This window comes from Cajanus cajan, chromosome 6 (genome assembly GCF_000230855.2).
Source record: "Cajanus cajan strain Asha chromosome 6, NIPB_CcT2T_4, whole genome shotgun sequence".
Taxonomy (NCBI): domain Eukaryota; kingdom Viridiplantae; phylum Streptophyta; class Magnoliopsida; order Fabales; family Fabaceae; genus Cajanus; species Cajanus cajan.
The window spans coordinates 14,171,669-14,243,757 of NC_138522.1; the positions used below are offsets into that span (position 1 = coordinate 14,171,669).

General features: G+C 32.5%; 2 protein-coding genes across 3 annotated transcripts; one reads left to right on the forward strand and one right to left on the reverse strand.

The window, feature by feature from the left end:
- The first annotated feature begins 30,385 nt into the window (after nucleotides 1-30,385).
- On the forward strand, nucleotides 30,386-34,169 carry LOC109814483 (rhamnogalacturonan I rhamnosyltransferase 1). Of its 2 annotated transcripts, none has more exons than XM_029274580.2 (8): nucleotides 30,386-31,040; nucleotides 31,141-31,208; nucleotides 31,294-31,382; nucleotides 31,715-31,916; nucleotides 32,066-32,355; nucleotides 32,481-32,685; nucleotides 32,785-32,942; nucleotides 33,318-34,169. In XM_029274580.2, exons 1-8 carry the CDS (start codon nucleotides 30,725-30,727, stop codon nucleotides 33,562-33,564), a joined length of 1,575 nt encoding a protein of 524 aa, XP_029130413.1. In that variant the 5' UTR covers nucleotides 30,386-30,724; the 3' UTR covers nucleotides 33,565-34,169. The 2 variants fall into 2 exon arrangements, with proteins under 2 accessions (XP_029130413.1, XP_020234512.1); XM_020378923.3 differs by having other exon boundaries at nucleotides 31,751-31,916.
- A 29,499-nt stretch (nucleotides 34,170-63,668) lies between these two features.
- On the reverse strand, nucleotides 63,669-66,830 carry LOC145958572 (uncharacterized). Its single transcript, XM_083076078.1, has 7 exons — nucleotides 66,544-66,830; nucleotides 65,710-66,057; nucleotides 65,260-65,614; nucleotides 64,469-65,144; nucleotides 64,182-64,375; nucleotides 63,963-64,058; nucleotides 63,669-63,863 (listed from the first exon to the last, which is right to left on the reverse strand). Exons 1-7 carry the CDS (start codon nucleotides 66,828-66,830, stop codon nucleotides 63,669-63,671), a joined length of 2,151 nt encoding a protein of 716 aa, XP_082932204.1.
- Between the last annotated feature and the right edge of the window lie 5,259 nt (nucleotides 66,831-72,089).

Genomic DNA, 72,089 nt, shown 5'->3' on the forward strand with positions numbered 1-72,089 from the left:
GGTGCGAGTCAGCTCAGAAGGTTTCCACGTGGGATCTTTGTTTTGGTTTTTCAGAGCAGCGTTCTCTTCCCTCAGGGCGGCCATCTTGCGAGCATCTTTCTCTCGCTGCTGCTTCATGGCGGCCATCTCCTCCTTCAGTTGTCGTACCATCTCGGCCATGTTGGTCTCGTCGACCGTCTTGGCATTATCAGCCTCGAATTGATGCTCATCTTCGGATCGGTGGTCTTCAGTGTGTGTTCTCCTCGTCTTCGCCATAATGTCTTCAAACTAGTGCTCAATTTGTCTTCTTCAAAAGCTATCGGTTCGACCCCACGGTGGGCGCCAAAATGTACCTGCCTAAGGGCACACTCGTAATCTTCAAGTGGATAAAGGGCCGAACGGGAGCTTCTGGTGGATCTTTCTGGAAAAAAGGGGGGAGGTACCTACAAAAGGCATTTCGACTCTCAAGTCAGGACAAGCACGAATCTCTAGGGTAATAAATGAACAGTCATATACCTCGTTACGTGTGACCTATTTATAATACCTGACATGGGCCTGAGCATGGTGGGCCTTCTGTGACACTTACCAAATTAGGTAATACGATGTTAATCGTCGGGTTATGCCTTAATTGTGCTTTGTCCCTTGTTAATCATGATCGTCATTCTAATTATTCTGTCTATTAGCCTTCAACCGAGCCGATACGAAACGGCCGAGACGTCGTCTTCGGCGTCTGGCTGAGCCGATAGGGGAAGGATGCGGTTCTCGGTCCCTTGCCGAGCCGAAGTGGTATCTGAGCTGCGTCGATATGATGGGGCATGACGTGACGGTCCACGTGGCCGATCCACGTGGCCGATTGCCGAGCCGAGGTGATATCTGAGTTGCGTCAATATCTGATAGGACATGACGTGCCGGTCCACGTGGCCACTCCACGTGGCCGATAGGACCCTTCCGGTACAAATATATATATATATATATATATATATATATATATATATATTTAAAAATATCTATTTATATAATATTTTAAATATAATTTATATATTTAAATATAGTATTTATTTGTATATATAGTTTACTATTTATCTTGGCTATATATAATAAACATTTAATTTGTGTGATGCACAAGTTATAAATTTAAATATTTATCTTTTAAAAAAAACAAATTTCTCAACGGGAATATTTTGAATAAAGATATATTTAGGAGTTATATATATTCTCACTCTCATTAAGAGAAGTGTGTCTTATCCTAATATTATACGTTGAGCATTTTTGTTTTAAATATTCCTTTCAAATATAATTTTATTTTTATTTTAGTTTCAATTTCTTTTTATTTAATAACTGACTCAAAATTTTCTCAACCTTCCTAATCACTCTTCTCTTGTCATGGCTGATAAAAAAAAAAACTCTTCTCTTGTCACTATTCATATACTTAATTTTTCCAACCACCTGTCTCTTTCAATCTATTCATTTCATCTTTATTTTTAAACTAGTATTTAAGTGTGTAAATGTTGTTTTATATAGTTATAATTTATAATAAATAATTTCTTTTAAATATATAAATTATATTATAATTAAAATTCACAATAAATAAATATTTTTTAAACATATAAATATATTTTAGAATTATAAAAGAATTATATTATAATATAAAATTATTTTTAATTATTGATAAATTTTTTAATATTAAAATTTAATATAAAACAAAAATTAAAAATGATATATTAAAAAAAACTTAAAGAAATTTAGTTAAAACCCCTCTTTTTCTAATAATAGTTTCTAAATATACTCTCCTACATATTAGTTATTATAATTCATATATTGAGAGAAATTAAGTTTCAATAATTTTTTAAAATAAATATTTAATAATTAAAAATAATATTATATCATAATCTCAAGCGTGTGGTTTAGCGGTAGAGGTTGATCCACGCTTAAGCAATGTCAGGGGTTCGAATCCTGCCTTGTTTATGCAGCCGCATTAAAATATATATTTATTATGAATTTTAATTATTTAGAAGTTAATATTTATCTTAAACAATATTCAACCTAAAATGTAGAATAATAAGCATGTATAGGGATCCCCATTCCCGTCGAGTATCGAGTATATCCGTACCCAATTTTTTTATTTTTTATTTTTTGTAAAAAAATATGATATTTTTAAATTATTTTTTTATTATATTATAATTATAATTAGATTATTTCTCTATCTCATATTATAATAAATAATCACACATGAAAAAATATTAAAATTCTTTAATATAATTAAATTGAAAGTTTATTAAATTAAAAATGAAAACGAGGACGGGTATGGGTACAGGTACAGGGCGGCTAAATACATACATGTACCCGTACCCGTACCCGTACCTAGTCAAATCAGATATTTTCCTTTAAAATTAGAACAGATTCAGATATTACCCGTAAGTACGAGTATATTTGTCATCCGTAAGCATGTATCATCGAATGAAAACAAAACAGAACAAAATACAATCAACTCCTTATCCCGTCCTAAGATTTCAGCCGCAAAACACAGTTCCATTTGTTTTCTTAACAGGTGAATTGACACAATTTACAATAAATTAACATCGTCCTTCCAAGATTAAAACAATGAATGACTCACCATAAACAAGTGATAATAGTTTTTATTTTTTAATATAATTATTTATAATTTGAATCTTAGTCCTAGAATAAAGCAAATTATATCAACAAAAAAAAATTCATCTTATATACATCCACAATTTTTAATAAAGATTTGTCACTACATCTAATGGTGAGTATTTCGTATGAATATCAGGATTAAAAAAATATATAATCGAGAATTTTACTATGCCTATAAATAAATAAAAGAAAAGAGGAATTCAGGGTTATTTTTCTCATGTTGGTAGCCTTGTTCACAACACCACAGAGGCCCAGTTTTACATCACACAGACAAAGCCCAAATAACACAGACATTAAATTAATAGCACTCTAATAGATGGGCCGCAGAGGAGTTTGGCCCGGTCTCCAAATTTAAGTTTGATCCTTTTCTTTCTTTCTTTCTTTCCCATTTAGATATTGCACCTTAGTCCAAACCTTGCAAAACAAAACAAAAATACATAAATTTAGCTCAAGATTAATTGATTCTAAACAAAATTGTTAATTTCATCAAAATTCAATGTAAAGTAATTCACAGAATAAATAAACAAATAAATAGCATAAATTGATCTGATATTTATCTTATTCGACAGTGGTTAATAACTAGTTTAGGGTTTAGGGTAAAACCCTAAATCATTATAATAAGTTGGTAAATAATTAGTATAAATTAATTTTATATTTATTTAAAACTACAAATATAATCATTATCACTACAATTATTACTATTAAAATTGTCACGTCACTATTATGTGTTTATGTCAATGATAGTAATAATAGTGACGATAATGATAAATAATTATATTTGTAATTTTAAGTAAAATTTTTAATTTAAATTATTCATTTTAATTTAAAGATTTAAATTGATTATTCTCATTCTTAAATAAAAAAATATTTTTATTATAAATATATGTTAATTCTTAGAATAAGCGAATTTCTAATTAATAATATAATTATATAGGAGAGAGACTCTTACACAATTTAAGAACAATTGTACTTATTTTATTCGCACTCAAAATAAAAAATAATTTGTTAATTACATTAATTAAGAGTATTTGTATGACTTAACTATATCTGATTGCAATAAATTTGAAAAAAATAATTCATTTATCTTAATTATCTCCTACGGATTGAGAATTTACTCTATTATATAGGTTATATTTGTTTAAATTTTAAAAAAAGTTTTTAAACAGTACTTTTTAAATAAAATAGTTATTTAAAAATAGATATGAATTATTTATTAAAAAAAGAAAAAGACTATTTATTTTAAAAAGATTAGACAAACATATCAAATAAGTAAAAAGAAAAAAAAAAAAGGTACTTATTTTATTAAAAATATCTTTTATAGAATTTTATTTTAAAAAAAACAAACAAACTTGCTCACAATTTATTATATTTTTCATTTATTCATTGTATCTATTTTCAATTTAAATTTGAATTTTAACATTTTTTTCTGACCTATTATTGTTCTCATTTCAATTATTTCTTTCACTATATTCTACTTAAAGTCTTATATGTATTATAATCTGTTACATCTTTCCATTTATTGTCAATTTTAATAAATATTCTGACGTGTTATTATTCTTGTTCTAATTTCTTTGTTTCATTATTTCTTACGTACTTCAATTTTTATATGTATTATATAGTTTATAACAAAAAAAATCATTTATTGTCAATTTGAATATTAACATTTATTGATCGCTTAACTTAATAACTAAATTCTAGAAAAAGTAACTTTGTAATTAACTAATGAATAGAATTAAAAAAAATTAAAGGAGCTGACATTAATTTGTATGAAGATGTTCTTTTATTTTTAGTTACGTTTTAATGACTATTATATGCATTAAATAAGTTTAATAATATGTATTAATGAGTTTTTAATTACTACCATTTTCTATGTATATTTTATATTATGATAGAGAAAGAGATTGATGGTTGCATTGCATCTCTCTTTTTGGTTGAGTAATTGCTAATTACGTTCAACAACGAGGCATAGTGTGTTCATCAATGGATAAGTTCATATTCATATTCATGTGTAAATGATTCCTTACCTACTCCATTAGTATTCACACCATTAGCACTTGATCAAACAATAATATCCACATATTTATAACTAGCTCTTTTCGTAATTATTCATCATAAATTCCTTCATCATACAAATAGGTTAATGCATTAATATTTGATAGAATAATTTACTCAGAAATACATCAAAATCTGGATTCACTGAATTGTGTATCGATTTTATTTTATTTTGTCAAGAAATCATATACTCCAATAATTTTTTTTAATCTATTAGAATTACTCTATTTATCTCATATTGACTGCAGTTTTAACATTTGAAAAATATTTTAAAAAGATTAAAAGAATGATACTATCACTTTTTAATACAATATTAATTATCTTTTTTCTAATTTACCCTTTTTATAAATTATTCAACCCTTATTATTAAAAGTAACATATTTATTAATAGAATTGATTATTTTAGTATATGTATAAAAAAAATCTTAAACCGTAATTATTGTGAAGTAAAATAAGTAGAATAACAGTATCATAATTCTTACTTAATATGCAATACCGAACAGTTAAGCATTTTTTTAGGTGTAATATTGTAATAATTTAGTTGATAACTTTTATCAACATTTGAAATAAAAGTTTTTTTTTTTTCCTTAAAAGTAAAACATAAAAGGAAACACATAGATATATCCGTTGCCTTGAATGAGTTCCTTAGATCGCATAGACAACAAATTGGATGTAATCGGTGAAATCAAAGTAAATATATGTACTTCTTAAGATGTGGATTAAACGAGATGAATTATTTACTTATAAGGTTATATCATAGTGATACAAAAAGTGGGTTAAACTCATAAATAGTTAAATAGTTGATAGAATGATATACTCAGTGTTGCATCGAATTATCGAGTTTGGGTCCCTTTTGATTTTCTTTTTTGAAAGAAAATGTTTTTAGTTAAAAATGTTTAAAACTTCCTATGAAAATATAAGTATATTCAAAAATATTAAAAAAATCTAAAAATAAATATTTCAATACATTTTTCATAATATTATCATATTAATTTATTACATAAAATATATTATATGATTTTAATATATATTCTATTATGACTAACTTAACTATGATTCAACCATTATTGAAACAATAATTTTTTTGACAGAATTATTAAAACTAAATTATAAATTAATAACTTAACCAATTTAATAATCAATCTAATTTAAAAATATTGATGGAAGTTGTAACGTTTATTATTGTTAAAAAAAACATTTTTAGATAAATATGATATATGAGTATTTAGTAAAAATAAATAGAAATATATGACATTTTTTTTTTTTGCTTTTCAAATGGATAATCAAACCAAGCATGCAACTTAAGTAAAATGTTATAAGCAATATAACAAGTAAAATAGTAAAATGTTGATCTATCACTATGTCATGCCCCACAAGCATCCTTCACCGATATATGACAAGTGAAAATTGAATCAACTCAATTTATTTGTTGTGGATATCATATGTTGATAGAATTATTAAAGAAAGAATCTATTTTTATACCATCAGGATCATAAGCTTCTGAAAGAATTTTATAAGAAATCATTTAAAAGAAGAACAAGTCTTTTAAAACCATCAAACGCATTAACTTCTGATCATCAGAATTTCATAAAGATTTAAGAAATTCACAATTCAACCCCCTTTTTGTTGGCTAACATTTATTTTAAATGTTCTTACACCAAGTGTAGAAGCCACAAAAAGTAATTCTCTTGATGAAACTAGGTTGAAGAAGAATGGTGAAGTTCTTCAACTAGCTTCAAATGTACTCTTAATCTTCTTCAAGTGACCAAAATTAATGAAGGAGGAGAGGAATGAGACTTTTGGAATTCCTTGATAAAATTTCATAAGGAAAAGTGTTTTCAAGGGAGAGAACTAAGACTTTTGGAAGAGAGAAAACTCAAGGTATATCTCATATCGTCAAAAGTGACATCCAAATACAAGGAGAAACCTATATATAGGGTTTGGTAGCCTGTGGTGCAAGTTAGACTAACTTAGGTTAGGTTAACTTGAACTCAAAAGTACTAACCCTAGTCAAGCTTAACCATTTGTCCAACATCCTCCCAAAAGTCATTATCTTAGATCTATAATGGCCAATGAGAGTTTGCCATATGACAAGACAAGGAAAGTATGACTCATGTCACCATCCTAGATCTAAAAGAGTTAATGGAAGGTTGTCATGTGACATGGTGTGAATAGACAAGGTCATATGACATGTTGACTCCTTGGATGGCCTAGGAACACCTTGTCCCTTCCATGTTAGACGTCCCAAGCCACTTGCAAGAGCAAGTGAATGTCCAACATGGTCCAAAGGGAGATTTTCTTAGGCCTTCTAAGCCCAATATGTCCAAAAAGCCTATACTAGTTACACCCTTTCTAAACTACTATTTATATTTCAAAAATAAAAATATAAGAACATAAATTCCTATAGTACTTGACTCAAAATACAAGGTCAAAAATAAGAAAAATATTCATAAGGAAAAATATATGCAAAGAAAAGAAAGCAAGCTACTAAAAGGGACTCAAAGCTCAATAAGAGTTTGGGCCTTATTCCTTCAAATCTAACCCACTCCTCTTGATTTCTTTAAGGTTAGATCCCTAAGCATGATGTCATCATCTCCTTTGGATGCTAAGCGTGCCATTTGAAGCTAGAAATCTATGAGTTTGGACACTGAGCTAGAACAAGTCTCATTAAGCATCTTAACCATAGTTCTGGCTAGGATGTCATTTAATCCACCACAATCCTTTATTTCATTCACCATCTTCACGATTATCACCATCTCTATTGTTCTAATGATAACAGTAATGATAGTGACAACAACGATAACATTGGTGGTGATAATGATGTCGGTGGTAATAGTAGTAACAATTGATGTTGGAGGTAGATGAAATAAAGATTTGTGGATTAAATAAAGCATAATGATTCATGTTATTTTTTGGTTTAAACAAAAAATAAATAGAAAGGATTTAGTGTAAACGTTAATTTCACGTGTACTTGTGAGCTATCTTAGACTATTGTGGTAATTTTTTCTTGTTGAACTTCACTACTTCTAGGTCTCCCTATTAAATTATCTAGTTGCTAATCACTTTGAAGGGTGAGATACCTACAAAAGACACTCCAACACTCATGTAAGAGTTTGACTTCAAACAATAATTGTAAGTAATAAATGAGTGAATAGTGTCCTTTACCTTGAAATCTATTATTCTATTTACATTAATAGTAGTGGGCTTAGACCTTTGAGCTTTTATCCCCCATTATCAATTAGGTAATATGCTTCTAATGATGGTTTAGTGTTTGATATCCTTAATGATCTTGATTATCCATCACCTAACATGTTTTGTTCACATACTAGTATTTTTGTCTTTGCAATGCATAGATTGAATGTTTATTATATAAAACTAAAATTTATAATGAACTATATATACAAATAAATATTATATTTGAATATATAAATTATATTTAAAATTTGTACTGAAAGATATTTTAAAGACACACATTTTCAAATGAGACATTTTTAGAATGAAAAAAAATTAAAACTTTCAATGATAGTCATTGAATTATATGTGTGTGTATGTGTGTGTGTGATCCAAACACAACATTTCAAATCAGGTATCAAATGAGGCACTCTAACAATGAAAAAAAAAAAATAAACAACAACTTTCAATGATAGTCCTTGGATTATAATTAAAAATAAAATAAGATCAAAATTAAAACTTAATTAAAAATGTCTCTTATGATATCATTATTATCACCACATCCACCATTTCCATAACAATTACTTACCATCAATGTTGTTATCACCACTAGCGTTGTTACTATCATGTGACGACAATAGTGATAATGGTGGTAATAAAATTGTCACAACCATCACTACTATGATTACATCGTCATTATTATTATCAAGACTAATTATGACATTTCATGGATTTTAAAGAAAATGAAAAATATGGATCTTTATATATAAATATTTTAAAATGTAATCATTTGTAACAAAAATAGATACATGATTTAATTTAAAATGACATATTTTTATTACATTAAATAACCAATATAGTGTTATCAAATATAAAAAAGATGTTCTAATTTTTTTTTCATTAAACTATCATGTATTATAAAACTCTATATAAATAAATTTAACTATAAAAAATGGGACATCTTCAAATTAGAAGAATCGAAATAAGACAATTTTTTGTTGAAGGATTAAAATCAAACTTGAAAAATTTTAAAAGGTACAAAAATATATTTCACTCTTTTATGAATGTAACACACAAATAAAAAAAACTAACAATAAAAATAATTAGACTATACAAACATATCACATTTTTTATATTTAGATATAATATATATATATATATATATATAAAAGATTATAATTTAATTTATTTAAATTAATATAAAAGTTATTACACAATTGTATAAAAAAAATAAAAATTTGGACCTTCTTAATTACAGGTCTTGAATAGTCGCACCTTTTAAACTATGTCTAAGACCGATTTCATCTATCATTATCACTATTAAATCATTACTACTTAATTACCTCTTAAGCTTTTAACTATCTTCATTCAATATTGTGAAAACTGAAAACTATGAAAGAAAAATTTTCTAAATGAGAAAAATATACTATATAGAGAATAAAAATACATGAGCATTTTGGCCCTCCTTATATCAAAAGAAAAATAAAATAAAACAGCAATCAGCAATCAAAAATGAACTGTTCCGTTCTCAAAAAAAAATCCACTACAATTAAAAAATAAATATATTTAATTTAATTTGATCTTATTATCCTCTAAAAAGTAAAAAGTGTCGTCTTTTGGTTTTGGGGCAGCGTGTGCGTGTGTGGGACCCACAGCCGAGTCCGTACGGAGGTGATGGCACAAATGGCGTTTAGGATTATGAGGCGCGCGTCACTGACCGTTGATGGGGGTGGAAAGTGACGTGGGTCCTCAAACGTGGGCCATTGAGGCTTTAAGATTCTGACACGTGGCCTGAACTCTCACTGGACCGTTTAAACACTCACATCGACCCCGTCACAACGCCACAACCGACACCTTGATGAAGGGTTAACGGTAGGGGACCGTTGATGAAGAGTGACTCTAGTAAGGCAAATATTTCTTGAAAATAATTATTTTATGGGCGTATTTTTTAATTTAATTTTTTTTATATAATCTAAGTATTAAAGAAATTATGTTTTTAATTAATAAAAAAGTTATCATAAAGATCATTTTTAAAGTGACTATTATATGGATCAACTATCTTGTTGTGTATAACATCATGTAATTAAATGGTTAAATATCTATTTTGCTCCCTTATAATCTTTTTTTGTTTCAATGTAGTTCTACTTTTATTTTTGGTCTCAATTTGGTCTCAAACTAATTAATTGATTTCAATTTAGTCCCAAATTAAATAATTAATTTCAATGTGGGACTTCCGTCTAAATTATTTAAACGGAGTTAACTTTTGCGCACGTGGATGCCACGTAGATGCTTACGTGGATGCCACATGGATGACAATTTTTTTGAAAACACCTGGACCCAGAACGGCCCATTCTGAAACCGGAACGGACGTTCTGGTTGCACTTTTGGTGTGTTAATTTTGCATCCGGAACGGCCCGTTCCAGGTGCAAAATTAACACACCAAAAGTGCAACCAGAACGGCCCGTTCCGGTTTCAGAACGGGCCGTTCCGGTTTCATTTTTTTATATATAAAATATTAATAATTTTATAAAATATATATTATTAATTATATTTTAATTATGTTGTTATATCTAATAAAATAAATATATTAATATTTTTTATATTTTATTTTATTATGTTTATCTTATTAATTTTTATCATTTTATTCCTCTAATTTTAAATAAGTTGCAAAAAATTATAAAGTGATACTTAAATATTTCTTCAAACAGAAAGAGAAAAAGAAAAAATTATTACTCTATTTATAAGACAATTGTATTTTATAAAAATAAGTAATTTTAAAATTTTTACTATAAAAAAATATTTTTCAAAATTATTATATTTTTTAATAAAATTAATAAAGAATATTGGTTTAATTGCATTTTTTATCCCTCAAGTATTACAATTGTGCAGTTTTGATCTACAAGATTTTAATTGGGTAATTTTAGTCCTTAAAGAATTGCAATTCGCGATTTTGGTCCTTCAATTTTTAATTGAACAATTTTAGTCCCTCGAATATCATAATAGTACGATTTTAGTTTCTCCCATTAAAAATTAATAATAAATATATATCATTTAATACATTAAAAAAATTATAATATACGGTAATTTAAATAAGCAAACAATTATATAGTTTTAAAACATTATATATATATATTAAAATTTTAAAATTATTAAATTTTTAATGAGAAAGACTAAAATTGCACAATTATGATATTTGAGAGATTAAAATTGTTTAATTAAAAATTGTGAGACTAAAATTACACAACTAAAATTTTTTAAGGACTGAAATTACTCAATTAAAATCTTAGGGATCAAAATTGCATAATTATAATACTTGAGCGATCAAAAACACAATTAAGCAAAGAATATTCTATTCTCAGTTTTGGAACGGGCCGTTCTGAATCCAGAACGTCCCGTTCTGAAACCAGAACGACCCGTTTTGAAACCAAAACGGCCCGTTCTGAAACGAGAACAGCCCGTTTTGTTTTCAGAACGGCCCGTTCTGCTGAACTGGTGGTGTGTTAATTTTCGCATCTAGAATGACCTGTTTCAGTTGCAAAATTAACACACGAAGAGGGCAACTAGAACGGCCCGTTTTAGTTTCAAAACGGACCGTTTTGGGTCCAGGTGTTTTCAAAAAAATTGTCATCTGCCAGGTGGTATCCACGTGCCCAAAAGTTAACTTCATTTAAATAATTTGGACGGAAGTCCCACATTGAAACCAATTAATTAATTTGGGACTAAATTGAAATCAATTAATTAGTTTGGGACCAAATTGAGACAAAAAATAAAGGTGGGACTACATTGAAACAAAAAAAGATTATAAGGGACCAAAATAGGGTTTTAGCCTAATTAAATTATAGTTCAAGTTCTTTTATGGTATTAATTATTTTAAATTAAATTATTAAATTCTATGGTTAGTATTTTTTTCATCTTTGTACCAGTGTTTTAAGTCTTTACTGTAGATTAAACTGGTTCAATTAGATAATAATGCAATTTTTTTATATTATCAGTATATTTTAATTTAATTATTTTATATTAAAAATATGAAATGTATTTATTATTTCTTTTGGTGATTATAATATTTTCTAAATTATATTTAATATTTGGTAAATAATATAATCTTTAAACATTAATTAACGTGATTTTTTATTAGCATAGTACTTATAATTATAACTAAATAAAACTTAAAAATATATTAAAATATTGATAAAGTACATGTTAAACTTCCAATTACTATATGTTCATATTCCTTTAATGATAAAGTATATTGGTAGTCATTAATATTTTTATTATGTTTATTATTTTTATTTCTCAGCAGTGCATTTATTACATCTATATTTTTTTTTTATAAATTTGGCTTAGATTAATGTATTGTTATTAAATAAGGTTATTTTTATTTTAATTCACTTGATTTTATTTATTTTAATTTTAATTCTCTTAATTTTAATTATTTTTATTTTGATCCTCTTAATTTTTGATTATTTTTATTTGATTTTTTTAAATATTAGTCTTATAATCTTTTTGGTTTTTTTCCCTAAGATTTCAGACCATTTAATGTTAGATTTAATGGTACTTCTGATGAAAGAGAAAGAAAATTATTTTAAAAAAAATCAAGACAAAATGAATCCTTTCTTTATATGAACAAATATTTCTTTGAACCTAAATTAAAAATATTGCATTAAGTTCGATTCCTTTAAGTAAGAAATTGAATTCGAGTCTTATGGATGGAAATAGATGGTTGGAAAGAAATTTTTTTTTTGTCGATAGCTAGTCAGGTTCTATGACAAAGATTAATTTGTATCAATAATATGGTTAAAAAATGATTAAATATGATTTTAGTCCTTGTACTTTCGTTAAGTTTTTACTTTTAGTTCTTATAAATTTTTTTACTAGTTGTAGTCCTTATATTTTTGCAAATTTTTACTTTTAGTCTTTGAACTTTTTCTTTCATTAATAATTTTGGTCCCTAACTTCAAGATTTTTTATTCATAATGTAACATATTGATTTTTGTGAAATAAATAATATGGTTGTTTAATTATGGCTAATTTTACTGGCTTAAATAGTTTGACTAATTGAACTTGTAAAATAGATATAGGTTGTTTTTATGAAAATAAAAGCGAACAGGGTTGAGTGTGTTGTGCTAATGGGTTAAGTTAGGTTTGGACTCTCAAAACCCAACCCATTGGTTAATTTAGAATGAGTATCAGGGCTTAGAAGTTATGCTTCAATTTTGTGCTCTACACTTCTAACACTCGAGAGAAACTATAGAAGAGGAGACCTTGCCATACAACCTTGAAGAGCAACTGTTGGAGAAGTTATATCACACCTTTTGCAACCATCATTTGATGTAATAGTATGAGTGAGAACTATCTCTCTTGTACATGTATAAGAATTGAGAGTAATGAGATTGTCCCTCAATCCCTTAGGACTCTAATTGTATGTGATTGGAGGAGTTATGAATAACCTAAAGGAGTGTGGCTACACATGATTTTCATGTTTATTTGTATAATTGTGCTTTTTGATTGATTATGTTAATTTGAGTTTTTTCCCCTTATGGTTTTTTAGGATTCATGTGATTTGAATAGGGATTTTTATCAATTTGTATGGCGTAGAAGTTGTTTGTACATGAATTTGATGTTTAGAAGTGTTAGAAACCTTTTATTATGCCTTTTGGTGTTGAATGAGTAGTGATTAAGCAATTGAAGGCCATAAGAAACCTCTAATTCATGAAAATCGCATTTCTACACAAGCACAAGCTTTGTTAGACATAAAATCCTAGGCCTGGGTGTGAAAATTCCAATGAGCATTGCCAACCTTTTGTTCTCTCAATACCAAGCAAAACAAATGTATAAAACTCAATAAATAATCAAATTAGTGAACAAAGGTCAAACTGTCAAAATTAGACAAAAATGATACAATTTTTGTAATTTTAGGTAAAATAATTGATAAAATCAAAATTGGGATCAACATAAGAGTTGTAACTAATTCTTTTATGTTGTGTTCAATACACATTAAGATATAGGACAAGAAGAACGACATAAGACAAATGTTCAAGTTATTGGACAACTTTTTATTTTGTACATAGTTTGGTGAATAAAGGACAACACAAACAAAATAATGTTAAATTTATTATAATATCTTTTTAATATTAATTTTCATAATGAATTATTATTATTATCTTAATAGGGGCGGTGGCAACGAGAATTGTGATAACTACAGTAACAATAATGTTGGTGGTTATGTTAGTGGTAACATAAACTACAATGGTGATAAGAACAAAATGGTGGTGGGTGACGGTGACAATGGTGGTGGATTGCGGCAATGATGATGGTTGGAAACAATAGTGGTAGGTTGTGTTGGGATTCAAACAAGTCCCACATCGATAAAATAATACAACAAATAACAACTTATATAATACAAACATACTTCAATGATTGAGAGGCCTTTTGGGTGATGACCAAAAACAAAACCGTGAGGGCTAAGGCCCAAAGCGGACAATATCTCATCATTGTGGAGTATGTTTGTATAATAACCTTATAAAAATATTTCATAAAATATCCTCTCAGACAAATACCATAAAATAACCCCATCAGTGGTATCAGAGCCGCAGGTTGGATTCGGTGACAACCAATAACCCTATAACCCCTCATAACTCATAAAATATAATGTGCTATATAAAGACAGATTCCGCTGCATAAAAGGTTAGGTCCCTTGTTTGAGAGGAGGATTGTTGGGATTCAAACAAGTCTCACATCGATAAAATAATACAACAAATAACAACTTATATAATGCAAACATACTTCAATGATTGAGAGGCCTTTTGGGTAATGACCAAAAGCAAAACCGTGAGGGCTAAGGCCCAAAGCGGACAATATCTCATCATTGTGGAGTATGTTTGTGTAATAACCTTATAAAAATATTTCATAAAATATCCTCTCAGACAAATACCATAAAATAACCTCATCAGGTTGCAATGATGGTGGTGTTAGGCAGTGATGGATAAAGGTTGTGGTAGTATTGGTACAATAACATGATAGTGATTATTTTATATTTAAGAGAAAAAGTTGTAAAAAATATTTTGTTTTGTCTCATAACCCTTTTGTAAATCAAATATGGAATAATTATTTTTTCTCTATCCAGTACCATGAATTTTAGCGAATCAAACCCATCCTTAACTTTTCATTGAGATAGGGATGAATTTGATAGGTATAACTCTATATATAATGTTTACACCTCACATAGTTCATATAATATTAAAGTGTAAGTAATGAGTAAGTTGAAAGTGTGAACATATAAGTGTTACATGGGAGTAAAAGTGTGTTATAAGTTTTATGTGCAAATGAGTATCAATATGTTTCAAGAGTTAAGTCTAAGTTGTTGCATAATTGTGCATAAATTTTAAGTTATGTCCGGTCATACGTGAAGTTTAGAGTTTGTTTAACGGTGCTTAAAGAGTCTATGCATTCATGCATTTGTCGTTTGGAGGCATTGATCTGCAAATTCGACTAGGAGGGTCTCCATGATCTTCTATCTTGGTCTTAAGGGTTTTAATAATAGGGAACAACTTATCAACATGTATGATAAGGAGTAACCATACACAATTATGGGTCCCTGATTGGCTTCAATTGGATCTTTATTCTAGTGAAAGTAGATGTTTAATTATCTATTGTGCATTAAAGAGTATTATTCCATGTACTTCTAAACTACCTCATAAGTATATAATTAAAAGCACAAGAGTTCGTGACTCAAGAGCCTTGAGTTATTTGTTTGGATGAGGTTACTTATCAAAATTAGTAAAGAGAGTTAGTTATTTTGATTTTATCATGATTTATTAAAAGTTTCTATTATGGTTTTATTAGTTGCATAACCTTTGAAAAGGTTATTTTAGTGTTTAACTATTTCGTAGTATTTATTATCAATCTTTGATTTAATAAGAAAAGTGATGTGAATCTCTTTATTCACGTGTTAAAGTAATAATTTTAATTATTAATTATCAAATTTTATTATTATATATTATATAAGATAAGACATTTTGATATATGTAGTGCCACGCATATATTTTTTTAGAAATTAAAATCAAATAATATTTTTCAAAAATTAATATTAAAAATTGACAAAAATTTAAGTACTATAAAAAAATTACAAATATTGCAATTGTGCTAAAATTACTAGGAATAATAAGATGTTGAAAAAAGAAAAGAAAAGAAAAATTAGAAATGGTACCGTACGAGTTAGGACAGTTGTCACTGTAGCTCGAGCCTTGACTCTTGCTGTCCATTTATTCTCCAATTTACCGTATCGTTTCGTAAAGCCGAAATCTCGCCAAATTTGTTATTATTATTATTATTATTATTATTATTATTATTATTATTATTATTATTATTATTATTTTTGGCCTTTTCTCGATAAAAATAAGTGAAAGTTAAAAAGTTAGTTAAAAATTTAAAGGAATTTCACTAAGTTATAATTAAAGTTATTAAATTATGAGTGTTCGATAAATGTAGTTTTAAAATATGTTGATAAATAATAATAAAAAAAGTGGCATAAAAACATGTTTATATGATTCACAAATAAATTGAGACAAAAAATTATTTTATATAAGTATAATCTTAATTTTTTATACCAAATATTTGATTTAAAATTAAATGTATATTATAAATAGTAATAAATGAGATAAATAGTATAATATTAAAATAAAACTACTATTTCAATAAATAATATATTATTAAAAAAATTAAATATATTTTTAGTCAACCAACAAACTTTGATTTTACTCTATGTAAAATGAGTGATTTTGATTTTAGTTTATGAAAAATATATAGTTTTTTATATTTATTTTTCTAAAATTTAAAATCACTTTTTTTTTTTAGTTTTTAACATTTATTTTAAGATAGATAAATAACTTTAATTTTAAAAATAATTTTTAAAAGTAACATAATAGTTGGTACTACTCTAAATAATAGTAGGTATGTAGGTGTCACTTGAAATAGTCATTAAAATTTCATTAAACAAATTATCAATTAATAAATGTCACAAGATAATATGGATTGAATTTGTTTTTTTCGAATGATTATAACCAAAGATTTTTTTTACAAGGACTAAAATTTAAATTCATTTTTTATTTTATCAATGTGTTAGGAAAATGAGTATAAGAATATAGTCCTTTAATTCAAAAGTTCTTTCTTTCCTCTCCTCTCTCATTTTGATAACTTTAGGTGGAGTGAGTATGTGTAAAGACACTCCAACACTTATTTGGTCCAACTAATGATTTTTGTAATGGTTTGACAAGTCATTATACTTAGTATAGTTACTATACAATAGAAATCATAAGAATAATTCAACTATTTTAGGGTTCTCATGCAATAGTCACCTAATTATTCATGTAATATATATATGTATAAGGGCAAAAAACATAAAGCAATTTTTGTTCATACAAATAAAAACTTAAATCCTTTTATGGGGCTAGATATAGACCTTGCACATATATACAATATACATGAACTAAACACTATTGTAAACAAAATAGCCTTATCACTGGTCAAGTGTTTATACAAAAACCATTACATTAGAGTAGCATCACCAAAATTGGGACATCATCAGCATGACCCTCCACCAGCCAACCAAACCATCCAATTAATCTCATCTTACACTCAAATCAAGTATGATCATTACAATCCAACTATAAGGAAAAGAAAGTGCAATCTTATGAAAGAATCAACATAAATAACTACATTGAGAATTTGTTCAATCACTATATCCATTAAGCAATTCACCACTCATCATACACATAATTGCTAGAAATCAATTAACAACTAATCATAATATCATTTACTCATAATAGATGATAATTAACTAATCAACTCCAAACAATACAGAACAATAACTAACAACTTAGCAATTATTAAATAACTAATAATAATTGCTAAGCAACTGAACAATGAATGTGTTGTTACACATAACAACTAATGGAGATCATCTACAATTGGGGTGGGCAATCTAAGAGACTTGACCCTACTAAACCACAACGACTGATATAAAATTAAAAACATTGGCTAGTATAATACTAGAGACAATGGATAACACGGTGGTTTGATTGATTTCTCAAGTTTTGACACTTAAACCAGGAAAGTCTAATACTATTGTTAGGGTAGAACAACTTGGATGTTAGCCTACCATGGCCTTAACATGCATAACTAAGCCTCTTATGGGATTAGCCCATCGACTACCCTCTAAGTGTGGTAGAACTTGGTGAACCGGGCGTACTACTTGACTTGCCAAGTATATCTTTCTTCACTTATTTATGTTATGAGAATTCTAGAAAGAGGGAAAAATCACTCCTAAATGCGGCCTTTCTCTTATATATGATACCATTCGCCATGGATGATACGATTCAAAGAAAACCCTAAACCCTAAACTTCATTTCAAAGAGTTAGCAGGGTAAGGGCTTAAAGAGATTAGCGCTTTGGTTAACAGTCGAAATTAGCCTAGCCCTCGTCAGGAAGGCTATTGATTAGCTTTATGAGCAGAAAAGAATACTGACCCGATGAGTAATATCATGCAAGGCTTTATTTCATTTTCTTAAATAATCTAAGTAAGAAAGTATCAAAGAACATGAGTAGCACAAGTTCATGGTGTGTATTTGGTTGAATATATTTGAGTATGAATGGTTTGTATTTGGATGAATGATATATAAATGTGGTTGTATGCAAATGGTTAATAAATGTGCATTAGCATGAATGAAGATAAGGAATGGATTTGGTGGTATGGATTGACCATCGATAAACGCATATGCATTACCTTGGCCTGTGTGGTGATTAACAGGGAATGTATAATATATATGTATAACCGCCTTGGCCTGTGTGGTGATTAACAAGAGATGAATGTTATACTTATATATCCATTGGCCTATGTGTTGTTTAACAGTGGGAAAGTGCATGGTGGTGCCTGAGGGGATTGATAAGGTCCGCCTATTGTGCGACGCTCTGAGTCAATGCTTCTTAGGAGGTTGTAGTGCATGACCATTGGTGTGAGTATGTTCATGGTGAATAATTATGTTGGGATGTGATGATAGACTTGGATGACTTTTGAATTGATAATATGACGTGAGATTGACTGATATGTTTAATTATACATTTTTGGACTGAGTTGTAATGGATTAAATTTCTTCTTGTAACTTGCATGTGAATGCTTGTTTTCTCACCGTACTATTTGTGGTTGTTTTTGGTGAGGATGAACTGGATGTGAGTGGCACTGAAAGTGTCGAAAGTTGAAGTATGGGTTGCTCTGATAATGTGACATCAGTGCAATGAGCTAGATTTGGTGTTTATTTCATTTGGACATTATGTTTCTTTGTTAGATACAATTGTAAAGTTTCTATTTTATAAATTTTGCTTCAAATTGGTTGGATGTTTATAAGTGTTTTATATATGAATCGTTTATTCAAGTTATAAATAATTTTCTTTTTTATTATATTTGTATTATATGTTGGGGTAGAACAGGCGTCACAACGAACACTCAACAATCTACGACCATCCTTGGATAATAATTTGAAGCAGGAAAGGGTGAATGTGATGCCTTTCATCACATAGAGTAGCAACAATGCTTGGTTAAGGTTTCTTTCAACTTTTAGGTTTTACTTTTTAGAAGAGTGTAGAGAATATAAAAGATATTTGTTGAGTACATACTTATAAATGAGTATGGATTATGTTGCTATGGGCCATTTAATTTTAATGGACATAGGTTGATAAATAACTTAAAGGTTTGGTCAGATTCAATTTTTGATGGTTAAAAAAGTTCAAAACCAAATCCGACCATGGAAACTCATTCAAACCTGATTCTTTCAACCCTTGTAACCTGATGGCTCGTTCAAATTCACCCAAATATCAATTTTTTTCCGATTAGTTCGATTTTGGGTTGGGTTGGACCAATTTGTTCACCCCTACTAGAGAAGACATTTTGGATAGAAATAGAAGGGTATCTAGGTTTTATTTGACCTTAATAGCAATGGTACTCTATAGCTATAAGGCTCTCGACTCTATTAAAAGATGTCTGATTGTCTGAAACTTATTCGATATATTTCATAAAAAGTATAAATTTATTTAACTCTATTATAAAGATGTTAAATGAAAATTTCTATTAAAGTAAAAAAATAAAAAATAAACATAAATGATTAGCTCAAATACAGTGACATAAGTTCGTTAACATACTTATATTATAATAAAATAAAATGTATAAATCAGCAAACCAAGTCATAAACAATTAAATAACTTATAACTAGCGATGAATTTAGTGTAAAGACTAGGTAGTAGGTACCCTATATATATGTTCAAACGAGTCATGTTGTGACGATCCATGCAGTGAAGAACTCGTGTTTAATCTTCACTATATGCGAAAAAAAAAACTTGTAAGACAGCGACAATCACAATACCGTAAATGGAATTAGTTTCTAACTTTGTAGGTTAAGAGAAACCAGTGACAAGGAAAAAAAATTGAAGTTATAAAATATACACCCTGTATTGATAGTTGTAGAAAATGTGGAAAACCTTGGAAATGTAAACCATGGAGACTGCAGGAAATTTTCATTTTTATAACTGTCCACCATATTCGTCAGATCTTACATGCATTTAACTAGAGTTTCTCATGTGCCCATTCTTTCATCAATAAAGGTATCCACATTTCGCCATGAATGATGCAAATTATGGTTGTGCCTAGCATCCCATTAATAAAAAAAAACACTTATTTTTATTTCAGTTTATCTGTTATTTGTAATAATAGATTAAAAATAATTAAGTTATATTTTTAAATTATTTGTGATTTCCTATTAAGTTATCTCCAGTAGATATAGTGACATAAATCTGTCGACCAAACATTTCCATTCTATTCAAATGAATTTATAAAGCAACACAAATAATAAACAATTAAAATAACTTACACGAAATATACATCTTATTTTGAGAGTTCTAGCAAAAGTGAAAAAAAAAAAACTTGGAAACCACATGGAGGCTTGGGGACTCATCAATTTTATGACTGTGTCCACCATTCGTTAGATATTGCATGCATTTAACCAGAATTTCTTAGGTGCCCATTCTATCATCAATTAATGTATCCATATTTCAACATGAATGATGTAAATAGGCCGTGTTTTTTTTTTTTTTGTTCATAGAGTATCTATCGCCGATAGCATGTGACTAATTTTCTCGTTACATTGGAAGCACCTTAAAGGATGAGATAGCTGGCCCCAAAATTTAACGCGACTAGATACACAATGCATGATTCGAACCCCTGATATAAATAGGCCGTGCTTGAGCACCTCATTAATAAACTAATGAGAAAGATACTTTTTTTTTTCATTTATAATAATATATACATGAATAAAAATAATTATTTTTATTTTTAAATTATATATAGTGCCCTATTATGTCATTTTTCTAAGGTAGATTTAGTGAAATAAGTTCCTTTACTAATCAAATAAATTATAAATCATAAAATAAATTATAAATTATAATAACTATTGGAAATGAGAACATTTTTAAGACTATTATTCAACAAGAATAAACTAGTTATCGTAAATGAGAGTATGCTCTATGAGGATGATATAACTAATTAAATATCTTTACTCATACTAGTTAGGGTCTAGGACTGAATTCGAGTTTCTTGTATTTTATATCCTTCCATGTAGATTTATGTTGGAGATGGGATAAAAATTCGTAATCCCACTAAAAATCATTAAATAACTTGTTGGTTGGATCTGGTTTTATATAGGAATGTGTCTTTCTCTAATCTAAGTTTTTTATAACAAAAAATAAAATTAGAGTATTTTTTATGAATTATTATTCAATGCGAGGTTTTAAAAAAATATTTAATGAAATTATTCTTAAATTTTTTCTTTTCTTATCTCTTATCTATCATTTTCATCTTTATCTTTAGATTAAATTTTAATATTTTTTTCTATAAATAATATTAATTGATAAAAATAATACTGTCTTACAATATAAGTTATTTATCATAAATAAAAATAGTACTGATTTGTTTAAATTATTTCATTATTATAAATTTTAATTAAAACATAATTTATATATTAAAATATTTATTTATTACACACTTTTATTATATAATATAAACATTTATGTACATTTATAAACTAAAGTACTAGTAATAAAAATAACCTTGAAATATACACCCTATTTTGAGATTTGTCCACCATTTACGTATTTGTCAGATCTTGCATGCATTTGTCTAGAGTTTCTCATTTGCCCACTTTTTCTTCAATTAAGGTGTCCAAATTTTCACATGAATATAATGATGTAAATCAGCTGTTCCTGAGCATCCCACTAATAAGTTAATTAAAAAATATATTTCTTTTATTTCATTTTATTTTTTATATAATGATATATAGATTATAAATAATTATTTTAATTTTAAATTATTTGTTCTCACCTGAAGTTGGTCTAGCAATGACCTCTTCGATGAGATTGGTGCCTCCTTTACTTCATAAGTTTGGCACTCCAAAATGAGAGTGATACCTGCAAAAGAGACTCCAATGCTTAAGTTAATACTTGTAGATGTGAGTGTCTCGTATATATAGTGCACATACCTTGATGTTGATTAGTGTTTTTCCTCCTTATTCGAATATCTTGGTTAGTTGAGATAAGATTGCTTACTTATCTCTTTATCTTGTTAGTTGGGGAATGGTCTAGCTTTTGGCCGATGTGACAAGGTGACTTGAGGCCGAGGTTAAACTCGGCAACTCAGGTTGTCGTGACATCCTACGTCCGACGTTACCGACTTGGAATGGAAGGTACACTAGCCCCCAAGCTCTGAGCACTTTGGTTATGCCAAAGAGCTTACTCGGATTGCAAGATGAAGCGTCGTGACTCTTCACTTCCAACTCTTAGGCCACACACCATGTGCCATTTGGGGACTGCTTCGTTTCCCGAAACGGCAGTGGCTATAATGAAGGGTGACAACCCCAATTTTTTCCTTATAAGTGATTCTTCATGGAGATCACTACAAAAAAAATTGCATTTAGCGACCACCAAAATCGGTCGCTAAATTGCTAAAATCGGTCACTATTTGCCTTAGCGACCAAATTAGCGACCGAATTTAAGTAGTCGCAAAAACCCTAGTCGCAAAGCTATATAGCGACCAAAAAATTTTCAGTCGCTATTTAGCGACCGAAAATTTTGGTTTAGCGACCGAAAATTTTGGTTTAGCGACCGAAAATTTCGGTCGCAAAATGGTTGCAATGATTTTGGTCGCTGATGTGTATGAGGACCAAATTAGTGACCGAATAAATCGGTTGCTAAATATTTATTTTTTATTTTATTAAATTTTATAGACGTTGCAAATTTGATCGCTATGAAATACTTATATTTGACCTATCAAGGATTCTATTTCACAATACTTCACTTTTCAGCATGTTTTGTCCTTAATTACACAATTTTTGGGAAACTTGCCAGCAGGTCACTCATCCCTATATTACTCTAAGTCAAGCACGCTTAACTGTGGAGTTCTTATGAGATAAGCTACAGAAAGGCATATGCATATTGTCAGTATAAGTAGTATAAATTAATTCATTTAAGTCATTCTCAAATATACAATCTCATACTTATACTATCTTTGGATCCCTCTCATTTCGGTGTATCCGAACCGTTATAAAAATATAATAATATATTTAATAATTATATTACCAATAATAATAATTATATTATATTTAATTATTCTTTATTTATATATACTTACTTTTATAATTAACAATCTACTTATTTCTATTTAAAATTAATATTATGATACACTTTAAATTATCTATTATAAATTTAAAAGTTTAAATAATAATTTTTATATTTTAAAATGAGAAGGGTTATAATAACACTGGTATAACTTTTACTAAGTATTACATTGTTCAATAACTTTATAATAAATGTGAATTTGGTAAATCCAACCGTTAAATTGAAAGTTCATATCACTTTATATGTTTATATCAAGTTTTGTTAAAATTGAACAACAACTTGAAGGTAATCAAAGTGCTCATATTTTAATATATTTTGAAATGTATATGTTACGTCAATTTTATTTTACAAGAATAAAGTATCAAATCATCTTGAATTCATATAAAATTTTGTATATATGATCTAAGAGTAAAAAAACTTTCAATCTAACGGTTGAATTTATAAAATTCACATTTAATATAAAATTATTGAGCGATGTAATACTTAGTAAAAGTTACACCTGTGTTATTATAACACTTCTCTTTTAAAAATTATAAATTAAATTTTAACATTTTAAATAAATTATTAATTAACTTAATATATTTATTCATCTTAAATCTAAGATATAAAATTCAAAAAATGTATTTATCCTTGTTTTATTTTCTAATTATCAACCATTAATAAAATACTAATTTAAAATCTTATCAAGTTATATCATAATATTTTCATATCAAGTTTAAAACCAGATATTAGTTATAAAATATGTTAATTTTTGTTGGAATTTTATTCCAACATGAAACTTTAAAATAAATGTGCGAATAAAAAAAACTCCGTTAAAACAGTCACGTATTCTATTTGATAGAAAAAAACAAGGAAACGCATTGTGATGTATTAAAAACTGATCAAAAAGAGCCAGCGGTGGTTTGCCCAATTAGTTAAGGGAGAAGACTTAAGATTTTCTCCACGTAAGTATGTGTCTGGATTCGAGCTCTATTGTCAGCAATTTTAGCCTTTTTAAATAAAACAGGTGTAATTGTAATAAAAAGGAGGTGTATATATCATAAGTTAAATACTATGAACATCTATGAGTAAATTAAAATCAAAGGATAATAATTTTTTTAAATTACTAAAAAATATTTCATTTTATAATTGTTTCACAAATTCTTACTAATTTTTGTATAAGTCAATTGCTTTTAAACAATGAAACTAGCAAGATTATATCAATTGGATTGAATGATTAAGCCTAACTTTTAAAATAACAATTGAAATAAAATAAGATTCATGAAAATAATTTCAAAATATATTAGGTAAATAATTTTTATATATAATAAAATTAAAGACAAGGATTAAAATAATCAATGGAGTTAATGTAATATGTCATGGGCCCAGAGGAGAATATTCCTCTTCAGGCAGAAAATGATAAGTTAGTTATTGAGGAAGGACACGTGGCAGCCTTTCCAGAGAATGCTTTGCTCAGGAGGAGCACACGCACTAAGATGACCAACACTAGGCTGAGAGATTTCATGCAAGGAAAGTAGGCTGGCAGTATAATAACAACTTTTGCCCTTTAGTGAGAGTAGTGTAGAATGATGAATTGTCTCTTTCTCTTCTCATCTGTATTTTTCTGATTTCTCTCTCTCACCTCATATTCTCTAATTCTGTACTCATCCTTTACTATTGGTACCTATTTGCTGATAGAAGAATACAATCACTGCCATTCCTTGCCTTTTCCTTTATTCTGATTTCTTTTCCATTTTAGTACTGTTACATAATATTCATTTATAAATATTTAAATAAATTATAAGTAGCAATGTATTATTTAATTGATGTTTAAAATAAAATATTTTATAATATCTAAATGAATTGATTTTTAAGATAAACTATTATATACATATTTAATTAATATAATTTTAAAATATATATGTATAATTAGATATATTTTAAATAAATATTTTTATATTAAAAAATAATTTATCATTAAACAAAATAAAAATATTTCAAAATATGGTTGTTGTTGAATTAGTTTTCCATGGTGGAATCATATTCATATATAATAATAGAATCATGTCTTCTCAAAGAAGCGATATCTACCCCAAAATAGTACGAGCATAATCGAAGATAGATGGTATAACGTAGTTTAAGTAATTGATCTCATGTGTTATTGGTGTATATATATTTATATATAATTTATTTTATAATTTTTATTTATTAAACTAATGGAACATTAATTATATTTTATCAATTTTAGATTTGTTTGATAAATTTTTATTAATCCTTATATAAGCCAATTATTTTTAATTTAATGGAACTAACATGTTTATATCAATTGAACTAGATGTTTAAGTCAATTTTGAAAATAATAATGCAAATAAAATAAGATTTATGAAAAGAAGTTTATTTATCTTAACAAAATTGGAAAGCACAATAAATTATGTATTTTCATATTATCTAATAATATAATAAAATATTAAGCATGGTAAAAGAGAAATAAATTTCTCAAGGGAAAAATAAATAAATTTTCTAGATAAATTATTATTTAAATTAGTCTAATTTTTTTAAAAAAGATTCAATTAAAAAGATTATTATTTAATTTTCTTTTATAGCATTATGTTTCTCATTTTTTAATAGATCATGATATATTAATTATCTATTTTAAATTATATAGTTTGTATTATTTTAAAAAACAAATTAATTTTATTGGGAGGGTACTAATTTTTATTTCTTATCATTAATATTTTTATCATTATAAAAATAATATTATATATTTTTATATTTGCTTTCATTTAAAAGAAATATATTTCTAAATTTTTAAAAAAATTTACATTTAGCGACCGATTTCAATTTGGTCGCTAAAATTATTATAAATAATAATATTTTTATGTTTTTAGCGACCGATTTTAATTTGGTCACTAAAATTATTATAAATGTACTATTTTTATTTTTTTAGCGACCGATTTTAATTTGGTCGCTAAAATTATTATAAATAATATTTTTTTTTATTTTTTTAGCGAACGATTTTAATTTGGTCGCTAAAATTATTATAAATAATAATACTTTTATTTTTTAGCGACCAATTTTAATTTGGTCGCTAAAATTATTATAAATAATAATATTTTTTTTATTTTTTTAGCGACCGATTTTAATTTGGTCGCTAAAATTATTATAAATAATAATATTTTATTTTTAGCGACCGTTTTTAATTTGGTCGCTAAAATTATTATAAATAATAATAGTTTTTTTTTTATTTTTTTAGCGACCGATTTTAGTTTGGTCGCTAAAATTATTATAAATAATAATATTTTATTTTTTTAGCGACCGATTTTAATTTAGTCACTAAAATTATTATAAATAATAATATTTTTTTTTATTTTTTTAGCGACCGATTTTAATTTGGTCGCTAAAATTATTATAAATAATAATATTTTTATTCTTTTAGCGATCGATTTTAATTTGGTCGCTAAAATTATTATAAATAATAATATTTTTTTTTAGCTACCGAAACCGTTCTGTCGCTATTTTAATCAACAATTATTATTTTAGCGACTGATTATTTGTCACTAAAAAATTCGGTCGCTAAATAAAATTTGCAACCAAATCAGATTCGGTCGCTAATTATGTCGCTATTAGCGACTGAAAAAAACCGGTCGCTAATTTCGGTGGCTAAATTGACTTTTTTTTGTAGTGTCATCTTACTATAATTTGGAAGAGTATCTGTCTCTTTCTCATAGAGACGGGCGAAGGATTGTGTTTTATCCTCGCCCTAAACTTGTGGTGGAGGTGAAGCACCTTGATCTGTATGATCAGGATCATCTAGATGATCAAGCTATGTAGCTTATCAAATAGATCAAGTTTGAGCATGAAGAAGCATGTCGCATGAGGATCACCACTAAGCTTAGCTACAAAGGTTCCTCTCATAACCTTCCTCTAATGATTGGCATAATCTGAAGACCATGTCAAATTCAACTATGGACGACATTATATTAAGATGAGTCATGACTCAAGGTTGTGCAACCTTTTTTTACAAAGGGAAAGAACGACCCTCTAGATACATCAAAGACGTAAGGTATCTAGGTTATGTCAAAGCTCATAAATATAAAACATTTAGAGTAAACAAAGATTAACCCATCTTCACCATGGGAAAAGGTGTTCTGCAATCATCCATCTCGCCTACCACCAAGCCCTCCGCCAGCAATAGTCTTTATCAACCCCGCCACCATTTTGTTTTCATTTTCTTATTTCTTTACATGTTCATATTTATTTTATGTATACATACAATTCCCCCTACAACTGTTATTCCATCTCCCTCCTCAACATAGGAAGAGTCGATGTAACAACCTTTATATGCACAAGTCGCTAAAGTATTAGAGGCAATCTCAGAACTGAAGATGATTGTCACCATACTAGTCATTACACTCTAAATTAATTTGTTAGCAATGTCACCTAGACAAATGTTATCAAAAGTTGCACAGCAAACTCTAACATGATGTTAGCTCCAACGACGAATCATCATTGGACTAATCACTTTGTCTACCACTTTATTTTTCTTCGATACTAGCTTTTGTTGGTTTCAAAAGACGGAGTAGTAAAAATATATTTTTAGCTTTTAAGCCTTTTAAACTTCACTCATCTTAGGGCTAGTCCTCTACAAAACTTTTATACAAGTTTATACATCGCATATTTTTTACTCTCTAATGATATATGCTATGTTTACATATCCTATAGTATGTTTTGATTGAATATAATATAGATTGGTTTGATTGGATAATTTATGCTTTGATACAATAGAACATTTATTTGCTTTGATCGGATATTCTGTGCTTTGTTTCGACAAGAAAATTCACATGAATGATCTGAGGTATTTGATATGCTTTGCATGATCTTTATCATATATCATCTAATAGAAAAATACTTGATATGATGTAGCATCTAAAATGACAATCACATGACCTGATTGAAATGTTATGTATGATTGCATATTCATCTTTAAGTTGAAATTGACTACATCTGATGTGTATAAAAGTTATATTTTTCAAAAACATGTTTATCACCACCAAAAAGGTGGAGATTGTTAGATCAAAGAACGATCTTGGATCCCTCAGGTTTTAATGTTAACAAATTTAAATGTTTTTAATAAAGAAATATTTTTTAGATCACATAAGAAAGACGATTGGTTATAATGACATGTAGTCTTTCAAACAAATCACTTTGTTTGTCTAACACTAATGCATTAAATGTATCATTTATGATGTATGATAATGAAATAACCTATGTATGTTATTCCTTAACAAATTGAAGGAGTAAAAGCTTCATTAGTACTTGAACTTAGAAAAGGAATGGAGATTTTCTTTTTGTTAGAATAAAGGACAAGTAAATATCTTGAAGTGCGCAAAGTCTTTTATAAAATCATTTTCAATTGACACACTTAATATTTCATTCCATTTTATACCTTAAAGATGATAAGTAATCTCCTTGACCAAATAAAAAGTAAGAATTTAATGAAACATAGTTAATGCACCAATATCTACCTTACAAGATAAGATATGAAAAGTATGTCTTTAAACAAGTGCAAAATATGGTATAACACAATTCAGGTAGACAATTAAAAAATTAATCACCAAATCTTTGTGTATCAAGAATATTTTTAAAAATATTAGCTTTTTAAATAAATTTCAAGATCTTGATACATTAATCTTTGACTTCTAAAAAAAAAAATGATATATCAAGCTCATAAATAAATAAATAAATAAATAATTTCTATCAATAAAATTATCACACATGTAGTATATTTTATACAATTTAATTTAATTTAAATAATAAAAAAATATTATAAATATTATTAATACTCTTTTTTAAAACTTATTTTTACCAATAAAAAATATTGCAACAATAATAACATTAGAATTTTATACATTTATCTCAACCCTCAATCATTGTATCAATCTAATGATTTTTTCTAAAACTTTTTCTATTATTGATCGAAATGTATTAAAAATGAAAAATTTAGGTCCACCTACTAGAAAAGGAGATTCATTAAATTTCAACAAAATACTATTAAAGAAAACCACGTTAACATGTTATTTTATTTTTTATATTATCATTCAGTTATAAAATATATATTTTTATACATTAAAAAATTATATACACGATATTTTTATTAGTATATAACTCAAAAACATTACCCTTAATTACACTCTTAAAAGAAATACTATTAATGAAAATTTCCGCAATCTGCTGTTATTATTAATTTATTATCGTTAGTGTTGGAATCACGCTGGTTGTGTTAGAGCATCTCTAATAGAAATTACTTATAAGTAATTTCTGTATCACATCAATTTTAGTAAATTTTGCCAAAATTTAAGTAATTCATAAAATAGACCAGAATTGATGTAGCAGTGATGTGACACAGGAAATTATTTATAACCGTTGCATACACTTTTAGAACAAAAGAAGCAAAAATTACCGACACTGAAAAAAAAGAGCATTGGTTTCCTTCTCCGGGTGAGCGCAGAAGCAACACGATTGATACGAAAAGGAAAAGAAAAAGGAAAAAAACGCATAAAATGAATAGTCAATACTGAATAGTGTTATTGTTATTACTAAGTCTAAGGCAAAGGCAAAATCTCGCGATATAATGTCGGCGCGGGCGATACGAGAAATCACCCAAAGCCCTCAATCAAGGCTCGCCACGTATCGCAGCCGAACATCTGGACGGAGCACACGCAGTGGGCCCCACGCATCTGCCTCGGCATTTACTTCCTCATTTAATGAGGCACACCCAATAAAAATATAAAAAATAATTATAAATTATAAATTAAAATTAAAATTAAAAATAAAATAAATCCTCAATCTCATTACACAGCATAACACAACGCAACGAAACACAACCCTCTCTCTCTCTCTCTCTCTCGCTCGCTCGTTAACTCGGTCTGGTTACGAGTTACGTCCCTGTTCGGACGCGCTTCTCTGAACACACACAGACGCGCGCTTTCGGTTATCGTTGTTATTATCCGGTGTTTGGTTGAGCATTGTAAGAATTGCGCCCTCGCTGGCCGGCGATCTGAGGTCGGAGATCTCGGCGGTCGGTAATGCGCGTCGGAGGCGAGGGTGGCGGCGGCGGGTTTTGGATCTGGGATTGGGGAAATTGAGCGGCGAATTAGGGTTGGTGAGGGGGGGTGCATTTATGAAGGAGGCGGTGCTGGGTGGGGGAGAGAAGAGTGAGAGGAAGAGAGGGAGGGTGGTGTGGGAAGGGTTCATGACGATGGGCTTCGGCAACACCAACAACGGTAAGGTGAAGAATTCGGTGAGGCCTTCCACCATGAAGCTCTGGATGATACGCGCGACCACATCGGTCTTACTGTGGACCTGCGTCGTTCAGTTAACCGCGTTGGGTGACACGTGGGGGCCCAGAGTTTTGAAGGGCTGGCCTTCCTGCTTCACCCACGAGTCCGCGCTCATTGAGTTTCCGTCTTCCACACCCGCGGTTCTCCCTCCCAAGAGTCAGTCATCATCATAACACTTCTCCGTCGTTTCGATTGTTTTTCCTGCGTTTCACTGCGTGTCTGATGCCTTTTTTTATTTATTTTTTTTTTATTGCAGGGGTTTATAAAAACAACGGCTATTTGATGGTGTCGTGCAATGGAGGATTGAACCAAATGAGAGCGGCGGTGAGTGGTTGCCACGTGCGTTTGCCTTTTTTTTTTTTTGTGGGTTTGAATTTTTCTGATTCGGTGATGCGCTTGTGTTGTGCAGATATGTGACATGGTGGCGATTGCAAGGTATTTAAATGTGACGCTTATAGTGCCGGAATTGGATAAAGCGTCCTTTTGGGCTGACCCCAGGTTAGTTTCTCACCCCATTTTGGTCTCTGTTTTTTAGCGAAACTATCGTTGTTTGTGAGTGAGGGTGTATGTGTTTGTGTTTCATTCTCTTCTCATTTTTAACAATTCTATGCTACTAAGTACTAATCAATCATTTTCCTACCCAAAATCCATAATTTAGGACGATTGTTTCCAGAACAAGTGTTTTAGAAATCAAGCCACATGATATGATTTTTTTTTTTTTAATCTTCTGCTTTTTATTTTATTTAGCGTTTCTCTCATTTATGCACTCTGTTGTTTGGTGCCTTGCACCGTTTTCGGCTCATTTATGTATATATATTTTTTGTATCAAGGATCTCTTCTCAGAGTGTTCGTTACTTTTGTGTCAGTGAGTTCCAAGACATATTCGATGTGGATCATTTTATTACATCCTTGAGGGATGAGGTGAGGATATTGAAAGAGTTGCCTCCAAGACTCAAGACGAGAGTGGAAAATGGATTGTTTTACAGCATGCCACCGATTAGTTGGTCTGATTTATCTTACTATAAGAACCAGGTCGGTTTTTATAATTCTTGGTCCTACTGGTTAAAAAGTTTGAACATGCTTTGTGATGCTATAAGAACATGCTTTTATAGTACTATGTTTGTGTTTATTTTGTTTCTTGTTTGCTGATTGAAATGCATATGGCATGATTATTCTTTCAGATTCTACCTTTGATACAAAAGTACAAAGTTGTCCATTTAAATCGAACAGATGCCCGGCTGGCCAATAATGGTCAACCTTTGGAGGTTCAGAGGTTGCGTTGCAGAGTCAATTTTAGTGCTCTTAGATTTACTTCTCAGATTGAGGAGTTAGGCAGAAGGGTGATCAAGCTTCTGAGGCAAAATGGCCCTTTTTTGGTGCTTCATCTGAGGTATGAGATGGACATGCTAGCATTTTCTGGCTGTACGCAAGGTTGCAACAGCGAAGAGGTGGAAGAATTGACAAGGATGAGGCAAGTGTTCTGCTTATTTAAACTGCTCCTTAGTTTTGGAAATTCTCAACAATATTTTTTGAGAGGTGAAATTCTCAACAATTGTTATGAATCTTTCTGAAATATTGATTTACTGTTGTTGGCAGATATGCTTATCCTTGGTGGAAAGAAAAAATAATTAATTCTGATTTGAAAAGAAAAGATGGTTTGTGTCCTTTAACTCCTGAGGAGACTGCCCTTACACTTAGGGCCCTAGACATCGATCAAAACATTCAAATCTACATCGCAGCCGGGGAAATATATGGTGGGAAAAGGAGAATGGCAAGTCTTGCGAAGGACTATCCAAAATTGGTAACTAACTTGAGGCTGAAGTAGACCTGCAAATTGTGATGCTTGTTGCTGTTTAATTTCCTCTCACTGTTTTGCTTTTGTGCTTTTTTGATGATACAGGTTAGAAAGGAAACACTGTTGGAATCATCTGACCTTCAGTTCTTCCAAAATCATTCCTCCCAGATGGCGGCATTGGATTACCTTGTCTCATTAGAGAGTGATATCTTTGTGCCTACATATGATGGAAATATGGCCAAAGTAGTTGAGGGCCACCGCAGGTAAAATTTTTGACTAACTAGAAATGTTATTTTAGGATTTACACTCCCCACCCCCTCCTACTACCCTGACTAGCAATTCTTGAAATATTAATCTGTCACTTGTTTTAGTGTATTTCTTTTGTATACAATTTTTTTGTGCACATCAAATCTTGAAATACTTTTCCATTACACAATTTTTGTATCCTCTTCTGATGGATGATCTAGCTGTTTTTTTTACAAGAGATGAGGTGCCAACATAAAAATTGCAGTTTCTACCATAGATTGATAGTTTAAGCACAATTCTATTTTACTCTGAAATTTCCCCTTCATTGTTATGGTTTGTAAGTACTTAAGCGTCAAGTGAGATGACTTGTGTCCTCCAATTCTGCTGCACAGATATCTTGGCTTCAAGAAGACGATTTTATTGAACAGAAAGCTCCTGGTTGATTTGATAGATCAATACAGCAATGGAATATTGAACTGGGATGAATTCTCTTCAGCTGTGAAGGAAGCTCATGCCGATCGCATGGGTGGTGCAACCAAAAGATTGGTAATCCCTGACAGGCCCAAAGAAGAGGATTATTTCTATGCCAATCCAGAGGAATGTTTAGAACTGTCAGATGATATGTTGAGTAGTACGTGAGTGATGTGTTTGGAAATAAGATAATTTACTTGTGCCCTCTCCTGGTGCACTTGGTTTTCTACCACGGATACTAAGATAGGTCTCGACGCAGTTTAGCAAAGACAACGACAGCTTTTTGTATCAGAGAGGCAGTCATAGTACTGTTAGAAGGGGGAGGGGTGTTAGGCTTTTCATGAAAGCAAGAGAAGATCAAGCAAGGTAGCCGAGGGATACCTTATATATAAAATCTGCAAATAATCCACATCACATTCATGTATAGAAGCCACACCCTGCCATTACAGGGTAAGAGCAGATCAAACTGCATTGTACACGGAGGGATTCATATACAAATTTGGATTTCTGGAACAGCAGTTCGTGGAAGCTTTATTCCTTGGTACCTCTCATTTTTTCCTTCTCTTCTAAATATAAATATATTATAAATTGCTTTTTTTTTTTTTTTTTTTTTTTTTTTTTTCCCTTTACCACACTTCTTTTTGTTCAATACAACCGTTGTGATTTCAGATTACCCTCGCTGTAAAATTTGATTGTTCATGATTACTGTCTCCTAATGTATTAGCTTTTGGTAGTAATTATTAAGGGGATTGGTAGGTTGGACTTTCCTTTCATTTTCTTTTTGTTTTTGGTGTTTTCTAATTTACATTTTTGATGGAGTGCTATCTTATCCATGTAGCCCCATAATTTGTGACTATAATTCGTGATATGGTAATATGATAACATCATATAAACTTAATTGCTAATATAATGGCCAACCTATCATCAACCACCAAATAGCTCAGAACCAATAAACCCTATTTAAACAGTGTAAACTCTTGTCATGCTGTGACCGTGTTTCTAAAATATGGATTTGATGGAACTTGGCTTGTATTATTGGTTGCAATGCTTATCTTATAATTAGGCAAATTGGAGCTATACTTTTGAGTTTTTTTTTTCGGAGTGAGACAGATGACAAACACAAGCAATCAAAGCCAGTCAAAACTCAAAAGTGGTCCACTTTGTTCTTTGGTTTATTCCATTATACGTATGTATGATTTATGTGGTCGTTGACGAAAGAATATCCTTTGTTAATCCCTCTCAAAGTCTTACAAGAGTCAAGTTGATGATCGGTTTTATATTATATACGGCTAGTACACTACGGCATAGCCATGTTTCGTAGTTGTTTGACTCGTGATAAAATCGCTCACATGGTTATCTAAATATAACAAGAAATTGAGAATCCTTATTCCGGCAATGTATTTGGGTAGTTTTCTCGGCTATTTTATACATTTATGTAACTAAATTAGTGATGTTTAAAAGTTGGTTTTATTTGATTGATATATAACATTTTAACCTTTATTTTTACCTTTAATATATTATATTCTTAATAATATTTATCTAGTTTAAATATGTTTTGGTTTTTAAAAATGTCATTCAGTTTTTTATAATTTTTTATTTAGATTAGAAGTTTAACGATTCAGAGAATAAAAATAAATAAAATTTAAATTGAGACTAATTTAAAAGATGATGTATTTTGGGGATAGAAATATATTTAAGTATTTATTTTTAATAAAATAATTTATATTTAAATGAATGATTTGAGTTTAAAGTTTATAATTTTTTTTTTGTATTGATAGGAAAAACTAGAAAGATGGTTAAAATAGAGATCAAAATTAACTAACTCCCTATACTTTTAACCACTCTAATCCCTTGCTTCCAACCACTAGGTTAATCTTGGTAGTTAACTTAAAATTATTTATATCTATATCTATTATAAAGGAGGGTATTTGACTATATAATCACTTTTGATATTCATCTTTTAGTGGATCATTATACTCTTTGGATAAAAAAAATCTTATATCCTTTAAATAATTACTTTTAATTTTCTAATATCCTATTTGTGTATAACTAATTATTATAGGCACGAAGCGTCTCAACTACTCTAGTTAATATATAAATGTGATACTCTTTTTGATAATTACCTTAATTTCTATATTTGGTAGACTATTATATTTTTTTATTATTAAATAAAATTAAAAAATTAATATTTTTTTAATCAAATCTAAGATTTGAACTCAAAATTAGAGGTTTAAAAATCAACTATAACACTAGTTAGACCAACATACATTTATTACTTACTCTTAATTTTATTTTATTTTTAATAGAAATATGAAGTGTCTTGTCTCTATTAATATAATAATATATTTTTGTCTAAAAAGTAAATTAAAAATTATAAGAAAAAATACGTTTGCATGATTTTATTCATCTTTTTTTATTATTTTGTTTTATATGTTTATTAATTATTTTAACAGATACTTTTACCAATTTTATTTAATTTAATAAGATTTATTACAACTTTCAAGTAAAATTTAACTTTTAACATTTTATTAATTATATTTATCTAATATAAATAATTTTAAAACAAATAATGATATACAACAATTCATATAATAATTTATATACCAACTTTTGTATGTTTTATTAGTTGAAATTGCAGTAACGATAACAAAGTTCGAATCGAAAATAATGTGCATATTTTCTCATGAAATAATGTTAAGTGTTTATCTTTATTCAATATTAATAAGTGTACTATAATGGAGAGAAATAATCACTTAAAATAATGTTAAATTTATTGTACAATTATCTTTCCCAATATAAAAAAAGAGATGTTAGCTACACAGAATCCGCTAATCATTCAATGGCGGCCTATTAGTTATACCTTTGTTAAAAGGAGGTGAAACAAATTATGTAGCAATGATGTGACGGAAATACAGGTTTAAATACCAACTTGAAGATAGAATAATAAAAGTGATACCTGTTTTAATTACGTTGACATTAATAAAAATAAGTTCATAACCAACTTACTTTTAAAACACTTAATTGTTTTAAATCAATACTGGATAACTACTAAAATAAGAGTGGCTAAAAGACCTTTATTTAGATTTTGGTAGAGCCTTACATCACTGGTGATTCTTATATATGGTTTATTTGATAAATAAAAAAGGAAACATGTAATCAATTTTATCATGAAGCAATTAGTATTACGAGTTGAAATATTAATATTATAGATAGTTTGTTGCCTTTCCCTCTTCTACAGATAGGGACAGATGGAGATCCCCACAGATAACGTATATAGATATTTGGCGGCAATTTGTAGGTTAGTTTTTTTTTATCACTACGGTCACTATATAACTGGCAATTTCTTTTAGTCATTTTATTACTGATTTATACGGGTTGATTTTCTTAATTGTCGAAAGAAGGTTGACATTTAATGGATAGACTTTAACACATAAGAGAAGTGTCATAAATCAAAAGATCATTTGTTACCAATGACAAATACATTTGATAACGATAACGAATTCCAATGTTTAGGGAACATTAGGATATTATATCATCAACAAAATTAGAGACTCTAATACTTAATAAAAGTTATACCAGTATTATTATAACTTCTCTCATATCTATCTATATATATAGAGAGAGAAAGAAAAAAGAGTGATCCGTTTGTTCAAGGAGTAAATTTATCTAGACTTACACCGTTTAATAACTCATGCTCTATATCAAATCTTAACAATTTAACCGTTAATTTAAATTTTTTAATGAACAGATCAAATTTATAAAATTTGAAAATTATTTGATATTTCGTTTCATTAATTCAAATTAACGGATAATCATAAAAGCATGTTATCTGTCAATTTGAATTAATGAAATGAATAGTTTTCAAAATCTTTAAAATTTGCAGATTTGATCTATGCATTAAGAACTTTAAATTCAATGGTTGGATCATTGACATTTGATGTAAAACATGAATTATTGAACAGAGTAAGTCTAGGTAGACTTATTCTTGAAATAAACAAATCCCTTCTCATATATAGGGATAGAAACTCAGGATTGGGGACAATTTACACTTATTGAAGATTCTAGGTTAAGATAGTTGCTAGATTTTCTTACTACTTATATCATTGAGACTTCTTCGGTGACATTCCCCATATCACTACATGATTGACATTCCCTTTAGTGATCTTACTATCGATTGTTACTTTTGAGGCTCTACAGCTTATGCATGAAGAGTCTGGAGGTTTATGTACCACCTACGGTCACCACATGACCGACATCTCCTTTCAATCATCTTATTATCGACCTATATGGGTCATCTTCCTTAAGCGTCAAAGGAAGGTTGACATCTAAAGGACACACTTTAACACATAAGAGGAGTGTCGTAACTTCTAAGTTAGGATAATTATTAATTAGATTTTCTTAGTACTTGTATCACTGAGACTTTTCCGACTATAGTCCCCATACTAGAGCAGTTTTATTAAGGAAACATAATGATGAATAATAAGATTTATTCATTAATTGCATTGTTTAATCATACTTGCAATAGGTGTAAACAAAAAAGTCATACTCGCAATAGGTGTAAACAAACAAATCATACTTGCAATATTTTATCGACGATGATTGCATAACGAACGAAAATGTAGACTCGGGGATTAGGGGTTTGATTTCAATATACAATGACGTGCTGTAATCTCTGGAAACAAATTAAGGAAAAATTTAGGCTTCAACTCAAGCAAATAAGAACACGAGCTCAAATTAGAAGGGAAATAATGCATTGTTGTGGTTAATTTACAGCAATCAACTGATCAAAAGTTATGTCTATATATGTTGAAAAAACGGTTTCCCTTCGGAATAGGGAAGAGAAAAGTCGACATTCCAAAAGAGACAGAGTGAGATGTGGACACATTTATTTCAAGATAGAAAAGCTTATATGTGGGGTAGTAACTTTCTTTTTTGCCGGAAAAGCTTATTAGGAAACAAGTTGTTTAAAATAAAACAAACGTGCATGAAAAAATAGAAACGAGTTATTTAAAAATGGTATTTATAGATAGAAACCCTTATTTATGAATGATTTTAAAGCGAATTTAAAGTGTTTTTAAGCAAAATCTAAGGATTAATTTCTCAAATTATGAAATCTATTTGAGAATGATTAAAACACTATTTTTACAATATTTTGTCACTTTAACTTGTCTTTTTAACATGAGAATGGAACTCTGATTAGAACCATTTTTTCCTGTGTAAAGGTGTAGACATTATGCAAAGTGCACTAAATTGGTGAGTAGTTTTTCAGTAGTATTACTAGTGGACCACTGCATCAAGGAACCTACTAGAATTTCAATGCCAAATTTGTCACATGTCAAAGAGGCAGACAAGACAATACTCACACTAACATTTATTACCACCGAATAAGTAGATTAACTAGGAAGAGATTAATTGTGTTAAATCGCAAGAAAATAATTACCATCTTTAATAATTTTATCTACCTAAAGCATAAATACTAAGTAGAGGGAGTAATTATAAAAAATTAAATAGAGTTAGTCACTATAAAATGGGTTCAGTGAACTTAGTCTCTTTAATATTTATAAGATTTATTTTAGAATATAAAATTAACTTGGATGTTTTCATGATTAATTATTATTAATATTAAAATAATATTTAGTCAATAAAAATTACATATCTTGTGCACATATTAATATTTTTGTTTTTAATTTTAAAATTTTATACAAATTATCTTGAGAATAATATACACAAAATTTTAAATTTAAAATGATGGTTGATATTCCAATGAATGAAAGGAAAATAGAGCCGGCCAAACCTGTCTCCTCCAAACGTTAGATTATCTTCGGAGTAGTTGAAATCAAGCAATGTTTAGGAGACAGAAAGGAATTAGAGTCCACACAGTCCAAAGAAATAAGCCAATCCCTTCACATAACATATTCTCTTACGTTGCTGGAATCTAGAAGATCATTGGAAATTGAAATTACTATCATATGAAGGAGATCCCAAGAGAATCCTCATGAAACTTTCCAGTTATTTGTTTAAATATTGTTTGAACGATCCAAGAACCCACCTAGGAAAAAGGGGCCAGTTGTATCTTCAACGTGGATGTTATTTAACTTGTCATTGGTTATTACTTATGCTGGTAGTAGTTGCACCGGGACAATTAATTGCTTTTGCTTGAAATAAGGATCACAGCCACAGTGCCATTATCAAGTTAATTAACTAATCTCTACTGAATTGCTGCCACGTGTTGTGTAAACTTGAGCTAATTAAAAGCCATTGGTTCTTGCTAAGAAGCCATCCTAATCTGTTAGGTATGTGATGATCTTTGATACCAACGAGGTCTGTAATTAGTGTTGTGTATTTCCATTAATAAGTATCGTATTATTTTGGTTAAAAATGTCTTTTGGTCCTTTATAATATTTTTTGTTTCAATTTAGTTCTACTTTAATTTTATGTCTCAATTTGATCCTTAATAATTTAAATCATTGCAATTTGGGACTTCCGTCTAAATGATTTAAATGGAGTTAACTGGTGGTCACGTGGATGTCACGTAGGTGGATCCCAAAATACTTGAATACACCTGGAACCAGAACGACCCGTTCTGAAACCAGAACGACCCGTTCTGAAACCAGAACGGTCCGTTCTGGTTACACTATTGGTATGTAAATTTTGTACCTGGAACGGGCTGTTCCAGATGCAAAATTAACATACCAACAGTGTAACCAGAACGGGCCGTTCTGATTTCAGAACGGGTCGTTCTGGTTCCAGAATTTCGTGCAGAAAAAACCAAAGTACAAAGCATGTCACACACTAGATTTGGTAATATTGTTAATGGGGATTGATAACTTCAATTGCTAAATATTTAGGCTATACAGTGTATCATTAAGGACGATGCAGCGTATCACTAAGGACAATGGTAACAAGTTTTATTTCATTGTTAGTCAAACTGGAGTGAATCACTTACTACCAAATTGACACTATACAGTCAAGGATGAAACGAAACGGTGTTTCCCTTTGAAGTCATTGACGATGTACCCCAACAATAACAACCTGTTCTTGAGGAGGTACAACCTGAATTTTTGTGGTTTAGGGTTTCCCTTCAGCGTTACCCAGATGATTTCCTTTTTCAATAATTTCTTTGAACTTTTTTAGTATATGTTATGTTCTGAATTTTTGTTTTCAGTTTCTGAACCATATTTCTGTCTTTGAATTTATGATATATTATAAATTTTTATTTTCAATTTTTGAATCACATTGCGGCATTTTAGTCAAGATTTTGAACTAGATAAGTTCAAATCAAAGAAGGATTTTGGAAGGTCTTATCTTATTTGATTCTTTTTTTTTTTAGTTTTATTCATAAATGAATATTAATTTATTGTATTTTTTATTTATTATATTTTTATTAATATAGATATAATATAAAAAAATACAATATAAAGCATGAGTTGGCGTTCTGGAATGGGCCGTTCTAAATTCAGAACGGCTCGTTCTAACAGCAGAACGGCCCGTTCTGGTTTCAGAGTGACCCGTTCTGCTGCACTCATGTTGTGTTAAATTTGCATTTGGAACGCCCCATTCCAGTTGCAAACTTAACACATAACATGTGCATGCAGAACGAGCCATTCTGGTTCCAAGTGTATTCATGACATTTGACATCCACCTGTGCATCTACGTGACATCCACCTGACATCCACGTCAGCAGGAGTTAACCCCGTTTAAATCATTTGGACGGAAGTCCCAAATTGTAATGATTTAAATTATTGGGGACCAAATTAAGACCTAAAATTAAAGTGGGACTAAATTGAAACAAAAAAATATTATCAGGGACCAAAAGAGGTTTTTAACTTATTATTTTTCATTCATACACCTAAGAATATTATTTAAAAAATAGTTAATGTGTGTTATATAGTTTTTAATAAAAAAGATTAATTATAAAGTTGATTTTATAAAATTATTATTCATTTTTATTTATTTATCAATTTTTTTAATCTATATAAAATGATTTAAGATGATAATTATTATGAAAAAAAAAATTTATAGTTATTTGATAGAAGTTTTTTTTTTAAGCTTTTAGTGATGACATCTTGACATTTTAATTCTAGGATCTGGACTATACTCAGAAATAATTAGGTCTGTCTTCGAGGAGTAGAGTAGGTGCCATTATTGCTTGAGAAATGAGAACAAACTAATTATTGGCCAAACGTTTCTCAAAAATACATTGTACACGGGACAAAACACCTAATTGTACACTTTTTTTTAATATAAAAATGTTCAATAAAAAGAGATAAATAGGATTGAGGGAAAAATGGGAGGTAAAATGTTTTTATTTTTATTTTTTTATGTATATATTGATAAGAAGTATTCACTATCATAAATAGTGACTAATTTTTGTTAGAAACTATGAATACATATAAGATAAGTACTTCATTCCCATCATAATCATACCAAAAATTAGAATTGTTAGGGACTACGAACACATATAAGATAGATATTTTTTTTAATATAATTTATTTCATACTCAAGGTTAGAATTCAAATTTTGGATAACTTAATTAAGAGATACAAACTACTACCACTTGTATGACACTCATTCTACCTCAATACATAGATTTATAATAATATAAAGAAATAAATAAATAAATTTTCAGTAAAGGTAAATTGATTCACATAATGTCACAAATCCCAAATACACTTCAATGTCCAAATAATTTAAAACTGAATTTAAAATAATAAAAGTTCATAAATTGTTCCACAAGAAATCAATATAACTCCAAATACAAATAGACTTCATTTTTAGGAAATCCTTGCCTCGATGTCACACTATCACAAACACCCACGACTTAGCTATTGGCATGGATGTCACTCATATCCAAATTTTCGTTACCTAAAAACAATCACAAGATGTACGGTGAGAAAAAGAAACACTTATATGCAAATCATACAAGGAAATACTACAATATAGTTTCAATACCACTCAATATACAATTATAGTATTCCAACATCCACACGTGTTCAATTACATCAATATCAAGTCAATGTATATACATTCTATCATAAACAATTATGAAATTAATAAAAATCTTAGGGGATTCTTCCTCTACCCATTTCCTCATGTGTCTTTACATATAAATCTTTCATTTTCCCCATACCTGATTATGCAAATATAATCTTGATGTGATTTGAGACCGTTTTTGAGTATCTCTCCTCAAAGTTCTTTGTTTCTCCTCTCTTCTTTTCTTACTCCTTTAGAAATGCCAAATGAAAAATTGATAAGGATAGTCTGTCAACCTCTTCCTTTTCATTCCCTTTGGGCCAGGTCAACCCAACCCAACTCAATTCTGACCCGTTTCTCTTTTTTCTCCAAAAATAATTATTAAAATAAACATATATAATATAAAATATTTTTCCACTATAATAATAATAATAATATATTTTTGACCCAAAATATAATAATATAATTTCAATATCAAAATATCCTATAAAATCAATTTTTTAGATTTTATAATAAAATATATAATTAGTTCACTCCTAAATTAGCCCTTAAAATATATAAATAATTATTTAACATGTTAATAAAAATACTTATTCAGTACGTACAAAATAATTATTTAAAATATACAAAATAATATTCTCTTATAATAATAAAATAATTTTGACCAAATATTATATAATAAGAATAATAGTATTTTTGAAAAATGGGATCTTACAACTTGTTTCAATTAATATTAGTTGAAATAAAATATTTGATAAGAGAGTCAAAAATAATAATAATAAAGTATTATCTCATTATGTAAAATAAATTACATAGATCACATGATGTCATTTTGTTAAGTTAAAATTAATTTTAGAGATGTTATTTATTTTGACGACTTTTATGATGATTCCTTTTGTCTTAAGGAATTTACGGCCATTTTTCTCTTTTTTCTTCTTCTTATGTATCTCATCATATTTTAACTTATTTAAATTATTCTAGTTAAATTTGATTAATATGACAATTTTCCAAGCATTCCTTGAAGCTAGCACTGAGGCAGCTTATGAGGACTCAGACTTTGCTTAGATTAGAGGAGCTTGGAGGACTGTGTTATCTCTACTCTCCTAAGCAACGCCAAGTGACAAGCTCTATCAGGAGGGCTTGGGATAAGCCAGGCTATTTTTGAGATGATGAGTTGGGAAAGCCTAGGGTAGCCTCTTCCTAAAGTCATTTCGATTTATTTTTCACCTTCTCAATACACCATTTTTCATAATGGAATTCAAAATTTGTATTACAAAAACTAAATTAAAATCTTTGTTAGTTTTCAGTACAACAAGACAGAAAAAACACAGAGCAATGAATAAAAACACTGAGGGTTGAGCTGATTGAATTTTTGAATCCAATTGCGTCCTTACATCTACTAAGAGCAACAACACAATCATAGGTAGGCATATCAACCTATAATTTCATAATATGCATCAAAATTCAGGAAATCACAAATCCCTCAACAAACAAACATACAAACACATATACAACTCTAAAAACATGTTTGAAAAAAATTGTTTATACATACATAAAAGAGATAAAATACATATATGTACTATAAAAAAACATTACATAACCCGAGATATTATTAATAAATTATATCAAAGCTAAAAGAGACAATCAAAAAGAAAGTTAAAGAATCGAAAATAAAAAAAGATCATGATACAAAAACGCGGAGTTGGTAAAATTAAGCAGAGAATCCAATTCATGAAACATAATTAAAGAACATACAAGAAAATAGAATATTGAAATTGAGAATAATGCTAAAAGAAAGAAAAAAGTGAAGACCTGAGCGACAATAACGGCAGAGTGACTACTTTTGAGGAACCCGTTCTTACAAAAGCCTCCACACAATTCCCATGGCCACGAAACCCTAAAATCAAACGTGACACGGTAATAGTTCCAAGGATAATGCAAAGGAGGTAGAAAATTGAAAGGAGAAGTGTGCAATGTCTCACAATTTGGTTGAACATGGAGGTTTAAGAAAATTCTATGCTTCACTACCTTTATAATTGAGAGTAAAATTATTAATTTCATCCTAACTTTATTATTTTTATAATATATTTATATATTATATAATGTCTTTTATATTTTAAGTTATTCTTTTTATGCTTTATCAATATTTATTCTTTCATTTTGTCTAAATATTTCACTTTTCAATTTCTATTTTATATGTTTTAGTTTCTTTTATAATAGTATCCATTATATCCTAAAATAGATTAATTTTAATAACTTTTTAGCTTATTTTCATCTCTTTGTCTTAAATTTTTTAATTTTTTATAATATAATTTAGTCTTTCACTTCTATTATTTGTTAATTTTAATTCATATTTTTATTATATATAAAATATTTGTAATAATAAATAAAAATATTAATGAATGATTGTCATTTAAGATAAATAATTAAATTCTAAATTGATTAAAAAATTATTTGTATATGACAAATCATATATATAATTATAATGAAATTAAGTCGAAGGTGTTTATTCTTTTTAAAAGAAGTAAAGTTTAAGGATTAATTGGAACAAAATTAAAATTTTATGATATTTATTTATATATAAATAAGATAAAGTTTAATGATTTATTAGGATAAAATTAAAATTTAGGGTGAGTGAATACTTTTTTCCTAATTTTATTACTTTTAGTTGTACGTTTTTTTTGGCTACTATTTTTTAATATTTGCATATTATTATAATTTCTAGGGATGAACATATACTGAGAACACATAGAGCAGATGATGTTTATCAAGTCCAATCGTTAAATGACAAAGATGCTATTCAATTATTCTACAAATATGCTTTCAAAGGTAATGATATTACGAGTGATTATAAAAAGTTGACAAATGATGCACTATCACATGTTCAAGGCCATCCTTTGGCAATTCAAGTATTGGACTCATCTTTGTTTGATAAAAATATCTTATAATGGAAAAGTGCATTGGCTAGGCTTGTAGAAAATAAAAGTGAAAATGTTATGGATGTCCTGCAATTAAGCTTTGATGACTTGGATAACCTAGACAAGGAGATATTTCTAGATATTGTTTTCTTCTTAAATAAGTTTAAAGAGAAACGTGGGATGGAGATTCTAGATCTTCGTGGATTTCATCTTAAATATGGTCTACGTGTTCTTGTTGAAAAATTGCTCATAATTGTTAAGGATGGGTGTATTCACATGCACAACTTGTTGATAAATTTGGAAAGGTGTATTGTTCAAGAAAAATCACCTAAGGAGCCAAAAAAGTGGATTAGGTAGTAGGATTACCAAGATCTCCACAAAGTTGTCAGACAATATGGTAAAATATTATGAGTTTTTAAAATGTTAGATCGTCATTTTTCTACAATCCGTAAATACTTTGAAAGATCTAACATTTTCTTCCTCTTTTACATTTTTATAGGAATCTAAAAATCTTGAGGCCATTGCTATTAAAGATTATACAATGAAGTTTGATAAAACAATAATAAGGATTAGTGCTCTATAAAAAATGAGTGAACTTAAGTTTCTCAAACTTAAATTTGTGAAACTTTGTGGAAGCCTTGATCATCTTTGTAATGAGTTAGGATATCTTGTATGGAAAGAATATCCTTTTAAGAGTTTGCCTCGAAGTTTTCAACCGAACAACCTTGTTAAGTTGTTCCTTTGTAGGAGCATTATCAAAAAACTATGGAAAGATAGAAAGGTGTGTAGATTGTGAATCCACTACTACAAAAGTACTATTCAATGTCATCATATCTACATCCATTTTAATAAAAATGATGTAAAAGAAAAATGCAGTAGCATTTTTGTAATTAAATAAAAAATGTAAGCATATTTACATTTGTTCTATGGAGAAACAATGTAAATATAAAGTATTTTACATCAGTTTTAACAGTGACCGATATAGAATTTAAATTCCAAAAGTATTCTACATCATTTATGTTGGTGACCAATGTAGAATTAGAAGCCCATAATTATTTTACAACGTTTTGGTTATGCCCTGATGTAGAATTGGAAGTACAAAACCACCAACAAGATCAATCATTTCCTGCGTTCTCAGTGTTTCTCTAACTCTTGTCCAGGAAGCTCTTCGACTGATGACCAAACACTCATCATGTGTTCATCGACTGATCACTCTCGTGTAGAAAGCTCAAGCCTTTTTATTGTTTGCTAGTGTGGCTGCCGCAGGTCCTCAAGGAACTAGAGTTTTCCATTTTCTCTCTAAATGCACTTAAGCCCTCTTTTAATTATTTTGTCTTTTTCTTCTTCTTTTGGGTTTGTATTTGCAAAATTGATCGCATTTTATTTTCTGAATGTACTCAAGCTCACTTTTGATCATTATTCGCAACCTTCCCGGAACTTCAAAATCGTGTTCATCATAAACAAGTTAGGATTTTACAGAGGTGTTTGAATAACTTCAGAAGTTGGTAAATTATTTTTGTAGAAGAATCCAGCCACCAAAACCAGCCAAACAACTTTCGGTGCTGGTGAAAAAAATCAAAAGGGAAAATTACGATTTTGCCCCTAAGCTTTAGGATATTTACGAGATTGTCCTTGGAGCTTCAACTATAAATAGGCCTCCCCATTTCACTTGTAAATCAACTCAGAAATTACTCAAAAACACAAGTTTCCTCTTGTAGAGTGAGTGTTTGTTGAGTGAAGAGTTCTGTATTCCCACAATTTTGTGGAAGGTGGTAATAAAATATTTTCGGAGTTGGTCCCGTGGATGTAGCCCTAGTGTAAGGGTGAACCACGTAAAATTCTTGTGTTGTCTACTTTCTTTTCTTTCTTTGTCTATCATCATCTAGCTAGTTTTATTTATTTGTTGCCGCCTATATGGCTGGATCCGCCTAAATGGCTGGTTTTATTAACATGTTTCTGCTTTCTTTCCCAACAACTGGTATCAGAGCCGGTTGTTTCTGCTAAACAGCTGGCGAGAGTACTGTTCATGTAAATAGTATTTTGTGTGAAAAAAAAAAATACTATTTACGTGAATAGTGAATAGTGCAAATTGGTCTTCATCACCAATTTGGCAGAAGTTTGCAGAAGCGATCCGAGAAGAAGCAGATAAGTCATGGAGAGCAACACAGGCACCATGGTGAAATTGACGGCAACAAATTATTCATTGTGGAAGTCAATGATGGAGGATCGTCTTAATTTATTGGACCTTTACGATCCAATTGAAGGCGATGGATCGAAGCCCGAAAAGATGTCCGATGGTGATTGGAAGAAATTAAAGAAGAAGACTTTAAGTACCATCCGTCAATGGGTGGATATTACTCTCTATAATCAAGTGTCCAAAGAAACAGATCCCCAAGTTCTTTGGAAGAAGCTAGAGAGTATGTACGAGACAAAGAATGCTCAATCAAAAATATTCATGATGCGAAAGCTCATGAATTTGAAACTACAAGAAGGACGAGCCGTAGCGGAGCACCTGAATGACTTCGAAGGCCTAGTCATGCAACTAATTTCAGCAGGCTTAACGCTTGAAGATGAGATGCAAGCATTGCTACTCTTGGGGTCATTACCAGACAGTTGGGATACTTTAGTGGTATCCTTAAGTAATTCTGCACTAGAAGGCAAAGTATCATTGAATATGGTAAGAAATAGCATACTCAATGAGGAGATCCGAAGAAGAGATGCTGCCAAAAATGAGACTCATGCTCTTGTCACAGAACGCAGGAGTCGAAGTAAAATCAGAACACCAAGAGGGCATAGAGATCATTCCAAGTCCAGGGAGAGACGCAGTTGCTACAACTGTGGCAAGCCAGGCCATCTCAAGAAAAATTGTAGATTCCTGAAGAAGGAAATCCAGGACAAGAATCAGGCAAATGACAGAAACACTGCAGCAGCAACATCAGCCAGTGATGATGAAATAACACTCTTATGTAATCAAGGAGAGTGTTGTCATATTGCAGAACCAGATGAGGAATGGATTATCGACTCGGCTGCCTCATACCATTGTGTTCCCAAGAGGGAATACTTTACCACCTACAGAAAAGGAGATTTTGGCCACGTGAACATGGGGAACAAAAGTACTTCACAAATAGTGGGAATTGGTGACATCCACTTACAAACTGGTGTTGGGTGCACATTAATACTAAAAGATGTGCGGCATATTCCAGATATACGTTTGAACCTGATTTCTGTGAATGTGCTGGACAAGGAAGGATATGAACATTCCATGAAAGGTGGCAGATGGAAACTCACCAAGGGAAGCTTGGTGGTAGCAAAAGGGAAGTTATGTTGCACGCTTTACAAGACATATGTAAAGGTGTGTAAAGGACAACTAAATGCAGTGGAAAATGATGCTTCACCAAATTTATGGCACAGACGACTGGCGCACATAAGTGAGAAAGGATTACAACTTTTGGCCAAGCAGTCCCTTATTCCTCAAGCAAAAGGAGATTTGTTGAACCCGTGTGATTACTGCATATTCGGTAAGCATCATAGAGTATCATTCAAAAAGAGCTCCAATCGGAAAAAGAATAAGTTGGAGCTAGTACATTCTGATGTATGTGGTCCCATGGAGATAGAATCACTTGGTGGCAATAAATACTTTGTCACATTTATTGATGATGCTTCACGAAAGACGTGGGTATACCTGCTACAAGCAAAAAGTCAGGTATTCCATTGTTTTCAGCAGTTTCATGCCATGGTAGAGAGGGAAACAGGAAAACAGTTGAAGTGTATCCGAACAGATAATGGTGGAGAATACATCTCGAAGGAGTTTAAAGATTATTACTCCAAGTATGGTATTCGTCACGAGAAAAATGTTCCTGGCACACCTCAACACAATGGCATTGCAGAACGGATGAATCGTACAATTGTGGAGAAGGTACGATGTATGCTCAGAATGGCTAAACTACCAAAGCCATTTTGGGGAGAAGCTGTACAGACTGCTGTCTATCTCATCAACAGATTACCATCAGTACCATTGGGTTTTGATATTCCAGAGAGAGTTTGGGCAGGAAAAGAAGTAAGTTACTCTCATCTGAAAGTCTTTGGCTGCAAAGCATTTATGCACGTGCCAAAGGAACAAAGATCAAAGCTGGATGATAAAGCCATTCCTTGTGTTTTTGTTGGATACGGAAATGAGGAATTTGGTTACAAGCTATGGGATCCAGAAAGGAAGAGAATTGTCAGAAGCAGAGACGTAATATTCCATGAGCACGAGACGATAGAAGATCTAAAAGGTGGGGAAGCTGCAAAACCTATGAAAGATGGTGTTAATCCAACATCTCATGTTCCATCAGAATGTGCCACTGATGGAAGACAAACCCAAGAACCAGAACATGAGACAGAAGAGCCAGTTTTTGGGGATGAAGAAAGCGTAGATGAAGAAGTTGTTGTACCTAATACAGAGGCTAATGAGCAGGGGGAGCCATCCTATACCTCTGGGCAAGTAGAACCACAAATAAGAAGATCTACCAGAGAACGCCAACCATCTACAAAGTACCCCAGTTCTGAATACATCCTCATTGCTGATGAGGGAGAGCCTGGAAGCTTCCAAGAAGTGCAGTCTCATAAAGACAAAGGCTGCTGGGTGAAGGCAATGCAAGAGGAGATGGATTCTTTAAAAAGGAACAATACATATGAATTAGTACAGCTGCCAAAAGGAAGAAGAGTACTCAAAAATAAATGGGTATTCAAACTAAAGAAAGATGGTGATAAGCTAGTCAGACATAAAGCGAGACTCGTGGTAAAGGGTTTCAGCCAAAAGCAAGGTATTGACTTTGAAGAAATTTTTTCTCCAGTTGTTAAAATGTGTTCTATCAGAGTCATACTAGGACTAGTAGCAAGCATGGATCTGGAGTTGGAGCAGCTTGATGTAAAGACAGCTTTTTTGCATGGTGATTTAGATGAAGAGATCTATATGGAGCAACCTGAAGGCTTTGAGGTCAAAGGAAAAGAAGATATGGTCTGCAAGTTGAAAAAGAGCTTGTACGGATTAAAACAAGCTCCACGACAATGGTATAAGAAGTTTGACTCGTTCATAAAAAGTCAAGGTTTCAAAAGAACAGATGCAGATCCTTGTGTGTATATCAACAGATATCCAAATGGTAAATTCCTTATCCTTCTCCTATATGTGGATGATATGCTAATTGTAGGCCAAGATGTTCAAATGATCAAAAATCTAAAAGTAGAATTGTCAAAGGCATTTGACATGAAGGACATGGGCGTAGCAAAGCATATCTTAGGAATGGACATCATCAGAGATAGGAAAGCAGGAAAATTGTGGTTATCACAAGAAAGATATATTGAACGGGTTCTAGAGAGGTTCAATATGAAAAATGCTAAGCCTGTCATTACACCACTTGCTGGGCATTTCAAACTCAGCAAGAGATCATGTCCAATAACAAAGGAGAAAATGTCAACAATTCCATACTCTTCAGCAGTCGGAAGCTTAATGTATGCTATGGTGTGTACAAGACCAGATATCGCTCATGTTGTTGGCGTCGTGAGTAGGTATTTATCAAATCCCGGGAAGACACATTGGGAAGCAGTAAAATGGATCTTGAGATACTTGAGAGGAACATCCAAACTGTGTTTAAGATTTGGAGGAGCCAAACCAATTCTTGAAGGCTATACAGATGCAGATATGGCTGGAGACCTTGATGATAGAAAATCCACTTCAGGATATATATTTACTTTTTCAGGGGGAGCTATATCATGGCAATCTAAGTTGCAAAAATGCATTTCCTTATCCACAACTGAAGCAGAATATGTTGCGGCTACTGAAGCTGGAAAGGAGATGTTGTGGATGAAGAAATTTCTTCAAGAATTAGGGTTGAAGCAAGAGGAATACATAGTTTATTGCGATAGTCAAAGTGCTTTAGACTTGAGCAAGAACACTATGTATCATTCTCGGACCAAACATATTGATGTAAGATATCACTGGATTAGATTGGCCATTGAAAAGCAGTTATTCCAGTTAAAGAAGATTCATACAGATAGAAATGCTGCTGATATGCTAACAAAGAATGTGACCAGAGAAAAGCTCAGACGATGTATCGAGCTTGTCGGGATGACTGTGGCTGGAGGGGGAGATTTGTAGAAGAATCCAGCCACCAAAACCAGCCAAACAACTTTCGGTGCTGGTGAAAAAAATCAAAAGGGAAAATTACGATTTTGCCCCTAAGCTTTAGGATATTTACGAGATTGTCCTTGGAGCTTCAACTATAAATAGGCCTCCCCATTTCACTTGTAAATCAACTCAGAAATTACTCAAAAACACAAGTTTCCTCTTGTAGAGTGAGTGTTTGTTGAGTGAAGAGTTCTGTATTCCACAATTTTGTGGAAGGTGGTAATAAAATATTTTCGGAGTTGGTCCCGTGGATGTAGCCCTAGTGTAAGGGTGAACCACGTAAAATTCTTGTGTTGTCTACTTTCTTTTCTTTCTTTGTCTATCATCATCTAGCTAGTTTTATTTATTTGTTGCCGCCTATATGGCTGGATCCGCCTAAATGGCTGGTTTTATTAACATGTTTCTGCTTTCTTTCCCAACAATTTTTTCTATGTTTTTTTCCTCCAGTTGCTGAATGATAATTAACTCTTGGTTATTATGCAGAATCAGTATATTCTAGTTTATCTCTGGTGCTACTATCTGTATATATATTTTCTTCGTTTGGTGCAAAGGTCGATGGTTTAAGCAAAGTTTTTTTTGGTGGTGGTGGGTTGGCAGAGGTCTTAGGTTTGATTCAAATATGTGCGGGCATGTTAGTTTTTTTTTTTGGTGGTCGTAGGGTTTGATTCACACAAACTAAAAGGAAATTTACAATGAAGAAGTTATTGGAAAAAAAATTTAGATTATAATTAACTGGTTAATGATGTTCATGTAACTGTCAATGTATAACAACATATTGACTTTATTAACCATTGGTATGGTTAAATTTAACTAATTTAGACTTGCTAGTATTTTCTAGTTTAGATATAATTAACTGGTTAACAATGTTCATGTAGTGGTTAATGTGTAACAGCATATTGACTTTAGTAACCATTAGTATGTTTAAATGTTACTAATTTAGATTGCTAATATTCGTACCTTTTCTTATTCCCCTAAAATTAATGCTAAATGAAAATTCAATTTTATTTTGACATAATTTAGGTCTAACTAATTGATTAATCATATTATTTTTCCCTTTATGATGAATATACTTTTAATTAGCTTTTATTAACCTAGCTGACTTTTGCAGTGGTTAAAATCAGTTAGAAAAGGCTTCACCTGTGTTGGGCCGTGGTGCTATGCCTCACACATAAATGCCATGTCAAGGTTAATAATCTTTTTTGGGATCATTTTTTCTTTGTTGCCATACAATTTCAGTTGGAATACATTTTAAACTATACGAGTTCAAGCTATCTTTGATAGTATAACTTGCATCAAAGGCGTTATAATGAGACCATTCAATGCTAAATTGTTTGCGTATTTGAAATCTTAAGATTATATCTGGGTTTAATGATTTTGAATATGAGCTGCCAAATCAATCCAAAAGTTGAAGTTTCTAGGTGTTGTTTCATGAATGATTTTAATTTTTAATTATTTCCTTAATTTAATAGTCATTTGGGTTTGAAGCAACTAAGTGTGAATAATGCATAAGCCCATTGTACATGAACTGAAATTTAATTAAATTTTGATGAAAGGGGGGTCTAGGATATAAAATTTCTAACCTCTTGGTTTATTTTCCTTCTACATATTCTTCTCTTCCCTAGGATGTTTGATCTGTACTTATTTTTTTGGAGCCTTTAAAGTTCTTTAGTCAAAATTTATTCTGTATTATTTCATAGTCCAAGATGCTATCTTTCATAGCTTTTATATTATGTTATCGATCGTAGATGTTTATCCTTACCCAACATGCTATTTTAGAGCTTGCGTTTTGTTATAAATGTGTAACATATCTTAGGCAACTTTAATTCTATTGCATGATTTACTTTTTCAGTAATTATTCATCTTATATCAACTTGCAAAGAACAATAAATATGGTTGCTTTATTCTATTAATTATTTTTAACATCTTGGGTACTTTTGAAATGCAACAGAGACGAGTGATAACAAGTCTACTTAGAATAAAAGAGGAATTAGATATTATAAGTTGAAATGATTTATATAGAACTTATAAAACTTGATAGCACATTACAAATTAATTTTATTAGGTTGAATTAAGTCTAAGCTCAAATTTTAAAATATATTCAATTTTGGAAAATGAAATAAATAGAGTTATCAAAGATGACAAAAACTAATACGGATAAAGGAATAGTAACAAGTGCAAACTCTTTTAGTCAATTTTCTCCGGTTTTTTTTTTTGCAAACTCAGACCCTGATATGCCTGTAGTTCCTACTCCTACTGCACAAGTTCGTGACTGGCTTCTGCAAAATATAGCTGTAGCTTTGGAATATATTTCTGACCAGACGTCTTCAAAGGAAAAAGGCCCAGCTAGTGCCACTGATCAAGATGTTGCAATGACCGAAGCAAACATTGTCTTAGTTAAGGTCTCAACAAATACTAGAGGTTCCTCTGTTAAGGTTAATATCTCACACATTTTTCCCTCTATTTGTTTGTTTTTCAGGTATAATTTTGTCTGTAATTTGATTTTAACCTTTTATATATTGTTGAAGTTATTGATCTAAGTAAATTTGTAAGTTTTATCTCTTAATTTTTTTTTTCTTTTGTAAAACTTCACTTAAAAAAGAACTTTCATTAATAATAGTTTTTCACACACATTACATTCTCTAATCATGTTTTTTTTTAGAGAAAACAAATATATCAAAATGAGAAAATTATGACTTAATGATTAAAGATAAAAATAAAAAATAAAAAGATAATGATAAATCGCTAAGATATTCTGTTGATAAACCCCCAAGATATTTTGTTATTTTCAACAATATCTTCTAATAGTGCAATTACATTCCATATAAGCATCTGCTTCTAAATGAACAACTATTTAGCTCCTGGTATTCTAACTTGATGTAATAAAATGATTGTTTTAGAGTGCTTAATGTATTGTCAACTAGCTAGTGTTACCATGTTGGACATCATTGTTGCCATATCCTGCATGGATCAGCTTATTGTTAACATGCATTAAAGACTTGTATCATGTATCCTAATTGTTGCATTAGTTTTACGGTAGGAATAGTATATCTATTAGGATTTAGGAGAATGGGAAGGGAAATCAGTTATTGGCACTGCGACAATTAGTTAGAAGGGATGGATTTGATAATAAGGGAAAATAAGGGAGAAGCCATTCAAAGAAGTAGAAAGTTTGTACGAAAATATGTGCCACCCATGACGTAGATTGCTCCTGCACGTGGATGCATCACTTTTTGAATTTTAAAAAATATGACCGTTGCGAGGAGGTTATTTATACACAGCAATGTCATTTTGTTTGCACATTGAATGTTTCAGTTCGATCGTATTGAGTGTCGATTTTTGTAGCAACAACTTGGGGTTGTGTTGTGCCACTGGAATTTGAGTTGATTGTTCGAGGAAGAGGTAAGTTGGTATAATATTTGTGTCAGTGTAGATTGAATGCTTTTTTCAATCTATGTCATTTCCTGGTTGTCGGGGTAAACTAAAGGTCAATGTCTAAAAAAATCCATCTTTAATGTATCTAGAACGGCCTGTACTGAAATCGGAACGGGCCGTTCCAGATCAACAATTTACAAAACAAAATTTAAGCAGAACGGCCTGTTCTATTTGTAGAACGGCCCGTACTGCTTGTAGAACGGCCCGTACTGCTTGCAGAACGGCCTGTTCCAGATAAACAAATAACAGAAAATAAATAAAAAATTTGCGTAGACAAGAAACTAACCTCAAACGTGTAATGTGCAGACTCTTAGAGACTTAGAAACGTGCAATGTGGAAACAAAGGCACTTGGAGACTTAGAGAATAAGAGAAGAAGTAATAATTTTCGTAAACAATGGGACGCGCGAGAATGAGAAATGGAACGTTGGCATTTTAGGGGGACATTTACGTCGGACAAGGGGGGTCCGACGTAAATTAGTCTCTCTATATTTACGAAGCTGCCACCGCATTTTTACAACGTCGGATTTTCTAGTTTTCGACGTAAATTAGGTGACGTAGTAGCCCTTTTTTGCACTAACGGAAAAGGGAAATCCTTCGAGGAGGTTTCTTTCTCCTATTCTTAGTTGATCACTAGAATCGTACATTTTCTTTGTTTTTTATTATCAAATTTCTATTTATCTTTTAAGGTTCTTAACAATAGGGGTGTCCAAATGGTTGAACTAAACTAAACTATTTGATAAGTAAACTAAATTATAAAAGTAGTTCCTAAACTAAACTAAACTATATAATAGTTCAAAAAATTAAACTAAAATATTTTCTAATTTAGTGTACTATATCTCTAATTTAATGATTTAGTGAACACATAAGAGTGAAATTGATAATAAGTGAAAATAGAACAAGACTTTTCCCTTATCAGTTAGATTTACAAAATTCACATTTAATATAAATTTATTGAGCGGTGTAATACTTAGTATAAAAGTTATACCAGTGTTATTATAATCCTTCTCATTTTAAAATATATAAATTATTACTTAAACTTTTAAATTTATAATAAATAATTTAAATTGTATCATAAAATTAATTTTAAGTAGAAATAAGTAGATTGTTAATTATAAAAGTAAGTATATGTATAAATAAAGATTAATTAAATATAATATAATTATTATCATTAGTAATATAATTATTATATATTTATAACGGTCTGGATATACCAAAATGATTTAAATGAATTAATTTGTACTACTTATACTAACAACGTTAACATGCATTTGCTTTTCGGTAGCTGTTCCGGTATTGGAGATCACCGCCGAAGAACCCTTAGTGATACCGAGCTAAAAGAACTTGACAGCAATCTTGACCTAGAACATTCCATGAGAGTAGTAGCATATCTCATAAGAACTTCACAGTTAAACGTGCTTGACTTGGAATAATGTAGGGATGAGTGAGCTTCTGGGAAGTTTCCAAAAATTGTGTAAATAAGGACATAACATGCTAAAAACTTAAGTATTGTGAAATAAAATCCTCAAGAGGCCAAATATGAGTGGTTCATAGGGACCAAATTTGCGACGTCTATAAAATTTAATAAAATAAAAAATAAATATTTTGCGACCGATTTAGCGACCGATTTATTCGGTCACTAATTTGGTCTCATACACTTCATCGACCAAAATCATTTCAACCATTTAGCGACCGAAATTTTCGATTACTAAATAGCGACCGAATTAGCGACCAAAATTTTCGATCGTTAAATAGCGACCGAAAATTTTTCAGTCGCTAAATAGCTTAGCAACCAGGGTTTTAGCAACTGATTAAATTTGGTCGCTAAGGTAAATAACGACCGATTTTTGCAATTTAGCGACCGATTGTATGTTTAATGGAAAACAATTTTGCCACACTGCCAAGCCTCAAGAAGCTATGGAAGCTGTACTATTTAAATTTACAGGATTGTAGGCAGTTGAAATATTTGCTTGAGCTTCCTTCGCGAACTCACTTGCCATCCGAAAGATACCAGCACCCAGAGTCCTTTTATAGCAAAAGAGACCTATGGGCATTTGAGAGTATTGACTTCTACAAGGAAGCATGATTAAATACTCTTGGTTTTCCAGAATTAATTGACTTGGAACGTTACACTAGCATGGCTTTATCATGGATGATACAAATTCTACTTCAGGTGTGTCCACTCCTTCTTCCTTTCTCTCTTTTTCTTTGTGTGTGTGGGCACTAACACGTACGTAGCTGTGTCTGTACGTGGTATTAGAGTCACTACCATCACAAACTTTTGTGATTTAAGCATTATGAATTAGCTTGTTTTTAGTCGATTTGAACGTTTAAATGAATTAAATTCATTTAATAGATTCAGATTGCTTAATTAAATAACGTATGATAATATAATGTTTAATTAATGAAATAGAATAAGTTGTATGTCGTATTTTAAAAATAATCTTAATATAGATGTAAAAAAAATAATCTTAATATAAGTTTATATATAGTAATATAGCAAAGTATATTATTTACTATTTAGTTCTATGTGGGTTGACCAAATTTGATTGGTCCAGCAAGGGAAGGATATACCTTATGTTTTGGGCTTCTTAAACTCAAAAGTAGAGCTCTGAAATATTTCAGACCAACCCCTAAACACTACCTTGATCCACCCTAATACCTTCAAGCCTGCCATTAACCTTAAAGCAATAAATAAATAATATATATATATATATATATATATATATATATAAGGACAAGGGGGGAGAGGAGTTGTTGCATAAGTTTAAGTAGAAGTGAGGCACAAGTTCTGATTTTCTTTCCTATCTTATGCACATCCTGTTACACATTCAATATTAAAAAGATATGATGGCAAATTAAAAAAAAAAAAAACTTATAAGAAGGGGGTTTTTTAAGTATAAGTTTTATAAGACTAAGGAAATTTTTGGATAAATAATTTTAATTATAATCTTATTTAATAAATCCTTTTATAATAGGAATTTATGTTATAAGTGTTTAAAATTTAATAAGTTGTTATATTTGAATATATATGTTAACAAACATTTATATGATTTTAAAATATTTGGATGCATTATATTTAAATACTTTGTTTCATTTTAAAATTAAAAAATTATAAATTAAATCTTGATTAAAAATAAAATAAAAATTTAAAAAGTATCTAAATAATTTTTAAAAATGATATTATATATCATAATAATGTTAAAAATAAAAATAAATACTTTTGGAGGGGATGAGAAAATAAAATAAAAAGGAACAAAAACTTTTAGAGGGAAAAATGAAAACTTTTAGAGGGAGTAATGACTATAAATTGGTTTTTAATGAAATAATGAAGAAAAAAAATCAATTTATGTTGGTGACTAGTTTGAACATGAGTATTTTTCAATAAATTTTCACATAAATTAAGTAATAAGTTATATTTGACAACTAAACAAAATATGCTTAAAATATTTTATTGGTTACTCATACAATATTTTATAAATCTTTTCAAATACTCTCATAAACACTTATTGTATAAGATAAATATAAATAAGTTATTCATAAACTTTTTCAAACAGGACTAAGTTAAGTTTTATAAATAAAAAAAAAGAGTTTAGCTTAGTTAATTAAGCATGATAAATGAGTATTATAAATTCTCTTAGTACCGAGTCTAATTTTCACTTATAAAAAAAGTCATGTTTTATAATTAAATACATTATATGTGGAAAATTATTATGAGGCATATTCGGAAGGTTTAGCAAAAATTTCATAGTAAGTTACATGCTAGCATTTTTCTTGGTGAAATGATTTTTATGATAAGTTATATGCCATGAAATGTGAAAATATGCTTTTTATAAGCCAATGTATTTAAGAATGACAACGATCCTTAATACTTCAACTTTGCATATGTTAAATCTAAAAGCTCATTCCTTAGAGCCTTGAAAAAGTTGGGGTAGTCAAGTTAGTTGGAAGGTTAGTTTAGTAAAGGTGTGGGAAGTAACGATTTCGTATAAAGAAGATTGGAGGAATTTTTTACTATTTTAGAATTTTTATAAAAAAAAATTACAAAAATAAACCCCATACTATATTTACAAAATTATACTTGTTTAGTGTAGTAGGTCAGAATTCGGTTATCAGGGAGCAGAATTCCAACCTATTATAGTGGTTTCTGGTGGCTACCGTGGCTGTTGGAATTCGGTTTTTGGGGAACCGATTTCCGGTCAACCTTTTTTTTCATTTTAATTTTTTGTATTATATATATAATAATATTTAAAATAAATATTATAAAATCTGTAAAAGTATATTATAAATTTTTACAATAAGGCTAGATGAGATGTGGTGTGATTGTGGCAAGTTTTGAAAAATTTATATCCCTTGCTCGCATGTACTTGCTTCATACTTACATGCACATCACGACTTCGAAAGTTACATATCTCTCATATATACCTTACAACAAGTTGAAAAGGTATACGAAGGAAAGTTTGGAGAGCTCTGACACGAAGATTATTGATGTTCTTACCAGAGATCGGTCGTAAGGGATGATCTGCTGGGTAAGATCGGCGAGCCTCCTTCACTGGTACGTTTGATGCTCCAAGATGGGGGTGGTACCTGCAAAAGAGACTCTGATGCTAAAGTTAGGGTTTGTGGGAATATGAGTCTCGTATAAGTAATGCACGTACCTTAGTGTGAATTAGGGTTTCGTTGGGCCTTGGGCCTGAGATCAGTTACGATCTTCTTTGGATGTCGAGCTGGCGTCACCTAGCGCGTGCCCGAGGTCGCTTCGCCCTGAGATGCTGAGCTCGAGCTCGGTGTAACGGTATGGATAGTACACTAGCCCCCCGAGCTCCGAAGACCGTGGGTCGAGGTGTTGAGACCGAGCTCGACAAGGGGCCGTGACCCTTCGCGTACGTCTTTCTGTAAATATGCCATGTGTCATAACTGTTGCCTCGTTCTTGAGAATGCGCAAGCGGCATGTTAATGGGAAGTGACGGTTATGTAATGATGGTCGTGTTTGTCATAATGGGGCTCATTAAGTGCGTCGTTAGTTATGCCCCCTGGCTGACACGTGTTGTGTTCGTTTGAATTTTGGGGAAAACCTTTTTCTTTCCCTCGCGCCTCTTCCCATCCACTTTACTCTTTCTCATTTTCTTTCTTTCTTTGGCTTCATGTGCACGCCGGTTTCTGCTCCTTAGCTTCCGCCATCTCCGTCCTTGCTTTCTCTGTCTCTGTTCTTTTCTTTGTCAAAGGAGTACCAGGTACTTCGACTTCCTTATCTTCTCCTTCTTCTCAAATCTTCTTTCCTTCTTAATGGCTGGTAATAGTGGTGCCGCTTTTTCTGCGCCTCCCAAGGGCAAGGGCAAGGCGCACGGCAAGACGGTGGCTACCGGGACGGCCGCCGCCGAAAAGAAAAAGGCGGAGAACCAACCTAAGGAGCCCATCCCCAGCATTCCTGGCTACGACCGAGTCAGGGGTGACGTGGGGGAGTTCCAGAGTGTGTTTAGGTCGTTCATGGAGATCAATGCGATGCGAAAATCGCATAGGATCTGTGACTCTTCCGTCTCCAAGTTCATCTGGCTCGAGCCTTGTCGGCCCGATGAGCGTGTCTATATGGGGGGTCCTTTAGACCCTTCTTTCTTTTATGTGTACCAATGTCTTTTTAGGGATTTAGGCGTGTGTCTTCCTTTTTCACAATTTGAGTGTGATTTTCTGAATTTTATCAACTCGGCACCTTGTCAGTTGCACCCCAACAGTTGGGGTTTTTTGCGGGCTTTTCAAGTCCTGTGTTCGGCCTTGGGGATAGAGGTGTCTTTGCCCGTTTTTCTCCATTTTTACCAGTTAAAAATGGGTGTTCCTCCTTATGGCTTGATGTCCCTGAGTGGGAGTAAGGATGGGGGTCTATTTTCCCTTTACTCCCAGTCGTATAAAAATTTTAAACAAGAGTTCTTCTGGGTGGCGCTTGTGGATGTCAACTCGTTGGAGGATGAGATATTCTATTTCGGAGGGTTGCCGAAGTTCCCCTTCTATTGGCGGCCAGCCCTGGCTAGATTTCACAGGGTGGGAAATTTGCAGTTGTCAGCTTCAGAGTCCGCTGCTATTGCAAACTTTGAAGCGCTCCCTCGTCCTTTAGATTGCAAGCTCGTCCTGTCGCTTTCTAATTCGGCGTACAAGGAGAGGGGTCTAGAGAGTGAGTATCTTATCCTTTTCAGGTGTTAGGGTTTGTAAGGATTTCTGTTACTGATGTATTTGATTTCTTGTGTTTGCAGGCATAATGGGCAGGAAAAAGTGGCGTGAGTTGAAGCACTGCTACAACGTCGCCGAAATTGAAGTTCCAGAGCCTCAAGAGGAGTGGCCCCCTGGAGACCCGCCGAAAAAGAAACAGGGGAGAGAAAGAGGTCGGGGGGACCTCTGCCCCTCTAAGTGCTAAAGAGGTGACCTCCAAAGCTGCCGACACCGACGTAGTTGATCTCACTGGGAGTCCTCCGCCCGAGGGAGCTCCCCAGGTGGCCGCCGAGGAGATCGCTCAGGCCGCCGAGCAGGTTGCTCAGGCCGCCGAGGTTGGTGACTTGCTTTTGTCTTTTGTAGGCGGGGAACGCTGCCGAGGTCCAGGCGGCCCCGGGACTGGAGGCACCAGGGGTGGGTGCCCCCGTTGCTGAGCAAGGGGCGCCTGCCTCTGCCTCCGCCAATAATCGTGGAAAGGGGCCAAGCTCTGAGGTCCCGACACCTACTCCCGCAACCTCAGCGCCACCGTCTGGCTCGTCGAAGGAGTGCCCCAGAAGCCAGTACCTCGCTCATCGCTTTGGGAAGGATCGTTCTCGAGTGCGGCTGGATCATGTTAGCGCTTTGGAGGATATAAGTTCTCTATGGAGTACGAGGCTGAATTCGGAGAAGTTCTTCTCCAAGGAGTCGCTGAGTTCGGCCGATCAAGCCATGATCGAGACGGCCGGGCCAGTGGAAGGCCTTGATTCTGCCGAGGTCTTCCTGCAGAGGTCCATTGCCATCGTGGATCACTGGAAGCACAAGTGGTCCAAGCAGCAGGAGGACCTGGCGAAGCTGAAGGGCCAAGTCCAGCCTTTAAAGGAAGAGAACAAGGCCTTGACGGAGGAAAACCGGGCCTTGGCGGGCGCTCTCGGGGATGCGAAGTTGCAAAATGAGACCGAGCTTCAAGCCACCAGGAGGGAGCTGGAGAGAGTTTGGAAGTCCTTAGAGATTGCTCTAAGGTCCAATGAGACTCACGCTGCCCAAGTTAGTGAGCTGCAGGAGCTCGCCAATTCTTCTCGGAGTCGGGTGCATTCCTTGAAGACGAGGAGACCTCTCTAAAGGCCGAGTTGGTGACGGCGGCCGAGAAGCGCGTTTGTGATGAGGTGCTTCTTGGTGGGAAAGAGGAGGAGGTCGCCGCTCTGAGGGTGGACCTTGCGAAGATGGCTGCGGAGAAGGCAAGGCTGGAGAAGAAGCTTGAGGAGACTAAGCGAGCTGTCGTGGTTGAGCATAAGAGGGGATTCCTTAAGGCAGCTCTCCAGGCGAGGTTACTTGCACCGGGGTTCGACCTCTCCGCTATGCATGTGGAGAAAGAGGTACGCTTTGGGAAACTGGTGGAAGGAGGACGACCTTCAAGATAGCTCGAGCGACAATGCCTCCACCTAGGCCATCTTTGTAATAGTTTAGTTCATTTTGCTCTATTTATTGTTGTTTGGATTCATGCTTTGAACCTACGAACTTGCTCTGTATATATCATTTTCTTTGAGCTTTTTGACTTGCGCTTTTGATGAGTTTATTTGGACCTTTGGTTTTGCGTTCGCGCTGTAGGCTTAGTTTTCTCTTGTTTGTGTTGTTCTAAAACACGTTCGTAATTTGCTTTGTATTTTGCGCTTTAGAGCTCGGATTCGGCGTAGGGCAAGATGATTTGTACCAGGGTTCGAATTCAACCTTGGGTGAAAGCGAGATATTTCGCGGTGAGGTTCGAACTCGACCTTAGATTAGAGTAATCCTGCCGAGGTTCGAATTCGACCTCAACTTGAAGTAAAATGAATCGTATGGAGGTTCGAACTTGACCTTGAATGGATCATACCGAGGTTCGAACTCGACCTTGAATGGATCATACTAAGGTTCGAACTCGACCTCGGACTAGAGTAGAATGAATCATACAAAGGTTCAAACTCGACCTTGAATTCATAGTAATATGAATTATATCAAGATTCGAACTCGACCTCGGATTTAAGCAGAACGTATTAAGGTACGAACTCGACCTTGTATTTAAGTAAAGCAAAACGTATCAAGGTTCGTACTCGACCTTGACTAAGAGCGAGATAAGTCGGACCAAGGTTCGAACTCGACCTCGGCGTAAAGTAAAATAAATCGCGTTAAGGTTCAAACTCGACCTCGGTTTAGCATAAAGCGTCTCATGGTGAAATGATGCAAAATTAAGAGAATATGAATGGAAAAGAATGAGTTATTTTATTGATTGTATATATGTGCCTCGTTAAAAACCCTCTCAGCCAAAACCCATTTTTCTATATTTTGGGACAAAAAACTGAGGCGGGAAAAGAGTGCACAACTCATTCTTACAGGTTTAGCTGAAATAGAATTTAAGGTGTGTGGCGTTCCAAGTCCGCGAGATAACTTTGTCGCTGAGTTCTACTAGCCTGTATGCCCCATTTTCCAAGTCTTCTACAACTCGGAATGGGCCACCCCAGTTGGGTGCAAGCTTTCTGTCTGATGCATCTCTCCGTGCTTCGCCCAACAGTCGCCATACCAGGTCGCCAACTCGGAAAGAGCGAGGTCGCACTCGCGTATTGTATCTTCTGGAAGCTCAGAGTTTGCAAGCTTCTTCATGAATCCGAGCTTCGTCTTTGAGATCGTCAATCAAGTCGAGGTCAGCTGCTAACTCTTGAGAGTTCTGCTCACTGTTGAAGACCTGGCGTCGGTGAGATGTCTCTCCGATTTCCATTGGGATCATTGCGTTAGCTTCGTAAGTCAGTGTGTAAGGCGTTTCTTGCATTGTTGACTGGGGGGTGAAATGGTATGCCTAGAGGATACTGGGAAGTTCGTCAACCCATTGCCCCTTGGCATTCCCGAGCCACTTTTTGAGTTCTCGGAGTATCACCTTGTTTGCAGCTTCGGCTTGACCATTAGTTTGCAGATGTTCCATTGAGGTCGGGAGTTGCTTGATTTCGAGTTCCCGAAGGAAGTTCTCGAAGCTCTACGCAATGAACTGTCAGCCGTTATCAGTAACAAGGGAATGGGGGATTCCGAACCTGCATATGATGCTCTTCTAGGTGAACTTCCGTATATTCTCAGTGATGATCTTAGCAAGTGGACATGCCTCGATCCACTTGGTGAAGTAGTCGATTGCCACCAGGAGCAATTTGAGCTGACCCTTTGCTGGGGGGAATGGTCCTAGGATGTCTATTCCCCACTGGGCGAAAGGCCACAGCGACATCATCTGGTGGAGAGTTTCGGGTGGTTGTCGATGCGTGTTGCCGAACTGTTGGCACTCCTTGCATCTTTGTACGTAGGCTTGGCAATCGGACTTCAAAGTGGGCCAGTAGTATCCAGCTCGGAGTACCCTGGTCGCCATTGAGCGTGCCCCGGAATGCATGCAACATATACCTCGGTGGATCTCTTCGACGACATAGGCCGTTTGAGGTGCAGTCAAGCATTTGAGCAGTGGGGTGGAGATGCCACGCCTGAATAGTTCGTCGCCAACAATTACGAATTTAGCCGACCTGACCCTCATCTTTCGAGCTTCATCTTTATCCTCGGGTAAAGTTCTTTCCTTCAAGTAGTTCCAGATGCCTGTCATCCATCCCTGGTCTTCACTGTTGCTGGTGTTGACGACCTTGTCGTCTAGGCTGGGTGAATGCAAGGTTTCCTGGATGATGGTCCGATATTGTCCAGGGCGTTTGGTGCTAGCGAGTTTTGATAGGAGGTTAGCCCTGGTGTTTTGTTCTCGCGGTACATGATGTATAGTGAACTCGTCGAAGGATGAGATCTGTTGTGATGCCATATGGAAATACCGTTGTAGGAGAGTATCCTTGGCCTGGTATGTCCCGCTGAGCTGCTCTACCATGAGTTTTGAGTCGCTGTTGCAACTAAATCTTCGTGCCCCGAGATCGCGAGCCAGCCTTAGCCCCGCGAGAAGCGCCTCATATTCTGCCTGGTTATTGGTTACCTTGAAGCTGAACTTGAGGGATTGCTCCAAAGTGACCTGATTCGGTCCTTCCAAGATGATTCCTGCACCACCACCCTTAGAGTTGGAAGACCCATCAACATGCAAAGTCCATACCTATGGTTCATCAGCCGAGGTTGGCATTAGGTCAGCTACGAAGTCGGCCAAGCATTGAGATTTCAGAGCCCCGCGACTTTCATACTGGATGCCAAACGCAAACAACTCGACTAACCATGCTATCATCCGTCCGGCGAGCTCTGGCTTTCTCAGGATTTGCTTGATGGGGTAGTCGATCTTGAGGACCACTTGGTGGCTCTGGAAGTAAGGTCGGAGATGCCGAGTTGCTGCAACAAGTGCCAGTGCCAGCTTCTCGATCATCTGGTACCATTTCTCTGTGTCTTGGAGTACTCGGCTGATGAAGTAGATTGGTGTCTGCACTTTCTGGTGCTCTTGTACTATAACTGCGCTGATGGCACTTTCTGCTACGGCCAAGTAAAGGAGGAGTTCGGCTTTGTGATCCGGCCTCTGTAGGATTGGCGGGGTTGTGAGGAAGGTTTTGAAGCTTTTGAAAGCCTCTTCGCACCGGTCTGTCCATTCAAAATTTTGCGGCTTACGTAGCAGGGTGAAGATGGGTCCCGCTTTCTCTGCCAGCTTAGGGATAAAACGGGACAAGGAGACCAACCTTCCTGCCAAGCGTTGGACTTCCTTCACAGTTTGAGGGCTCTGCATCTGGATGATGGCTTTGCACTTCTCCGGGTTGGCCTCGATCCCCCTGTTAGTGATCATGAATCCGAGGAACTTACCTCCCTGGACGCCGAAGACGCACTTTTCTAGGTTGAGGCGCATGTTGTGCTTCCTGATCTGGCTGAACACCTCGGCCAGGTCGGCAACATGAGCTTCGGCTGAGGTGGTTTTGACCACCATGTCATCGACGTAGACCTCCATGTTCCGTCTGATCTGCTGGTGGAAAACCTTGTCCATCAGCCGCTGGTAGGTGGCCCCTGCATTTTGGAGACCGAAGGGCATCACTCTGTAGCAGTAATTGGCATGATCGGTGATGAATGATGTGTGCACCTCGTCTGGTGGGTACATCATGATCTGGTTGTACCCGGAGTAAGCGTCAAGGAAATTGAGCAGGGCGTGCCCGGATGCTCCATCAACCAGCTTGTCGATGCTCGGCAAGGGGTACGAGTCCTTGGGGCATGCTTTGTTCAGGTCGGTGTAGTCGACGCACATACGCTACCTCCCCGAGCTCTTTTTTACCAATACCACGTTTGCCAGCCACGTGGTGTATCTGACCTCACGGATGAAGCCGGTGTTCAATAACTTTTGCGTCTCGACGATGATGGCCTCCCGCCTTTCACCGCCGACCTTCCTTTTCCTCTAGGCCACTGGCCTTGTCTCCTTGTGGATTGCCAACCTGTGACAGATGAAGTTAGCATCTATACCTGGCATGTCGGTGTTGGACCATGCAAAGAGGTCGGCGTTCTTGGAGATTTCAGCTTTGAGCTATTACCGTAACTCTGGGTTCAACTGCCTGCTGATTTTGGTACACTGCCCAGGAAGCTTCCCGATTTGTAATTCATCGAGGTCGTCGATAGGGCTCGGTCGTTCATCATGGGAGTCAGACCTCAGGTCGAGGTCAGTGATGTCCACGTGGGTGATGTGAGCCACTGTGGGGGGATCGCTCTGGCAACGCTCGTCGGAAGGAGAAACTTTCAGACTTTCAACGTAGCACTGCCGAGCCGTCTTCTGGTTTGCCTTGTCAGAGATGATCTTGCCATCATTCCTTGGGAACTTCATGGTGAGATGTGGGGTAGATACCACTGCTCCGAGTTGGTTCAGCGTCGGCCTTCCAATAATGATGTTGTAGGACGTGTTGGCTTCTACAAGGAGGTATCGGACCATAATCCTCTTTGTGGCGGGAGATGTTTCGAAGGTTGTCAGCAGGTCCATATATCCTCGAGTGTGTACTCGCTCTCCTGTGAAACCGACTAGGGGCTCTGTGTGAGGTTGGATAAGAGAGTGAGGGATATCTAACCTGTGGAATGTCGGCCAATACAGGATGTCAGCCGAGCTCCCTTGGTCAATCAACGTCTAGTGGACCTCCCAATTGGCGACCTCCACGGCGATGACCATTGGATCATCCTGGTTGGGGCTGACGCCAACGTAGTCGTCGTCAGTGAAGGTGATCAGCGGCGAGCTTTGATGCGAGGTCGAGGTAGCGGAGTGGACATTGTTGATGCTGCGCAAATGTCATTTTCGCGCCGAGCTGCTAGAGCCTCCCCCTGTGAAGCCACCTGCAATTGTGTTGATGACTCCCCGCAAGGGGGCTGACCTTGTTTCCTGGCTTACCTCGGCCTGCACTGCGCCGCCGAAATTTTGCTGAGAGCTAGAGGGTTGGTCTGTGCGTGCTCCTGAACCACGACTTGATGGAATCATGGTTATGAAGGCAAGAGGGGACATTCTAAAAGATTCAAGAGGAATAGGCTACACATGAAGACTTGGGCTAGTCAAGGCCCAATAGGCCCAATGGGCTTGGATGGTCCAAAGTGGAGTTTTACATGGGCCTATCTTGTTGTTTTTATATTTGGTAGTATAGGTTTGGGCCTTAGAGCCTTGTATTTCTTTTAGGCCTTGTATTTTGGCCAAGTAGTTTAGGAATTTAATTTCATGGTCATTTGAATTTAGGGTTAATTAGGAGTACATGTGCATTTTAATTTACATGTAATTAGCCTTACATTTAGTGAGCATTTTGGCCATGTGCACTCATGCACATGGGGTGTCTGAAAATTACTCCTAAATGCGAGGTAAATCACATGCAAATGGAGTGGCACATGGGGTGACCAGATTTGGCTCCCAAAATTTGAATATTTGAATTCAAATTTTGGCGCCTAAGGTTAGTTAAACCATACCATGGTTTAACTTAACCTTAGGTTAATCCTATCTAGTCACACACACTTCCTAATTCTATAAGTATACCTATGGCCGGATATTGTAGACACTTTGGATATATTTGATGAGTTTTCTCTCCTTGAATTCATCTCCTCCGAAGTCACCTTTGATCCTAGACTCTACCCTTCTTGAGTGCTTCTCCTTGTAGAGCTAGGACCCTTAGTTCTTCTCCGGACTTAGCTTCATGCAAGCTTAGGTCACATTGAGGCCTTGTGGAGTCTCCATCCTTGAAGTTCTTCCAAGGATTTCCGTGAAGGCTTGAAGTGTTCTTGAGATTTCCAAGAGGAATCTCATCAAGTGGTATCAAGAGCATCCAGTTTCTTCAAGAGATAAGTCCTTGTTCTTGTCCTTTGAAGTGTGGATCCGTGGTTCAAGAATTGTCTTGTGTTCATCTTGTATTTTTCTTATTATTTTTGAGTTCTTGTCACGTTAGAGTTTCATCCTTCCTAGATCTATTTTTTGCCTTAAAATTTGATGGATCTAGTTTCTTGATTGCTTGAATGATTCATTTATGCTTCATTAGTATATGCTTCCATGAATCATGCTCCATTCTATTGCCTATTAGGAAATTTTCTGCCTAAGAACGTTTTGCTTTCTTTGAGTCATATTTGAAATTTTATTCGGTCATTACATGCTTGAGTCATTTTGTGTTATTTTTGAATCCATGTCTAGTAAGTTTGTGTAGTTCTTTTATGTTCATCCTTCCTAGCTATGCTTGTTGATCTATTTTGATTTTTTTTGAATTGAATCTTGAAATCATTTTTCTGGATTTGGCCGAGATCCATAGTCATTGGTATAAGCTCATAAGTTTTGTTTTACTTTGAGTTCATAAACTACTATTAGATCATTAGTAGTTTTCTTAGAAAATTTTTAGGTTTCCAATATTTGAAAATGTCTTAAAATTTTTTTCTAAATCCGTGAGTGTTTGATCTTGTTTGCTTAAAGGAGTGCTGAAAATTGTGTTTGTGTCTCACTTTTGAATTTGAATTTGGAGCCTAAATTCCGTGCATGTGCCATTCAAATTAGCAAGCATAAAAAGCATGTCACATGTTCCTTGAATTTAAACCTAATTTGCTTGTCATTTGGCATCTAAATTGAAACCGGTTTTTAGTGCTTCCTAATTGTGACCGAGACCTATATGCTACCTAACTTGTGAAAGAAAAAGGCAACTCCTAAGATTAAAAAAAAAAATTAGAAGAAAGATCAAAAGAAAATTCAAAACAAAGTGATTAAAAAAAAAGTGTTAAACCTAGTTTTCAAAAGAAAAAGCCAATTAAGGAGTCTTTGTTACAAGATTTCTTCTCGGATTCATATTGCTTATTCTTACATCATATTTTCAGCTTACATATCTTTGAGTGTTTTGGTTTTGTGAATCCATTTTAGAACCTTTCTTAGGTTGATTCTTTCTTGTCCTAGCTATTTCTTACCTTGTGTCACCTAACTTGTGTACTTCTACTCTACTCTTGTCTTCTTTATTTTTTTCAATTTCTCTTTGCTGTCCACTATCATTGTTTGAATTCAAATGTGACCTATGTTTGACCTAGCCTATCTTCCTAGAAGCTAGTTCTACAAGGGTCATCAAAAGAAGCCTAAGAAAAGGAGGAGGAAGGAAAAGTGGTGGCTCTCGGTTTTGGATACTCACAAACATACACCTAAACACTTGTGGCTGGAAAATTGTTGGTTGCTGGACTTGATCAGCAGTGAAGACCTTTGGAGATTCAAATTTGAATTTGTAATTGAATTTAAAAAAAATAATATAAGCATTAGTGACGGATTTAGAGACCAATTTTTCCTTACTAACTTGAAAATTTTGTTACAAATTTGGTCACTAATCCCTCACTAATTCTTTGTGGCTGTTTTTAATTTTTCTTCCAGCCACTTGTTGATTTGCTGTTTAGCCTTGTATAACTCTTGTAATTGGCCATTTAAAGGAGTGTCTTGGGTGTGTCTTTGGTACACAACCATCTCTCCTTAGGTGTTAATTTTTGCTAGTACTTTGTGAGAGTGGTCCTTGAATGATCTTTGATATCTTTCAAGCTCTCACCTAGGACACGTTTAGGAAGTTTAAATTGTTGCAATCTCAATTGTTTTATTTGCTTTCATACGACTAGCATATCATAGAACATTAATCATCAAAAATAATATTCATTGAAAAGAATTTGGTAGAGATTAACTACAAAGGGGATTAGTAATTTTTACTTGAAGAGGCTTGGTTTTTAAGTGGCTCTTAGTAGCTCACCTCCCTCCAAAGTTCAATTTGTATACTTAATCCTCCAAGTACTTAGTCTTAGCCTTGCATAAAAAATTGCTTTTCAAACTTCTTTCATCAAAAGAAATCTTTCACCTATAATGGAAGAATTTTCTACTCCTCATAGTGATAGCAATTCAAGTGATAACAATGATCTTGCCAAGTTATCACGTGAATTAAGATCACTAAAGCTATGGAAAGAGCAAGAATCACAACAAAGAATTAGAGAAAAATTTGAAAGAGAAGCTCAAATCGCTCTTATGGAGGAGAAAATTCGTCTATTAAAGGAAAAAGAAAAAAAGAAACACCATAGTAGACATAGCTCATACGCCAATAGTTCCACTCTAGGAGAGTCAATGCATGATGATAGCCTAGCATTAGGAGATCATTATCAACAACCTCCTAGAAGAGTTCATAGTGTTAGAAAAGAATGGCACAATCCAAGAGGGGGGGTGAATTGGATTCTATGACCTTTTAAAATTTTTCAGAGTATTTAGGATCTTTATTTCCCTTAAACTTTTCTAAGACTGAATTTTCAAATGAAGCTTCTTTAAAGACTTGTTATGAAAGTATGAATGCAATATGCTTTCTTGATTAAAAAACAATGAGGTTGAAATGCAATGCTCTAATTCAGATTAAACCATCAATATTCACACACACATGTTAATCAAGAATTATCTTCTTTAATGTTCAACCAAGAAATTACTCAAAGTAAAAGATAAGGTAGAAGAAGATTGCACAAGTCTTTTATACTGGTTCAGCCACTCCACATGTGACCTACATCCAGTCCTCAATCAACACCTGATCAAGATTTTGTTCCACTATCTCAAGGAAGAAGGTTTACAAGCACACACATGCATATACTTCAACACAAAAGATAACCACTTTCTTGACCCCAAGAAAGCACCCCTTGTAGAAACCCACTACAAGAAACCTTACCACTTGAGAAACCCTTCTCAAGATTTACAAGTATTCACACAGAATAAAGGAACGAATTCACCTGGAATTCAGAAGCAAATCTTAATCTTCCCCTTTCAAGAATATGATGATGATGATGATCCTCTTAACAAAGTTTTTCACAAACGTTTTTACTCTTGGATTTCACAAAGAAAACTCTCCAAGATAGTCACAAAGACTCCACAAAAACGCTTTTCTCAATTTGATTATCAGTTCTAATTCATGTATGAATTTTCACAAAGTTCAAACTATTTATAAAAGTCTCAGACCCAGATAATCGATTATTTTAAAGAATAATCGATTATTTTGTTCTTTAGGTTTTCTGGAAACCAACCAAGAACAATATAATCAATTATTTTGCTGGATAATCGATTATTCCAGAGAGTTATTCCTGGGATAATCGATTATTTTGGCAAATAATCGATTATTGCAGCAAGGCATCCCATTTTGTCTGTTGCTGGAATAATTGATTATATTTAACGATAATCGATTATTTTGAGTTAGTTTTCAAAACTTCGTTTTAAGTCTCAAAATAACTTTCTAACTTTTTAACTCATCATCATATACTCTCTACTTAGCTTAGATATCGATTTGCTCATGCACACAGCATACACAACATAAAATCTCATTCAAAACACTTTATTTTCTAAACTCTATTACATAGCTCTATTTAATAGAATTTTCTTGACTTTCTCTGACTTTGTTTTTGTGCTTCCAAGTTGTTGTTGTTGTTGTTGTTGTCTCATATCTTGTGATCATCAAAACTCTTTTAAGCTTTAAGCTTCTCTAAGCTCAACAATTTCCCCCTTTTTGATGATGACAACCCAAGACTCAAATCATATCAATCCAAGCTATTGTGCTTCAACCTTTCCAACCATTGTGCCTTTAATTTCAACCTACAA

Coding starts and splice junctions, on each gene's coding strand:
- LOC145958572 (XM_083076078.1), bottom strand. CDS start 66,830: ATGAAGTTCCCAAGGAATGATGGCAAGATCATCTCTGACAAGGCAAAC. Junction 66,058..66,543: donor CAGTTGAACCCAGAGTTACG/GTAATAGCTCAA, acceptor TTACTGCTACAG/AGTGATGCCCTTCGGTCTCC. Junction 65,615..65,709: donor GTCCAACGCTTGGCAGGAAG/GTTGGTCTCCTT, acceptor TTGAATGGACAG/ACCGGTGCGAAGAGGCTTTC.
- LOC109814483 (XM_029274580.2), top strand. CDS start 30,725: ATGAAGGAGGCGGTGCTGGGTGGGGGAGAGAAGAGTGAGAGGAAGAGA. Junction 31,383..31,714: donor TCCTTTTGGGCTGACCCCAG/GTTAGTTTCTCA, acceptor TTTTGTATCAAG/GATCTCTTCTCAGAGTGTTC. Junction 32,943..33,317: donor GTAGTTGAGGGCCACCGCAG/GTAAAATTTTTG, acceptor TCTGCTGCACAG/ATATCTTGGCTTCAAGAAGA.